The 72,089-nt window shown below is 36.4% G+C and overlaps 1 protein-coding gene and 5 pseudogenes across 1 annotated transcript; 4 read left to right on the top strand and 2 right to left on the bottom strand.

Moving 5' to 3' along the window:
- Positions 1-9,248: 9,248 nt before the first annotated feature.
- On the top strand, positions 9,249-9,826 carry LOC135323000 (olfactory receptor 4C11-like; annotated as a pseudogene).
- Positions 9,827-16,465: 6,639 nt separating this feature from the next.
- Positions 16,466-17,567, top strand: LOC116155212 (olfactory receptor 4C11-like; annotated as a pseudogene).
- Positions 17,568-27,589: 10,022 nt separating this feature from the next.
- LOC116155470 (olfactory receptor 4C16-like) lies at positions 27,590-28,522 on the top strand (annotated as a pseudogene).
- A 13,785-nt stretch (positions 28,523-42,307) lies between these two features.
- Positions 42,308-43,440, top strand: LOC135322962 (olfactory receptor 4S2-like; annotated as a pseudogene).
- Positions 43,441-48,177: 4,737 nt separating this feature from the next.
- LOC116151367 (olfactory receptor 4P4-like) lies at positions 48,178-49,069 on the bottom strand (annotated as a pseudogene).
- A 9,568-nt stretch (positions 49,070-58,637) lies between these two features.
- On the bottom strand, positions 58,638-59,596 carry LOC105094797 (olfactory receptor 4C16). Its single transcript, XM_010986893.3, is given in 5 exon segments — positions 58,638-58,963; positions 58,966-59,097; positions 59,100-59,283; positions 59,286-59,365; positions 59,368-59,596. Coding segments are annotated over 5 exon segments (921 nt in total). The 5' UTR covers positions 59,567-59,596.
- Positions 59,597-72,089: the final 12,493 nt, after the last annotated feature.

The raw sequence follows: 72,089 nt of genomic DNA, 5'->3' as shown, positions 1-72,089 counted from the left end.
ACTCTGTGTTCCCAACAAGCCAACTGAAGTACGGCTTCCACACACATTCAGAACTCAGAAGTGACCATGTGTACAGGCGTTCTTTTATCCAGTATAAAGGGCTGCTGGAAATCTAGAAACACTGACTCAATTCTCAGTAGGTTTCCTAGAGCCAGTTTCCAAGTAAAGGCAGTTTGCACTGGAAAACCAAGTTGAAGGGACTGCCTCCCCATAGATATATAAGTAGCATAGTTCCACTAAGCCAGAACTCTATGTTCCCAACAAGCTAGCTGAAGGACAGCTTCCACACAGATTCACATCTGAGAAGTGAGCACGTGGAGAGACATTCATTCAGCCAGTAAAAACGACCTGGGTACATCTAAAAACACTTACACTGATTTCTTAGTATGCTTTCTAGAGCCAGTTTCCAAGTAAAGGCAGTTTGTGTGGAAAACCATGTTGGAGTGAGTGCCTTCACATAGATATATAACTAACGTAGATCTCCAAAGCCAGAAACTCTGTGTTCTCAAAAATCTAGCTGAAGGATGACTTCCATACACATTCAGACCTCAGAAGTGAGCATGTGGAGAGGAGTGCATACATCCAGCATAAAAGGCTTGGGTACATACAGAAACATCTACTTTGATTTTTCAGCATGTTTCCTAGAGCCAGTTTCCAAGGGAGTTTGCGCCAGAAAATGGAGTTGGAGTGAGTGCCTCTGCATTGAATTGTAAGTAGCGTTGTTCCTCTTAGTCAGAAACTCTGTATTCCCAGCAAGCTAGCTGAAGGACAGCTTGCACACACATTCAGATCTCAAGTGAGCATGTGGAGAGGCGTGCATTCATCAAGCATAAAGGGTGTGGGCACACCTAGAAACACTGACTCTGATTTCTCAGCATGCTTCCTAGAGCCGGTTTCGAACTAAAGGCAGTTTGTGCTGGAAAACCGAGTTGGAACAAGTGCCTCTCCATAGATATGTAGGTAGCATACTTCCTCTAAGCCAGAAAATCTATGTTCCCAACAAGCTAGCTGAAGGATGGCTTCAACACATATTCAGAACTCAGAAGCACGTGGAGATCCGTTCATTCATCCAGCATAAAGGGCCTGGGTACATCTAGAAACACTGACTCTGATATCTCAGCATGTTTCCCAGAGCCAGATTTCAAATAAATTCAGTTTGCACTGGAAAACCAAGTTGGAGCGAGTGCCTCCCCTTACACATGTAAGTAGCGAGTACCCTTCACCACAAACTCTGTGTTTCCAACACGCTACATGCATGATGGTTTCCACACACATTAAGGTCTCAGATGTATGTGGACAGGTGTTCTTTCATCCATCATAAAGGGAATGGTTACACATAGGAACACTTACACTGAATTCTCAGCATAGTCCCTAGAGCCACTTTTGAAATAAAGGCAGTTTGCACAGGAAAACCCAGTTGGAGTGAATGCCTCCCCATAGACATGTAAGTAGCGTAGTACCCTCACCACGAAACTCTGTGTTCCCAACATGCTACATGAATTACGGCTTCCACACACATTCAGATCTCAAATGCAAGCATGTGGAGAGCCATTCTTTCATCCAGCATAAAGGGCATGGTTACCCCAAAGAACACTTACTTTAATTTCTCAGCATGGTTCCTAGAGCCAATTGCGGCATAAAGGCAGCTTGCACTGGAATACCCAGTTGGAGGGAGTGCTGCCCCAAAGAAATGTAATTTTCATATTACTCCTCTCCATGAAACTCTGTTCCCAACACACTACATGCATGATGGCTTCGATACAATTCAGATCTAAGATGTCAGCATGCAGAGAACTGTTATTTTCATCCAGAATAAATGGCTTGTTTATACCTAGGAACACTTACACTGATATCTCAGCATGTTTCCTAGAGCCACTTTCAAATAAAGGAAGTTTTAACTGGTATGCCCAGTTAGAGGGAGTGCTTCCTCCAGGACTTGTAAGTTACATAGTACCCATTGCCACGAAATTCTGTGTACCCAATACGCCACATGCATGACTAATTAGACAAACATTCAGATCTAAGATGTGATCATATGGAGAGCCGTTCTTTCATCCAGAATAAATGGCACGGTTATACGAAGGAACACTTAGTATTGTTTCTCAGCATGTTTCCCAGAGCCAGTTTTGAAATAAAGGTAGTTTGTGCTGGAATACCCAGTTGGAGGGAGTGCTTCCCCATAGACAAGTAAGCTACATTGTTTGCCTCACAATGAAACTCTGTTTTCCCAACACGCTACATGCATGACAGCTTCCATACCCATTCAGATCTGAGATGTGAGCATGTGGAGAGTCGTTCTTTCATCCAGTACAAAGGGCATGGTTAAACCTAGGAACTCTTACACTGATTTCTCAGCATGGTTCCTAGAGTCAGCTTTGAAATTAAGGCACTTTGTCCTAGAATACATAGTTGGAGCGAGTGCTTCCCCATAGACATGTATATTACACAGAACCACACACCATGAAAATCTGTGTTCCCAACAGGCCTCATTCATGACAGCATTGACAGAGATTCAGGTCTGAGATGTGAGCATGTGGAGAGCCATTCTTTCATCCAGCATAAAGGACATGGTTACAACTAGGATCACTTTAATTCCTCAGGATGAAACCTATAGCCAGTTTTGAAATAAAGGCAGTTTGCACTAGAATACCTAGTTGGAGGAAGTGCTTCCCCATGGACATGTAAGTTACATAGTACTTGTCACCATGAAACTCTGTGTTCCTTACACGCCACATGCATGACTGCTTCAACACACATTCATATCTCAGATATGAGCATGTGGCGAGCCATTCTTTCATTCAGCATAAAGGGCATGGTTACACCTGGGAACACTTACTCTGATTTCTTAACATGGTTCTTAGAGCCAGTTTCCAAATAATAGGCATTTAGTGCTGGAAAACACATTTGCACTGAGTGCCTTCCCTTAGACATTTTAGTAGCATAGTTCCCCTCACTACGAAAATCTGTGTTCACAATACACTACATCCATGTTGGCTTCCAAGTGCATTCAGATCTGAGATGTGAGCATTTGGAAAGCTGTTCTTCCATCCAGCATAAAGGGCATGGTTACACCTAGGAACTCTTACTCTGATTTCTCAGCATGGTTCCTAGAGTCAGTTATGAAATTAAGGCACTTTGTGCTGAAATACACAGTTGGAACAACTGCTTCGCCATAGACATCTAATTTTGATACTACCCCTCTCCACAAAATTCTCTTCCCAACATGCTACATGCATGATGGCTTCGACACACATTCAGATCTGAGATGTGAGCATGTTGAGAGCTGTTCTTTCATCCAGCATAAAGCCATGGTTAAAACTAGGAACACTTGCTCTGATTTCTCAGCATTTTTCCTAGAGCCACTTTCAAAATAAAGGCAGTTTGTGCTGGAATACCAAGTTAGAGGGAGTGCTTCCACAAGGACATGTAATAGTACCCCTCACCACGAAACCCTGTGTACCCAACACGCCACATGCATGATGTCACCAACACACATTCAGATCCCAGATGTGAGCATGTGGAGAGCTGTTTTCTCATCCAGCATAAATGGTATGTTTATACCTAGGAATACTTATGCTGATTTCTCAGCATGGTTCCTAGAGCCACTTTTGGAATAAAGGCAGTTAGCACTGGAATACCCAGTTGGAGGGAGTGCTTTCCCATGAACATGTTAGTTCCACAGTTACCCTCAACATGAAGCAGTGTGTTCCCACATGTTACGTGCATGATGGTTTCGACACACATTCAGATCTGAGATGTAAGTATGTGGATAGACGAATTTCCATCTAGCATAAAGGAGATGGTTTTACCTAGGAACACTTTGATTTCTTAGCATGGTTCCTAGAGCCAGGTTTGAAATAAAGGCAGTTTGTGCTGGAAAAGCCAGTTGGAGTGAGTCTCTCCTCATAAACATGTAAGTAGCATAGTACCCTCACCACCAAACTCTGTTCCCATCACACCACATGCACGACAGCTTCGACAAACATTCAGATGTGAGATGTTGTCACATGGAAAGCCGTTCTTCCATCCATCATAAAAAGCATGCTTACACCTAGGAACACTTATACAGATTTCTCGGCATGGTTCCTAGAGTCAGTTTCAAAATACAGGGAGTTTCTGCTGGAAAACCCAGTTGGAAGTGTGCTTCCCCATAGACATATAAGTAGCTTAGTTCCCCTCACCATGAAACTCTGTGTTCCCATCAAACATGCATGACTGCTTCCACACACATTCAGATCTGAGATGTGAGTATGTGGAGAGGCATTCTTTCATCCATCATAAAGTGTAATGTTACATCTAGGACTACTTACTCTGATTTCCCAACATGGTTCCTTGACTCAGTTTCCAAATAAAGGCAGTTTGTGCTGGAAAACCCAGTTGAAGCCTGTGCCTCCCCATAGACATGGAAGTAGCATAGTTCACCTCACAATGAAACTGTGTTCCCAACACACTACGTGCATGATGGCTTCCACACACATTAAGATCTCAGCTGTGAGCATGTGGAGAGGCGTTCTTTCATCCATCATATAGGGCTTGCTTACATCTAGGAACCCTTACTCTGATTTCTCAGCATGATTCCTTGAGCCAGTTTTGAAATAAATGCAGTTTGTGCTTGAAAACCCAGTTGGTTTAGTGCCTCCCCATAGACATGGAAGTAACGTAGTTCCCCTCACCACGAAACTTTGTGTTCCCAACAGGCTACATGCATGACGGCTTCCACACACATTCATATCTCAGATGTGGTCACGTGGAGAGGCATTCTTTCATACATCATAAAGAGCTTGGTTTCACCTAGGGACACTTACTCTGATTTCTCAGCATGGTTCCTAGGTCCAGTTTCAAAATAAAGGCAGTTTGCGCTGGAAAACCCAGTTGGAGCGAGTGCCTCCCCATAGACGTGTAATGGCAACCCAGAGTTTCCGGGTTAGGAGAAATACGCTACTTACATATATGTGTGGAAGCACTCATTCCAGTCCCGTTTTCCCAAGCAAAGTGCCTTTCCCGTCAAATGGGTTCTAGAAAACATGCTGAGAAATCAGATTAAGTTTTTCTATATGTACACATGCCATTATAAAAGATGAAAGAACGCCTCTCCACATGCTGCATTCTGGGATCCAAATGTGTGTGGAAACTCTCCCAGCTAGATTGTTAACAACACAAAGTTTCTTGGTAAGGGGCACTACGCTACTTTCATATCTATGAGGATGCAGTTGCTCCAGCTTGCTTTTCCAGTGCAACGTGCCTTTCCCATAAAACCAGCTCTAGGTAATATGGTGAGGTGTCAGAATAATTGTTTCTAGATATACTCAGGTTCTTTATGCTAGATGAAAGAATGCCTCTCCACATGCTGCATTCTGGGATCTGAATGTGCGTGCAGGCTGTCCTTCACTAACTTTTTGGTAACAGAGAGTTTCTGGGTCAGGGATCTTCTTTATTGATATATCTATGGGGAGGCACTGGCTCTAGGTCAGTTCTCCAGAGCAAAGTGCCTTTCCTTTGAAACCGGCTCTAGGAAACATGCTGAGAAATCAGAGTAAGTGTTTCTAGATGTACCCATACCCTTTATTCTAGATGAAAGATTGCTATCCACATGCCTCATTCTTGGATACGAATGTGTGTGGAAGCTGTCCTTCAGCTATCTTGTTGGCAACAAAGAGTTTCTGACTTTGCGAATCTACTTTATTTGCATATCTATGTGGAGGCACTGGCCAAAACATGGTTTTCCAGTGCAAAGTGCATTTCTCTTAAAACCGGCTCTAGGAAACTGGCTGAGATAACAAGAGTAAGTGTTTCTATATATACCCAAGATACTTTATGCTAGAAGTAAGAACACCTCTCCACATGCTCCATTCTGGGATCCAAATGTGTGTGGAATCTTTCCTTCAGCTAAATTGTTGGCAACACTGAATTTCTGGGTTAGGGGAAATACGCTTCTTACATATCTATGGGAAGGCTCTCGCTCCAGCTCCATTTTCCAGTGCAAAGTGATTTTCCCTTGAAAAGGCTCTAGGAAACATGCTGAGGAATTAGACTAAGTGTTTCTTGATGTACTCATGCCCTTTTTGCTAGATGAAAGAATGCCACTCCACATAAACCATTCTGGGATCCAAATGCGTGTCAAAATTTTTCTTCAGCTAGCTTGTTGGCAATGCAGAATTCCTGCATTAGGGGAACTAGGCTACTTACGTATCTACCATAGTCACTAGCTCCAGCTTGTTTCTTCAGCACAAAGTGCCTTTCCACTGAAACCAGCTCTAGGAAACATGTTATCAGTGTAAGTGTTTCTAGATGTACCCTTGCCTTTTATGTTAGTAGAAAGGACGCCTCTCCACATGCTGCATTCTGAGATCCAAATGTGTGTGGAAGCCTTCCATCAGCTAGCTTGTTGGCAACACAGAGTTTCTGGGCTAGAGGAACTTCGGTATTTACGTATCTATGGGGAGGCATTCACTCTAGCTTCGTTTTCCAGCGCAAAGTGCCTTTCCATTTCAACCGGCTCTAGGAAAGATGGTGAGAAATCAGAGTATGTGTTTCTAGATGTACCCATGCCCTTTATGGTGGAAGAAAGAATGCCTCTCCACGTGCTCCATTCTTTGACCTGAATGTGTGTGGAAGCCGTCCTTTGGCTAACTTGTTGGCAACACAGAGCTTCTGGGTTAGGGGAAGTACACTACTTATATATATATGGGGAGGCACTCGTTTCAACTTGGTTTTCCAGCGCAAACTGCCTTTACTTGGAAACCAGATCTAGGAAACATGCTGAGAAATCAGAGTCACTGTTTCTAGTTGTACCCAGGCCACTTATGCTGGATGAATGAACGCCTCTCCACATGCTCACTTCTGAGATCTGAATGTGTGTGGAAACAGTCCTTTAGCTAGCTTGTTCAGAACATGTGATTTGAATCCTTTGTTCAATCTCATCTGCTTTTATAGCCACGTTTTAGGACTCTTTATTGCCGCAAACAGTGGGTTCATGTGTCTGTGAAACTTCCTTCTCTTGATTGGTTCCTATGTAGTCATTCTGTACTCCCTAAGTACAAATAGCTTGGAGCCAAGATGCAAAGCCCTCTCTACCTTTGTTTCCCACATCACAGCAGTTGTCTTCTTTTTTGTGCCCTGCATATTTGTGTATCTGGGACCTGCAGCTACTTTGCCTATTGATAAAGCAGTTGCTGTGTTCTACACGATGATAACTCCCATGTTAAATCCCTTAATCTATACCTTGAGAAATGGCCAGATGTAAAATGCCACTAGGAAATTATGTAGTAGGAAAGTAATTTCAGGTTATCAATAAAATGTGTGTGGAGTCCAATGTTCACTCAACTGATGAAAAGATCAAAAGGGTGTTATTGGGGATTTCAGCAAAGAATACCTATGAGATAAAGACAAAAATTAACCACTACAAATCATTGATTCCACACGGAGGGGATAAGAAATGGATGCAAGAAAAGGGAGAAACACCTAGCCCAGGACTAAACTTTGCTTGAAACATTCTAGTAGGTTGGGGCTTAATATTACTTGTTTCTTTAATGTACATTGATTAGTAAGCTTTCATTGTAATAAAATAAAATAAAAACATCTTGTTATTGAACAATAATCTTTATAACAATCCAAAGTAGGCACTGCTATTATCTACATTTTGCAGGTCAGGAAACAAACACAAGGGGGAAAGTTCCAGAACAGAAATATTAAAGAACCAGTAACCAGAATCTAACCGACCTCTCAGACCATGTTCTTATGTCACTGTCATACACTGCCAGACAATATGATAGAAAGGTAGTGCAATTATACAATTTACCATTTATTGAGACAGGACTGTGCTAGAATATATAATGTATGTATGTATATGTTATATAATTAATTGTATGTATTATTATTATACTATTATATACAAATTAGTTTATTACATATAACTAAATTCTAAAACTTTGTATTAATAACTTTGCCCATTTTAATATATTATAGTTGACAGTCATGTGTTGACTGTAACCACTTTAGGAGTATAAATGCAATGGACCATTTAACCTCCAAGGGGTAGTAAAGCATATTACACCACATTTCCAAATTTCTTTGTAGCATTCAGAATCATTTTCTATCACTCGTTTCACCATCTTATGCTGATAACCCATCAGAAAAAGTAGTGATTCAAGTAAAATAATATTTTAATACCAGGCATAAATTTCAATTTATAACATAAGTAAATAGTCGTACTCCATAAAGTACTTACCTACTTGATAATAGTAGTTTCTACAAGTAGCACAATGTCTGGTTCACAAAAAATGCTGAATTAACAAAGGCAGATATAATGCATGATGAACAAATTTAATAAAATACATTCTAAGTAAGACAGAGAAAGAAAAATACCATATGATATCACTCATATATGGAATCTAAAAAAAAGAAAAAAGACACAAATGAACTTATTTACAAAACAGAAACAGACTACAGATACGGAAAACAAACTTAGGGTTACCAGTGGAGGAAAGGCAGTGAGAAGGGATAAATTGGGAGTTCAAGATTTGCAGATACTAATAAATACATAAAAAATAAACAGTTAAGTTTCTACTGTCTAAGAGCAAGGAACTATATTCAATATCTTACAGTAACCTATAATGAAAAAGAATAAGATAACAAATATATATATATATATATATATATATATATATATATATATATATATGTATGATTGAAATATTATGCTGTACACCAGAAATTGACACATTGTATACTGATGAGACCTCAATTTAAAAAAATACAGAGCAAAAAATTACTGCTGGAGACTAGGACACTTTTTCTACCTTTACCTTTTTCAGACTCTAAGAAGAATTCTAGCTATATTTCTTTGAGAAACCACAATTTGTTTCACCTCCTGCTTAAAGTATGAATAAGAAAGAAATTGAAACTGAGGATGTCATCATATGAACAAATTGGTTGCCTTGATATTCTCCCTGCTCTTAGCCAGATTTCTTCATTTTATGAATGTGAATAGGATTCTAAGCAAAAAATGGTGTTTGTAATCTTCATTTTCTATGTGGGAACCATGGTGGGAAATTTGCTTATTACTGTGACCAGCAAGTCCACCTGGACACTTGGGATTCCTCATGTACTTCTTCCTATTTTGTCTTTGATTGATACCTGCTTTTCAACTTCCTCAGACCCCAAACTAATTGTGGATGACATCTGCAAAGAAAATCATGTCCTACAATGAGTGCATGACTTAAGTCTTTTCACTGCATTTATTTGGCATCATGGAGGTCTTTGTTCTCCTCCTCATGGCCATGGATCACTATGTAGCCATCTGCAATCCCCTGTGTTACCCAGGTATCATGAGCTTCCAGGTCTGCATCATCCTGATTGTTCTTGTATGGATAGGGTCTTTTACACATTCCATGACTCAGATTAACCTGGTCTTGAGATTACCTTTTTGTGGGCCCAATTTGATGAATTCTGTGATATGCAGCCCTTGTAGAAACTTGCAGGCATGGATATTTATGTGATGAAACTGTTGGTGGTGTTTAATAGTGGGGTCATTTGCACAAGCAATTTTGTAATTCTGATAATTTAGTACACAGTTATATTGCATTTAGTGCAAAACCACAGTGCAGAAGGGAGGAAAAAAGCTCTCTCCACTTGCACGTCCCACATCACTGTAGTTGTCTTATTTTTGGTCCATGTACATTTATATATATCCACTCCCCCAACCACATTCCCCACAGGAAAGATGGTGGCAATATTTTATACTATTGCAACATCCTTTCTCATTCACTCATCTACATGCTAAGGAATGCAGAAGTGAAAAATGTCATGAGAAAGTTATGGCATATCAAAATTTCATCAGAAAACAAAAGATGAATTGAAACATAGTTTGACTGAATCTGTACAGATATCAAACATGAGGGTGTCTGATTATTGTGGGAAGGACATATAATCATATATGATTGTGAGTTGTTATCTTTTTGAGTCTACATGCAAAATGAATGACAAGTCTTCTTATAGTTACTTTTTTCCTTTTTTTAAAAAAAAATTATTGAGTTATAGTCAGTTTATAATGTTGTGTAAGTCTTCTTATACTTTAAGTGCCCCAAACTTACCAATTCAAACTGTGTCTCCAGTCAAAGTTTATTCAAATAAATTCAGAAAAATGGCATTACATTTTCTTATTATAAATTCTTTTTTCCTTCTGGGACATTACAAAGTTCAGTGTCAAACTGGTGTCACAAAATTGGCATGTCATGCATATGTAGAGTCATATGTATAAAAAAGAATGGACATACCATGATTTGGTCATAAATTCATTTAACTATACCTCCATTACACCACATGCACACACACATAATACAGTGGTTTATGATTATTTGCATTCCAGAGAAATGAATGAATGAAGGTAAGATATATAGAAGAAAATAAAATAAGCTAATCTGTTATTGTATACATAAAACTAAAATAATAGAGTAGGAAGAAGTCATAAAGGTAAAGAAAACCTAGGAGTTTATGTGGTTCAAAGTACTTGAAATCAAATTAAAACTGGGAGCATTACATGATTTTTTAAAAATATCTGGGACACAATGTCCATCCAATGTATAATTTTGCAGTTATCACTTATGTTCCAAAGTGATTTACCTAAAAGAGAAACTATGAATTCTAAATATCTTTTCATTTTAGGAAGAAGTAGAGTACCTGACATGTGTCAAGTGCTTTTTTGTTATCATGCTTTCAACTCAAAAAAAAAAAAAAAGTACAAAGTTAGGTACATCTATTGAAAGTATACAGATTAAAACTCCAAAGTCCAGAGAAGTAAATGAATCTTTGAGGTTATTTTTCTAAGTACCAAAGCAAGGTTTTAAACCACTTCCATATGTCTTCAAAGTCAGTAATATACACCTCTACTCGACTTTATCCCATAATTCAAACATCTGCAAAATGGCCTAAAACACAGGAAACTTTAAGAATTGATGCAGTGATCACAAATATCACAGGAATTGATGCAGTGATCACAAATATCACAGGAACTGATGCAGTGATCACTGTCCTTGTTTTAGCTTCAAGATGGGTAGCAGAACATAAAGATTAAGAATATGAGCTCTAGACTCAGACTGGATGGATCCAAATCCTGGCTCTGCAACCTTGTAGCCCTGTAACATCAGGAAATACAGGTGAAATTTTGGCCCTCAATTTTTCTGTGCAAACTAGAAATGAAAATAATCCATATTTCATTGGCTTGTCATGAGGTTAAAAATGATGGCACACATAAAGAACGTTGAATAAATGAGACAACATAGCATGTGCTATGTATTTTCATTAGAAAATGCATTTTCATGAATATTTACTGAAATTTGTATTTTTATAATAACAGCCATCTTATATATACATACTAACAGTACTTCTCTTATGTTGAGGTATGTGCTTTCTACACCCAATATTCTAAGTGGTTTTTTTCTTTTCATGAAAGGATGTTGTATTTTGTCAAATGTCTTTTCTGCATTTATTGATCTGATAACATCATTTTTATATTTTATTATATAAATGTGGTATATCACATTTAGGAAGTCAAGAATGCTTACTTGGGAAATTAATGTCTCTTCAATATATGGTATTGGGAAAACTGGATAACCACAGGCAGAAAAATAAATTTGCCTCCACCCAACCCACACTACTCACAAATATTAACTCAAAATAGACCAGACATTTAAACATAAGGCAAATCACCATAAACTCCTAGAAGTGAACATAGGAAAGAGGCCCCTGGACATTGGTCCTGAGAATGATTTTTTGGATATATTAAAACACAAGCAGCAAAAGTGAAAATAAACAATTGGGAATATATCCACTAAAAAGCTTATGCACAGCAAGAGAAACAATAAAAAGAATGAAAAGAAAACCTATAAAATGGGAGAAAGTATTTACAAACCATGTATCTGATAAGAGGTTTGTATCCAAAATATATAAAGACAGAAACTCAATAACAAACAAACAAACCAATTAAAGACTGAGCAGAGGACCTGAAAAGATATTTCTTCCAAGGAAGGCATCAAAATGGCCAACATGCAGGTAAAACAGATGTTCAACCTCAATAATCAGGAAAATGCAAATTAAAATAAGATTCCACCTCACACCTGTTAGAATGTCTATCTTCAAGAAGACAAGCAGTAACAGGTGTTGGTGAAGATACAGAGAAAAGGGAGCCCCGTCCATGTGCACTGTTGGTGGGAATGTAAGTGGATGCAGCCACTTTTAAAAATAGTATGTAGTTTCCTCAAGAAATTAAAACTTCAACTGCAATATGATACAGTTATCAAGTTCAGGGTGTATATCCAAGGAAATTAAATGAATATCTGCACTACCATGTTGATTACAGCACTGTTCAAAATAGTCAAGATATGGAAACAACCTAAGTATCAGCCAATGGATTAAAAAATGTGATATATATATATATGTAATATATAATATATATAATCTTGCATCATATGGTATATTTGTCACACCTAATTCATTGATGTCAACACATTTGTACATGAAATACATTAAAAGTATTTAAAAAGTATTGTATTAAAAGTAAAAAATGTAAATTTCAACTAATAATTCTGTTTTTCTTCTCCAGAATCTATCCAGGATACCACATTACTTTTAGTTGTCATATTTCCTTCAGCTGCTCCAAACGGTGACAGTTTCTCTGACTTCTCTCATCTTTGACGATCTTGACAGTTTTGAGAAATACTAATCATACATTTTATACAGAAATCTTACATTGGGGTTTGATATTTTATTCAAGATTACACCGGGGTTATAGGTTATTGGGAGAAAAACTGCAGGGGTAAATCACTCTTTTCACCACACATCAGTAGCTACATACCCTCAGTGTGACTTACCACCACTGATGCTAACCTTGATCACCTGGCTGAGACAGTGTTTGTCATGTTTCTCCTCCATAGTTACTTTTTCCCCACATTCCACACTCTACCTTTTAGAAATTAGTCACTATGTACCATCCATAAAAAAAGATGACTCTTTGAGAGCAGAGTATCTACATAATTATTAGGAATTATTTTTGATGTGAGATTTGTCTATACTCCCCTATCATTTAGTTATTTATTCAATTATTTATGTCATTATTAACTCATGGGCTTTTATACTGTGAGTTACAGTTCAATTCATTGTTACTTATTTTGCTGCTGAATTATCTTTCTATCTTTGTCCACTGGAGGTACGTTCACTCAGCTCCTGTGTCACACTGGCATATTCTCATCACTGTTTGTGTCTTTTCATTATTCCTTACTGTCTAGCACTACAAGATGCTCCATGTCATCTTGTCCATTCACTACTCCAGACCTAGAATCAGCCATTTCTTTAAGAGGTCCTAGTTTATTTTATTGGAGAACAGTATTAGGAAAGAAGACCTGGGTACTAGAAGACAATTGTTTTTGATTCTAGTCAAAAGATGTCATTTATGGCACAAATGAACATCTTTGACTGCAAGCATAGTCCACCTTTATTTTTTCATAATCTAGTAACGTATAATAAATGTTAAGTTCTTTATAACATCTGTTTTTCAATTGGAATGGGAGGCACACTTTAGGGAATGACTTTCCCCAGACTCCTATATTTTGCATCATTCATACTTAAATAGTCCTTCAGGGAATACAAAAGAGAAGCATTTTTTTTTTCAGTCAAAATCTCGTGTGAGAGTGGATTTCAGAAAGTGTGAAATGAATCTGGGATCAACTCAGATTGGCATGCAGGTCAGAAGCTAAGCCCCTTTGTGAGATCATAGAGATCCTGGCTCCCAGTGAACATCCTAACTTCTACATAAGCTCTTATCATAACTGGTAAGTTTTCTAAGGCACTTGCAGACGTGTAGTTTTAGGGAACCTAAAAGTGTTTTACAATCTTGAATGAGCAGATGGGAATAAAAAGGTGCACACAGCACCTGATGGAAATAGGCACTACTACTGGTAGACGTGGTGTGAGAGATAACCAAATAGAAATATCGCTACTTGAGCATTTCAGGAAATGCTCCATGAATATGATGATTTTGCTGTATATATAGCAGAACACAATTCTCCTTTATCAATGGGTAACTGAGTACAGAATGGTGTCAAACATGATTGAACTGTATCTATGGGAAATTCTCTTAATTCATTCACGCAACAAATATTTACTATTAAACACCTACTTTTTTGTAAAATCTTAAATTTGGCAGTAAAGAGATAAAACTCTCTTTCCTTGTGTTACTTCATTCTAAGTTATGCCATTCTTACATTATCATTCATATACATATAAGTTAGTTAAATATACAAGTGTGTCAGTGTCCATCTGTATCTGGATACAGATAGATATATGGATAAATATAAAGACAATTATGGCATAATAGTTGTTAGAAACTGCAAACTAGTTTTCATTTCTGATTGCTGAAGAGTTGTGAAAAACACGTATTTTGAAAACTTTTTGAAATTTGTTGAGCTGACTCACCATCTCTCATTCAAATTCCTAGATCTTAATATTGCTCTAAGAATTTCACTATCCCTACTGCCTACATTAGAAGATAGCTGTTGTAGTAATATGCAAATATAAACAAATTATTTACTAAGATAAAGTTTTTGAAAGTTTTATTTTTAATGCAGCATAATTATGACATGTATTAAAATATTACCAAAGGGAATATTTTAAAAGGTGGGTCATCCCCCAACTTTGATACCAAGATGCAATTTTCCCATTCAGAGACCACAAATTTCATGCTATTTTGGTGCGCTCCTAACTAAAAGTAATTTATATGAATGTATCTATATGTGATCTACATTATTCTGCTGTTGATACAAATATTACCATCCTAAGCACACAGTTTTGAACTCTTCCACTTTACAGTGTATTTTAGAAACTGTTGCATATATATCTGCTTCATTTTGGTTGATGATTGATTCAGCGATGAGTTGGTCCCTGATTTATTCAGCTCACTTCTGATAGGCACTGAAGTTGTTTCCTATCTTTTGCTACCACAAAAGCGGCTGCAGTGATTACTTTTGTGCCTGTGAATGAGGTTATCTATAGCAAATAGAATCACTAGACCTATGACTGTATACAGGTGTAATATCACCAATGTTGGAAATCACTTCATAAAGACTGCTCCCACTTAAATATCTAGCAAAAAAGTCTTGAGATTTTTTCCACATCATTTTCAGCACTATTTAAAAGACTCTTATTAGAGGATCATTTTGCTAGTTCAATGTGTAGAAAGATATCTGTTTGGGATTTAAATTTGAACTTATTTAACTAGAATGAAGTTGAGCATATTTTCATATGCTTAATTATTTTTAATAATGTTTCTTTTGAAATTAGTTATTTTGCTTTAATTCACGTGTGCTGTGTTTTAAAAGACTGATCTCTGAAATTCACTTATATTTGAGGAAATTATGCTTTTTTCTGGTATTTATGCCATAAATATATTTTACCAGTTTGACACTTATGCTATGCTCTTAACTGCACTATTATTTGGAAAATATTTGTGATGAAGTACATAAAAACATTTGCCCATCATTTGGTATATATGAATAAATAATAATTTCTTTCCTTTTTCTATCTTCTCTTACTGAAGTCAGGGTTTGGGACACTCAAGAATATAGATCCAAACAATTCTATTGAAGTTTCTATAACTTGGGGCATCCTGAGCTAATTTTCCAAATTTTCTGGTGCTTAACAGGAATAAAAGTTGAAATACTATTCAGATGTATGACAAATGTTCTCACTGTATTCATCTTTGTGCCGTAGCATCTCCTTTTGTTTTAAGAAAATGTTGACAGACTCAGAAAAATAATGAATAAGGGGAAGAATTTAACTTTGAACAAAACAGTATGATTTTAAAAGTACAAAGTTTAATGATAAAAGCTGAATTTGTAACAGTAAACAACTGGAAATGTTTGAGAGGTAAAGTAAAAAGAAATCAGCTTAGTCAAAGGCAAAAGATTAAAGTAAACTGCAAGATGTGCTGAACCAACTGAGTGTTCATTGCTAAAACTATGTTTCTCTTCCATTCACTTACTTCTCCCTCTATCCCCCTCCACCCACTTGTGTGTGTGTGTGTGTGTGTGTGTGTGTGTATCTTCAGGTTTAATTAAGGAAGCTTAATTAACTATCAAATATTAAAACATAATTCTTTGAATGTTCAGAATATTTACTAGAAGTTATTTTATAAATGGCCTAGCAGGTTCAAGTAATGCGAAAGCATATTAGGGTAAGTCATGGATAAATTTTCCCTTTTTTTGCAACATGTTATCTTACTAGGTCTTTGCTGAAAACTGGGAAAAAAAATTCTGCCCAGGAAATTATCCACATGCCAAATCCCCTAAAGTCATGTTTATTATACCTGAAGAATCATTTATTTTCTCATTATTTAAATGTATCATTGTTTTCATAAGCAATCAGTTAAGTAGACAGAATAAATGTCACGATTTTCATTTTATTCAGGAATAAACAACATGGAAAGTAAGTGATTACCCACTGGAAAGTGGCAGTTCCATGAATGAGCACATGCATTTGACCTCCAACTATAGTATTCATGTCTTAATTTTTTTTCCTTTGCAGATTTATTACTTTTAATCTGTACTCTCTCCACTTCGATTGAAACAATGCAGCCAAATAACAGTGTAACTGAGTTCATACTCTTAGGATTGACACCAGATCCTATGAGGCAGAAAATGGTGTCTGTAATCTTCTTCATTTTCTATGTGGGAACTTTGGTGGGGAATTTGTTTATTATCGTGACCATCAAGTCCAGCCGGATACTTGGGAGCCCCACGTACTTCTTCCTATTTTATTTGTCCTTGGATGATACCTGCTTTTCAACATCCACATCCCCCGGACTAATTGTGGATGCCCTGTCTGCCAAAAAAGTCATATCTTACAATGAGTGCATGACCCAAGGCTTTGCACTACATTTCTTTGGCTGCATGGAGATCTTTGTTCTCATCCTCGTGGCTGTTGACCGTTACGTGGCCATCTGCAAACCGTTGCGTTACCCAACTATCATGAGCCGCCAGGTCTGCATTATCCTGATCACTCTTGCATGGATAGGGTCTTTTATACATTCCATGGCTCAGACTGTCTTGGCCTTGAGACTGCCCTTCTGTGGACCCAATCTGATTGATCGCTATTGCTGTGACTTGCAGCCTTTGTTGAAACTTGCCTGCATGGACACCTATGTGATCAATCTGCTGTTGGCAACTAACAGTGGGGCCATTTGCTCCAGCAGTTTTGTAATTCTGATGACCTCTTACATTATTATTCTGCATTCCCTGCAAAACCACAGTGCAGAAGCGAAGAAGAAAGCTCTCTCCAATTGCACTTTCCACATCATTGCAGTCATCTTATTCTTTGGTCCACGTATATTTATGTATACACGCCCCCCCAACCACTTTCCCCATGGACAAGATGGTGGCAGTATTTTATACTATCGGAACACCCTTTCTCAATTCAATCATCTACACACTGAGGAATGCAGAAGTGAAAAACGCCATGAGAAAGTTATGGCATGTCAAAATCACATCAGAAAGCAAAAGATGAATTGAGGGTTTTGTTTGATTAGTTATTAAGTCATAGTTTGGCTGAATCTGTACAGATAAAAAAACATAATAGTGTATCTCATCACTCCTCCATACAATCTTTTACACTGCACCAGATTTTCTTACTTCTTTTTGTACCTCTGACCTCAGATTAGTAGCTTCCCTCACATTTTCAGCCTGACTCTTGCATTGCCTGAGAGTTCTGGCATGACTGGTTGTAAAATACAACTCACAACACGGTCTACACTATGCTTGATAAGAAAAAATACATTTATATAATCACAACCTTGCAAACACATGATCATCCACAAAGAAAATGTAGCTAGTACTCTATAATTTGCAATCCCCACTATCATGCATTTCAAATTAGGTCTCTTGTTTTCTCTTGAATATTTCCAGAGCAAGAAAATTAACTTTATGTATCAATCAACTTCATTATGACATCATTTTATTTTTGAAATATTTAATATTATTGAATCAAATGCTATTTTATATATAATGGCATTTTAAAATAATTTTCTTATTGTTTCCTTTGGTTATTAAGATAACTGAGACTATACATATATGTATATACTTATGTATCTATAAACATAGTGTTACAAACACCTTGAGATCTTTATAAATTATGTGACTGATATGACACAAATTATAGAACACTAGCCACACTTTATTTATGGATGATCATACATCTGAAAATAAGCTACAATAATAGAAGTTTATAACTCAATGAGGCTAAAAAGTAAAATAATTTATGTCGACTAAAAAAACTTAAAAATATAGGGAACATGCAACATATTTTCTGAAACTGAAGTACAGAAAGGTAGAACATGGTATGAAGAAAAAAGTGTATTATATTATTTTATATAAAGTTGGGTTATATCGGTTAAATATAAGAAAGCACACAAGGTATTCTGGAAATACTCACTGTGCTTGTCTCTAGTTAGTGGACTTAGAAAAGACCCATTTCTGCAGCAAGAAGCTGCTTTCTATTTTTTAACATTTTTTATTGATTTATAATCTTTTTACAATGTTGTGTCAAATTCCAGTGTTCAGTACAATTTTTCATTCATTCATGCACAAATACACACTCATTGTCACATTTTTTTCTCTGTGAGTTATCATAACATTTTGTGTATATTTCCCTGTGCTATACAGTGTAATCTTCTTTATCTATTCTACAATTTTGTAATCCCAGTCTATCCCTTCCCACCCTCCACCCCCCTGGCAACCACAAGTCTGTATTCTCTGTCTATGAGTCTATTTTTGTCCTGTATTTATGCCTTGTTTTTGTTTGTTTTTGTTTTTGTTTTTTAGATTCCACATATGAGCGATCTCATATGGTATTTTTCTTTCTCTTTCTGGCTTACTTCACTTAGAATGACATTCTCCAGGAGCATCCATGTTGCTGCAAATGCCATTATGTGGTCAGATTTTATGGCTGAGTAGTATTCCATTGTATAAATATACCACTACTTCTTTATCCAGTCATCTGTTGATGGACATTTAGGCTGTTTCCATGTTTTGGCTATTGTAAACAGTGCTGCTATGAACATTGGGGTGCAGGTGTCATCCTGAAGTAGGGTTCCTTCTGGATACAAGCCCAGGAGTGAGTTTCCTGGGTCATATGGTAAGTCTATTCCTAGTCTTTTGAGGAATCTCCACACTGTTTTCCATAGTGGGTGCCCCAAACTGCATTCCCACCAGCAGTGTAGGAGGGTTCCCCTTTCTCCACAGCCTCTCCAGCATTTGTCATTTGTGGATTTTTGAATGATGGCCATTCTGACTGGTGTGAGGTGATACCTCATTGTAGTTTTGATTTGCATTTCTCTGATAATTAGTGATATTGAGCATTTTTTTCATGTACTTTTTGATCATTTGTATGTCTTCCTTAGAGAATTGCTTGTTTAGGTCTTCTGCCCAATTTTGGAATGGGTTGTTTATTTTTTTCTTATTGAGTCAAATGAGCTGCTTATATATTATGGAGATCAAGCCTTTGTCAATTTCATTTGCAAAAATTTTCTCCCATTCCATAGGTTTTCTTCTTCTATTACTTCTGGTTTCCTTTGCTGTGTAGAAGCTTGTAAGTTTCACTAGGTCCCATTTGTTTATTTTTGCTTTTATTTCTTCTAGAAAATTTTTGAAATGTATGTCAGATAATGTTTTGCCTATGTTTTCCTCTAGGAGGTTTATCGTTATCTTGTCTTATGTTTAAGTCTTTGATCCATTTTGACTTGATTTTTGTATATGGTGTAAGGGAGTGTTCTAGCTTCATTTCTTTACATGCTGCTGTCCAGTTTTCCCAACACCATTTGCTGAAAAGATTGTCTTTATTCCACTGTATATCCTTGCCTCCTTTGTTGAAGATGAGTTGACCAGAAGTTTGTGGGTTCATTTCTGGGCTCTCTATTCTGTTCCATTGGTCTATATGTCTGTTTTTGTACCAATACCATGCTGTCTTGATGATCGTAGCTCTAAAGTATTATCTGAAGTCTGGGGGAGTTATTCCTCCAGCCTCTCTCTTTCTCTTCAGTAATGCTTTGGCAATTCTAGGTCTTTGATGGTTCCATATAAATTTTATTATGATTTGTTCTAGTTCTGTGAAATATGTCCTGGGTAATTGGATAGGGATTGCATTAAATCTGTAGATTGCCTTGGGCAGTGTGACCATTTTAACAATATTGATTCTTCCAATCCAAGAGCATGGGATATATTTCCATTTTTTAAAGTCTTCTTTAATTTCCTTCATCAATGGTTTATAGTTTTCTGTGTATAATTCTTTCACCTCCTTGGTTAGATTTACTCCCAGATGTTTTATTATTTTGGGTGCTATTTTAAAGGGGATTGTTTCTTTACTTTCTTTTTCTGTTGATTCATCATTAGTGTAAAGAAATGCAACTGATTTTTGAATGTTAATTTTGTAACCTGCTACCTTGCTGAATTCTTCAATCAGCTCCAGTAGCTTTTGTGTGGACCTTTTAGGGTTTTCTATATATAGTAACATGTCATCAGCATATAGTGACACTTTTACCTCTTCTTTTCCAATTTGGATCCCTTTTATTTCTTTCTCTTGCCTGATTAATGTGGCTAGGACTTCCAGGACTATGTTGAATAGGAGTGGTGGTAGTTACAGTAATGGGCTAATAGATTTACAAAAAAAGGTAACCATAAGCCAAAAACTTACAAGGGATTCACAAAAATTAAATAAAACCCATGATAATACAAAGGAAAATAACAAACCACAAAAGGAAGAAGAAAGGAACAAAGAGGATATACCAATTCAACTGCAAAGATAAGTTCAAAATGACAATAAACACACATCTATCATTAATTACTCTAAATGTTAATGGACTAAATGCTCCAGTCAAAAGACATAGAGTGGCAGACTGGTTAATAAAGGAAGAACCTACAATATGCTGCATACAAGAGACCCACTTTAGGGAGAAGGACACATGTAGATTGAGAGTGAAAGGATGGAAAAGGATATTCCATGCAAATGGAAAAGCCAAAAAAGCAGGTGTTGCAGTACTGATTTCAGAAAAAATAGACTTTAAAACAAAGGCCATGAAGAAAGATAAAGAAGGAAATTTTATAATGATATTACACTCATTAATATATATGCACCCAATATAGGAGCACTAAGTACATACAAGAATTACTAACAGAGATAAAGGGGGATATTGATGGGAATACAATCATAATTGGAGATTTTAACATGGCATTAACATCACTAGAAAGATCTTCCAGGCAGAAGATAAACAAGGCAACAGAGAAATTAAATAATACAATAGAAAAACTAGATTTGGTGGATACTTTCAGAGCATTACAACCCCCCCAAAAAAAGAGAGTTGATTCTTTGAAAAGTCAGACAAATCAACAGACCCTTAAAGAGATTAACAAATTTAAAAAGAAAAATCAAATCAGATAAAAAAAATAAAAGGAAGAAGAGATGTTACAGCCAATGCCACAGAAATTTAAAAAAAAAAAAGATCACGAGGCTACTGTGAACAACTACTAACCAGTAAATAATCCAGAAGAAGTGTCTAATTCTCTAGATGATAGCAACTTACCGAAACTAAATAAAGAAGAAATAAGAAGACTGAACAAAACAATAACAATTGGACATTGAATTTGTGAATCAATTGAATTAGTGAATCAAAACCTTTCAACAGAGAAAAGCCCAGAACTAGATAGCTTCACAGGTGAATTCTACCAAACACTTAAAGAAGAATTAATACAACTCTTCCAAAAATAGAGGAAACAATTGCAAACTCTTCTTTATGAGGCCAATATCACCCTGTTTCCAAAGGCAGACAAAGGCATCATAAGAAAGGAAAATTACAGACCTATATCCCTGGTGAAAGTAGGCACAATATCCTAAACAAATCACTAGCTAGCTGAAAGACACAGCACACTGAGAGTATACCCCATGACCGATTGGAACTAATCCCTGGAATGTAAGATTGGTTCATCACAGGCCAATTAATTAGTGTGTTACAGCACGTTAACAGAATAGAAGTTAAAGACCTCATTATCATCTAAACAGATGTAGCAACAATAATTGATAGTATTCAACATTAACTTTATGATAACAATTCTCACCAAAATAGGAATAGTAAGAACTGAACTTGCTACAGTGAAGGTCATAAATTAAAAGCCCATAGCTCACATCATACTCAATGGTGAAAAACTGAGAGCTTTTCTTCAAGATCAGGAATAAGTCCAAGGTTCCCATGTTCACTACTTTCATTCAATATAGTACTATAAGTCCAAACCAGAGCAATTAGACAAGAAATAAAAGGCTTCCTAACCACCAAAGGAGAAAAAAATTACACCTGCTTACAGATGACATGATCTCATATGTAGAAAATCCAAAACACTCTACAAGAAACAATTATTGGAACTACTAAAGAATACAACAATTTGTATATTTAAAATCAATATAAAAAATAATAATTGCTTTGATATACACTGACAGCAAATTTTCTGAAAATGAAGTTAAGAAAACAATCCCTTTACAATAGCATGGAAATAACACTTAAAAAATAAACCTGTCAAGCAAGGTAAAATATTATTACACTGAAAACAGCAAGTCATTAATGAAAATAGTTTATGAAATAAAATAAAAAATGAAATAAAAAGACAAAATAAATAGGCACATGTGTTCATACTTTGGAAGACTTACTATTGTTAAAATGCCTGTGCTATCCAAACTGATCTGCAGAGTTAATGCACTCCCTATCAACATTCCGATGCCATTTTTCATAGAAATTTAAAAAACCCTAAAAATCATATGAAACTACCAATGTCCCCAGTTGGCCAATGCTGCATTGAGGAAAAAATAAAAATAGAGCTATCATGTTTCCTGATTTCAAAATTTATTAAAAAGCTACAACAATTAAAGCAGTATGATAGAGGCATAAAAACAAATGCACAAACAAATGGCACACAATAGATACCCAAAAACCCAAGCATACACCATAAACAGCTCTTTGACAAGTAAGCTAAGAATACACACTGGGGAAAGGAGAATCTCTTTAACAAATACACTGAGAAACTGGATAAGGAAATCATATGAAAGAAATTGTATCCTTATGTTACACCATATACAAAATCAATTCAAAGTGGATTAAAGACTCCAATGTAGGAACTGGAACCACAAAACTCCCTGAGGAAAAGAGAGGTGAAAACCTTCATGACATTAGGCTTGGCAGTAATTTCTGGAAAAGACACAAAAGCAAAAGGAACAAAGTCAAATTTAGGCAAGTGAGGTATCACTAACCATCATAAAGGAAACCACAAGCCCGGCGGAAAATCAGCCTACAGGATGGGGGACACTATTTGTAAATCACATACCCAATAACAGATTAAAACTGAAAATATACCAAAAAAATCCCACAACTCAACAGCAAAGAATTAACAAATGAATTAATAAATGAACAGAGAACTTGAATAGACTATTCTCCAAAGAAGACACAAAAAACTGCCAACTGGTATATGAATACATAGTCAACATAATTAATTGCCAGGGAAATGCAATCCAAACTACAATGAAATATCACCTCACTTGGAGTAGTATGGATGTATCAAAATAACAAAGATCAAGTGTTGGCACACATGTCAAAAAACCAGAACCCTTGTACATTGCTGGTGGCAATGTAAAATAATACAACATTAAGAAATACAGTATGGTGGTTCCTCCAAAAATTGAAAAATAATATTAGCATATGATTCAACTTTCCATCTCTGGGTCTGTATACACAATTGCATTGATATCGGGAATGCAAAGAGTTAGCTATATTCTTATCTTAATTGTGGCATTATTTACAATACTCAGCATATGAAAACAACACAAGGCCTATTTTACGAAAGCTAGTCAATAAATATTTGATGAAAACAATTATTTCAATAAGTTATTTCCTTTAATATGTCTTTTTACTAACATAAAAATAAATTTGAAAATATAAGATATATATTCAGTTTGCAAAAATAGCTTGATATACATATTAATCATCAGACCAGTTGCTATTCATCTATGGTTCCTTGGTGGGGGATGTCTCAGGTTTTAGACATCATAGTGCCATCTCTGGATTGTACCTGCACAAAAAAAATTGGAAATAGGAAGACAAAGATATAAAGGCCTGAAAAGTTTTTTCCTAATGCAGGGGTGCATAACTTAGGGCCCTGGGTGGGAGCATAATAGTTTCTTGGTGATCTATTTTCTCCTCTACCAGTGATATAATTTTTTCTTCTTCCTATTCTCCACCTCTCTCACTTTTTCCTTTTTCCCTGATACTTTTTTTTTTTTCAGACAGAGGAAAATAGTAACTAATGTAATAGTAATTACAAACAAAATCTTTGTATCTGGTTCCTGAGTATGAGATGGATTAACTTGCTATTCTTATAGGCTAACTGGACAAACAGAAGTTGAGTTATTATATCTGGGATGAAGCTGACTAGGGAGAAACTTTGGGGAATTAACTTTCTATTATGCTAGTACCTTACAGCATTAAGTCTTAAAATATTCCCTTTGGAATGCAAAAAGGAATCTGTTTTTTTTCCCCAGTGTTCTGTATGAAAGCTAATAACAAAAAAGGATATGCAGACTTGATGCTAATTCAGAGAGTCTTCTAACAGTAAGTAATAGATTATTTTCATCTTTATATTTTTTTTTTATTTTGGCTATATGAAATTGGGGCATATTTTTCTACTTACCATGCACTATGGATAGGAGATCCCAGTAAATTAATGATACTAATGTGGATTATAGTCAGCATAATGCTAAAAAAGTGAGATAAATATTACCTTTTATGCGGTTACAGGAAATATTTAAGTTAAAAGATTTTACTGAGCATCTACACTGTACAAGGCATTGGGTCGGAACTGTGGAGAAAAACATCTGAATAGCACATAGTTTTTTGACATACTTATTCCAAAAAAAGAAGCTAAAAGAAGCATACACATTCTTGTTATAAACAACAATACAGACTGCTATAAGAAAAGTTACAGAGAAAGACTTTAGAGAGCAGAGGTGTGAATTTAATTTCTCATAGGCAATAACTGAAAGCCATCCAGAGGACATTTCTTAGAAGTGTGGTTCTCAATTTCCTGGAAGGTTGAATCAACTAGATATGGAAAGGCATTTCAGGAAGAAAGAAGAAGGCAACCTGAGTTTGGATACTCTGCACCTATTTATTTTTAATCCCTGGCTACAACATTACTTCCATCATGGAGACCCCACCTAATGCACATGCTAATCTTTACCTGATCACATGGCATCATGAACACACCCTGGTTACACAAAGACTTCCACATGGTTCACTTGAGAACTACAGTCTTCCTTTTCTTGATTGTGAAGTACTGCAGATTACAAAATAGGTTAATAACCCCTCTTTCAAAATACAATGTGCATCCCTGAAATGTACTTGAGGGCACAGGAAATGTTTTTCAAATAAATTACTTAATACTAAAGTAGTCTGAATTATTTGGAACATCAATACATAAAAATGGGCTTTATGGCTGCAGATTTGGGTGGAGACATTTAATGTATTTTTGAACCCACTGATTAAATATTTGATAAGGACACACAATTATTAATGAGCCAATATGACCATATGTGTTTATAATTCTTAATTTATCTTAAATCTGAAAGTCCAAAATTTAAAAAAAAAGTAAGTTTGTCCTGGAAAGTGATAGGAAATTAGACTTGATAACATACAAACCAAAACTGTACACTCAATGCAGTGGCCAACATCATGAAATACTGAAGTGACACAGACTTTTACATCAAATTGCTTCCAATGCCTAGCATATTTTCAAGTTTCAATACTTTATAATACATCACTCTTTTAAATTAATAAATGAAAGGATCTCATTGTAATGATTAATAAGACTGTTTCCTTATAGATTAGGATTATGCACAAATCTAGAGATTTTATTTTTTAATACTTGGAAACCCAAACTGAAAAATTCACTAGATGTTTGCTCAAGAGTTTTTGTTTGTTTGCAGAAATGAAGGATATTTCATCTCTGTTGAAGGGAAGACAATTCACCACAGGAGAGGAAAACATATTGAAGGGAAACCTTGTGCCCATGTGATCAATCATAATCTGTGCTCTGGCTGCTTACAACTTTCAAGACAATGTACTGAAGACTAGATGGCATTTAGGAGAAATACAATGGAATAAGTAAGTCTTTCAGCTTATATTTAAATGTATTACATTTCAGTTTATATTTTTACTTGTATATAGCACCACTGCCAGCATCATTCTCACAAGAAAGAACTAAAGAAAAAGTTTGTTTGTTGGAATAACCCCATGATAATATTTCTTTCCAAATGTGAGAGGGAAAAAAAAGCCTTCATTGAAAGAAATTATCATTATTTCAAGTTGAATAATTATTTGCCAGGACAAAAACAAATTAAATGAAGAAGTCAGTTACTATCTTCTATGGTTCTTTTTGAAACCTACATTGCCCTCCCTTTTCTGACTTTCTGCTCTGTTCTGTGTATGTGGGGTGTTCAAATACTTGAATATTACAAACTCTCCTGGGAATATAACCATGATCAGGTCCTATACCAACTGCTGAGTGACATCTTCCCCCCCAAAAAAACCAGCCCAGATCTAACATTCTTAAGTAAAACCTTGAATTTAGAAAATATGAACTATTTATTAATAAATAAGCAAAGTTCCTTTCATTTAGAAATGTAACTTAAAGAAATCTGAGTACTCTAAAATGTGCTTTTCACATTGGAGAAAGAAAAAATAGTAATGGGCACTTTTGAGACATTAAATAACTGAGAACATTCATTCTGTTCATCGCATATGTCAAGGACTAAATATAAACATGCTTGAAGTTTGCAACAGATTATTTAAAGGCAACATTTCATTTTACAGACTGGAGAATCTTGCAGAGAGTTTGTGATGAATGTATGAGTATACATATTTATATGAAATTATATAAATTTATAAATAAAATACTTTTTATAAATATGTATAACAAATATGAGAAGTAGAAATGCATGGGCAAATATGATATTCTTTAAGATGTTAAGTGTGCTGTATGACTTTATATTTATATCATAAACCACCAAGGGCAGTCAAATATATCTGTAATTATGAGTAATACACAATGTCAAACATGCAAATCAAAGCCATATTAAATATGGCCAAAAATAACAAAGGAAGTAACAAAATGGAGTCTATATATTAACTATATATTCATAAATTTAGTCAGAATCACATCAAATCTATCAAGGTATTATATTTGAAGAATTTTATAGGAAAGTTTAACATTCACAAGCTTATATGAGACTCATAATGATCCTATGAAGTCATCATTGCAAATTGAAAACAAAATGTTATTACTAAGAAACCAACATATAATATACATTATTAGGAAACTCCAGCTGGAACATCCCTGATAAGCAGTACTTATTTTTACTTAAAATATTCCATAATATCAAATAACACACCATATATTAATTTCTTTACTTTTTCAGATAATCCATTTTACACTCATCCCATCTTCTCATTCATGAAATCATGAAGTTGAAGAATAATGTGACAGAGTTTATTCTGCTTGGGATGACCCAGAATCCTGGAAGGAAGAAAATAGTATTTGTCACTTTCTTGCTTTTATATCTGGGGACACTGTTGGGTAACTTTCTGATTATTACTACTATCAAGACCAGCCAAGCACTTGGGAGTCCAATGTACCTCTTCCTTTTCCACTTATCCTTATCTGATATCTGCTTCTCTACTTCCACAGCCCCTAGAATGATTGTGGATGCCCTTTTGAAGAAGACCACAATCTCTTTCAGTGAGTGCATGATTCAAGACTTTTCATCCCATTTCTTTGGCTGCCTGGAGATCTTCATTCTTATCCTCATGGCCATTGACTGCTATGTGGCTGTCTGTAAGCCCCTTCACTACATGACCAACATGAGCCATTGAGTCTGTGGTGGGCTGATGGCCCTGGCCTGGGTGGGGGCCTGTGTGCATTCTTCAGCTCAGATTTTTCTGTCCTTAAGTTTGCCTTTCTGTGGTCCCAATGTGATTGATCATTATTTTTGTGACCTGCAGCCTTTGTTAAAGTTTGCCTGTACAGACACCTATGTGACCAACCTACTCCTGGTGTCCAACATTGGGGCCATATGCACAGGGAGCTTTTTTGTGCTGATGGTCTCCTATGTTGTTATCCTGCATTCTCTGAGAAACCACAGTGCTGACGGGAGGAGAAAAGCCCTCTCCACCTGCATCTCCCACATCATCATGGTCATCCTGTTCTTTGGTCCTTATATATTTATATACACATGCCCTGCAACCACCTTCCCCATGGATAAGATGATAGCTGTGTTTTATACAATTGGGGCACCTTTTCTTTACCCTTTGATTTATACACTAAGGAATGCAGAAGCAAAAAATGCCATGAGGATGTTATGGAGAAAGAAGTTGATCTCAGATGACAAAAGATAAATGGAAGCTTCATAGTTTAGATTGATCTAGAAGAAGCCCCTAGAGAATATTATCTCTTATTGTGGCATTAATGTAATCCTGTCATAGGGCATTAGCATTAGTTTAATTCAGGAAAATAAGCATAGTAAACACATACACTGATTAGTGTTCAGTCAGTGTTATGTACAAGATGAGACAGCACCAGCTGTAAACACGTATACAAGGTCCATTGCCACAGATGTTTTCCACTGCTTTGTTTCTGCCTCTGTTGCCTGCCTAATATTACAGTGCTATTGATTTAATATTTTCCATGCCCTCCTTCATTCTAACTTCTGGTCTCCTCTGTGTATAGTTATACATTTAAATGCTCATATCCACAGCCTGGCAGACTTTCCCTCTTTTAAATGGTTTTATTAAATATTTTAGTCACATCTGCCTCATCATAGACCTTCAACTTGGTGGCTCTTCCTGACTCAGCAGAAAGCACTAGATTCAAATAATACAGAATTGTAATGTTATAAAGAATAGTAAGAATAGTATAAAATCTAGATAGTCTCCCTTTCATTTCTTGGTGTTATACTTTGAATTCCTACCATGTGTTTACTGAGATCCTTCTAACAGCTACAGAATATGGAGATAAAAGTCCACCTTTGAAGAACTTCTTTGACCATAGGAAGGCTTTGACTACTGAGTTTATACTTATAATGATATTCCTTTGGGAAAATGTATGTTTCTAATTTGACTCCTTCTAAATTTAGGAGGTATATATTTTCTCTTGAATTATACAAATGTTAGTATTTTGTTTCAATGTTGATTTATTGTAACTGTAAAACTGATGTCCCAAATTAAGGGTGATATATTGATATGGTCCAGAAGTAGAGACTGTAAGCAGTTGACGTTGATGAATATTAACATATTGATAGATTAAAACAAATAATGAAATAGAGGAGTATCTTATGCTTTGAAACACTAATATTTATATGATGAATATGAATTATAAACTCCATTCAGCAGTCACACTTCTTGGTATTTACCAAAAGAAGTTGAAATCTTATGTCCACATAAAAATCTGCACTCACATTTATAACAGCTTTATTCTTAATTTCTGAAACTTAGAAATAATCAAGATATCCTTTAGTGGGTGAATAGATAAACTGGTATATCCATATGAATATTATTCAGTGCTAAAAAGAAATGAGCTATCAAGCCATAAAAAAACATGATGAAAACTTAGACGCATGTTATTAAGTCAAAGAAGCCAATCTGAAAAGGTTACATACGGTATGATTGCAATTATGTAACATTCTGCAAACGACAAAACTATGGAGACAGCAGAAAGTTCAGTTTTTGCCAAGAGTTAAAGTGGAAGGAAGAATCCATAGGTGGAGAACAAAGGACTTCTAAAACCATGAAACTACTCTGTGTGGTACTGCAATGGTGGATGCATGCCATTATATATTTGTCTGTATCTGTATGACATACGACTCCAAGAGTGAACTCTAATGTAAACTCTGGACTTCCAGTGATAATGAAGTGCCAGGGTAGCTTTATCAATTGAACAAATGTACCACTCCTGTGGGACATTAACAATGGAGAAGGCAATGCATGAGTGGGACAGGGGGTACATGGGATACCTCTATATCTTCTGTTAAATTTTGCTGTGAACCTAAAACTGCTCTAAAAATATAAAGTTTTAAAAAATGTCAATAGAGAAGATAAAATTTAATACTAAACAAAAATCATCTACTCAGCTTAAAAGAACACAGGAAAGAAAGAAAATAAGTCATAAAGGGGACAAAGAAAATGTAAACTGCAATAAGATGATTTTAAATCCAAAAATTTTAACAATTGCATTAAATGAAAATACATGACATTAAAAGACAGAAGTTGTCAGACTAGATATAATAGGATAATCTTCAGCAAAGAAAAGTAGTGGACTAATGATAACACATCAACATGATTACTCTCAGAAACAGACTATACAAATTAGTAAGTGCTGTGATTCAATTTGTATGCAGTTCTAGAACAGGCAAAACTGAACAGTGACACACACAAGAGCTGTGGTTGCATCTTGGGGGATTGACTGAATATTGGGATGGCAGAACTTTCAGGGTTAGTGAAAGTATTCTGGATCTTGAATTTGTTGATGGTTACATGAATATATGAATTTATCAATATTGATGAATATAAATATCAATCATATGCTTAAAATCTCTGTATTACATTGTATGTAAAATCTATCCCAGAAAAAGTAATACAAAATAAAATTACTATCTCTAAGTCCCAATAAAAATGTTTATCAAATCTAGTGATCATTTCTATAGGAAAAAAAAAAAAAAAACAGAACAGCAAGTGTCATTAAGAATTTCATTCCCATGAATAAAATATGTATAGCTATGTTTAAATTGGTACATGATAACAACTTTTAATAGTTACACTGGACTTCATCAAAATGAAAAATTTTGTGCTGAAATTTGTGCTATCAACAAAGTAAAAAGCCATCCCACAGTTTTGGAGAAAATAACTGCAAATCATATACCTAATAAGGAACTTGTCTCCAGACTATATAAAGAATTCCTACCACTTAATAATAAAAAGATGATAACCTGATCAAAAATTTGGCAAAATATATGAATAAACATATGTCCACAGAATACATACAAATGGCCAAAACTACATTAAAAGATGTCAACATCTTTACTCATTAGGAAATGTAAATGTAAGCCATAATGAGATACTACCTTGTACCCACTAGGATGTCTAGAATAAAAAATTACAGACAATCATAAGTGTTGGTGAAGATGTAAAGAAAGTGGAGTTTTCTATATTGCTGGGGGTAATGTAAAATGATGCAGTCACTTTGGAAAAAGGTTTGGCAGCTTCTCAAATGGATAAAAATATAATGACCAATGACCCTGCATGTCCACTTTACCCAAGAGATATTTACCCAAGAGAAAGGAAAGTATATATTCACAAAAATACCTGCACATCAATGTTCATAGCAACATTGTTCATAATAGCCAAAATGGAGAAACAATCCATACATCAATCAACCGATGAATGGATAAATGTCATATCCATACAATGAAATCTTACTTGTGATAAAAAGGAAAGAAGTACTGATTCTTAACACAACAGGGATGAAACTTTAGGAACATTATGCTAAGTGGAAAAAGTAGGTGATTCCTTTTACACGAAATGTCCAGAAAAGAAAATCTATATAGATTGGTTAAGGTAGCTGGTGATGGTGGTGTAAAGGAAAAATGAGTGACTGCTAATGGGTAGGGACTTTCTTTTGGGGGTGACAATAATGTTGCAAAATTAAATAATGTTGATGTATACTAAAACACCATTAAATATTATACTTTAAATGAGTGAATTACATTGTATGTAAATTATATACCAATAAAGCTGTTAAAAATAAACAAATGCTAAATCTAGTGATCATTTCTACAGAATAAAAGACCATATAGAAGCTATCATAAAAATTTCCTTCCCACAAATTGATTCTATTAAAATCAATACATGAGTGACTTTTAATTCCTAATTATCATGATTAAGATTTCAAATAATCAACATTATGCTATATAATTTAATTTATACAATTCATACAGGAAGATTCAGAAATTTTATTATTGGGAAACAAATAGCATGTAGCATGAGAAAAGGCCACTTGTTTCTAATCTGGAAATAGTGGCCTGTGAGCAACACCATGGACATCTGCTTCAGCAGCCAAGTGCAGAGCACAGTGGTGCCCAGTGGGAACAAATGTCCTACATGCTGCTGGAGTCCCATTGACTGAGGTGCCTCAGGGTGTAAAAACCTGAGATCTTGGACCTTCCACTTCTCTGAGCCTTTGGGCTGAGAGAGTCATTCCCTTACCCATGCTCCAAAATAATAGTGTCCCTTTGACTGGAGGATACACAAGAAATTCACCTGAAACAGGATCCTCAAAAGATTGATGTTTGCTTTTCAAAATTAGATGGCATAATCTTCATTATCTCCAGACCAATAAATGACTCAAAGATCAGCATAATGCAAAGGAAGCTCTGAATGTGAAAGGAAATAACCTGCATCCCAAAAGTATTTGCAGGACTACACAAATATGAACTTGTGTGAGCTGGGAGAACATTTTGGAGGAATGAACCTTGAAAGTGTTAGATCTGAGTGCTAGGAAGAGCTTAATTCTGGTAAGGACACTCTGAGTTTTGAGTGGGAACTTGGGGTTCAGCACTTTGGCAATAGCCTTTGGCAGGCATATCCTTGGAGTCTGGACAAGCTTGTGTGTTATAACAAATTCCTGGAGGTAGATAAGTTTCCTGGGAGAGAGGAGAGACTGACGAGGAATCAATCTGCCTGAGGAACTATGTGTTGGGAAAAGGGGACTACTCAAACTTCTTGAGAAATACTGGATATAATATCTGATCCATCACTGTTACAAGAAGACCTAAAATACTATTACAATCTTCCAATTAAAGTAAAAGCTTATAAAGGCCACGTTGTAAATTAAGTTTTGGTGCAAATCTGCCTCAGAGAAGGTTTGATGTGTCAATGAATATATCCTGTAATTATTTCCCTATTCTTCAAATATATCATTGGAATATATGGATACTTAGCACCTGGAAAAAACTTCATGTTGATTACTTTCCAATAAGCGCCCCTATATCACGGATAAAATAGAAAATCAGAAGCAAATCATTTTAAAAGGAATTTCAAAGATAAAAGCAATCATAAAAGATATGAAGGATTCAAATTTCCCATAATAATGCTATTTAATTAATTGGTCTGATTCATGCAAAAAAAAAAAAAAAGATGGATTATAGCATGTAACTATGGACTACTATAATCTCACTTAGGAAGGATCCCCAATGGAAACTTCAATGCAAAATATATTAACTTTACTATATTAAGTTTCAGAGTCTCTAGCAATTGGTCTGTAGCCCTTCTTCAAGCCCACACTGGCTGTTGCCCTCCAATGTCAACAGGGCAGCACAGGAATCTGGACTAACCATCCATGGAGACTCTCAACTCCAGACCCCACTGAGGGCTACTAAGGCAAGAAAACCAGGACCCAATCAGTGTGCCATACGTAAACAAGAAGGACACTGAGATGATGCCCTTACCGCTCCCAAAAAGGGAAAGAAATAGCAGATCCCATCCACTATCCTTGAAGGCAGAAATTCCAAACAAATAAAAGAATGAGAGAGCCAGAGGAGTCCTGAGCTGGCACTCCAGTGCCCCCTCAGGAGCACCAGCTAACATTGGACATAGGGAAAAGCCTGTCAAATTTAGTCAACATCAGTGCCACTTAGCCAGTTCTGAGCACCAGATCTGGCAAAGTCAGTCACAAGAGTTGTAAAATCATAGGGGTATTAGGGAAGGCCCAAGAACAGGCATTCATAGAGCCATTAGAACATAAGTTGGATGAACACTTGCCCGCCCACCCACCCACTTCTTCCTGCATGCCCCAGAATGCCCTATACCCCTGCTAGGAAGAGATGTCTTATATAAATTGGGGGCTACTATCCTCCTAATAAGAAACAAAGTGGAGACTGACATCCCCTTAAATGAAGGGCACAAGATGATAATGTTAATGGTTGAGGAAAAACTTCCTTGGAGTAAACCTCAAGGTTTGGGCCCAGAGATGAGTAGACTGAGCTGTGGGAGCCAGTCCAGTGATAGCATGCCTAAAATTGGACATACATGGCCCAATAGAAAACAGTACCCTCTCCATAGGGAAGAATTTGTGGGGCATTGTCCCTGTGATGCAAGACCTAATTGGCCAGGACCTTAGTAGATCACGACAATCAGGGTGTAATATCACCACTGTCCCCATAAAGAAACCCAATGGGGAATACTGACTGGGACAAGACCTCAGGACAGTCACTGAAGCCACCGAGTATATACATCCAGTAGTCCCTAATCCCTATACCCTGCTGGCCTCTCTACAGTCCACATGGACCTGTATTCTGCATTAGATTTAAAAGATACCTCCTTCTGTATTCTGTTAGCCTCAGAGTCACAAGAAATGTTTGTTTTAGAGTGTCAGAACCTGAACATGCACAAAAATAACACTGCTGGCCAGTTCTACCCCAAGACTGCAAAAATTTCCCCACAATTTTAGGGCAAACTTTAGCTAAAGACCTCAAATATCTACATGTGGAGTTGGGAACCCCTCTCCAGTATGTAGATGACATTCTGATCCCAAGTCCAATATAATTGGTTAGCTGAGATCATGGTAAACCTTGGCATGAAAAGCATAATCAGTCAGATAATTGAGACATGCCCTACCTGCACAATACACAACCCCAGCACCAGACCCCCAAGAGTCCTCCCCAGATAAGGCCCATTCAGACCAGGGGGACACATCGTGGAGAAGATTGTCAGATTGACTTTACTGTCATGCTAGTACTGAGCAATGTCAGGTATCTCTTGGTGTCTTGGTGCTAATAGACTCATTTTCTGGATAGACAGAAGCATCGCCCTCCAAAAAAAATAAATAAATAAATAACTGAAATGACAGCTGAAGTCGCTCAGGTGTTACTATAAGAAATAATCCTCAGGCTTGGGCTCCTGGGATCCATACAAAGTGATAATGGTCCAGCATGTGTGCCTCAAGTGATGAAGGGATAACCGGTACCCTAGGCATAAACTAGATCTTGCTCTCAGCCTAGAGATGCCATTCACCCTGGAAAATAGACAGAACCAATCAGGCCTTGAAACTAGCCTTAGCCAAGCTACGTCAGCAAAACCAAGGAAATTGGATTGTGTCTTCCAATTGCCTGACTGTGCGTGTGGTTAGCCCCAAGGAATAAGTTAAAATTAAAGGCATTTGAAATCATATATAGTAGACCCATTCCCCAAGCCTGTAAAGAAGAGACACCTTAAGCCCCTTGAAATGACACAACTCAAGTTTGCTCTCCAGGCAGGAGAAACCAGAAAAGCCCTCACGGGATATGATGAGCTAGTGCTGCGCAAATAACCTGGCCCTGCACCCCCTCCAGCCAGGAGACTGGGGGCACCTAAACACCTGGAAGACAAGCCTGCAGAATCACCTCACTCTTAAGTGGAACAAACTCCACTAGGGCATCCTAGCCACCCATTCTGCCCGAAGCTGCAAGGGGTCACTCCATGAGGACATAACACTGGAGTGAGGATGGCCCCTGAGTACCAACCTCCAGAGAGACAACCTGGGGCAGCAGACCCCGTGACTACGCGTGTGACCCTCTCTCTCACAGGAAGCTTCTCTTCTGAAAAACAACAAAAGTGTGACCAGGGAGGGTCAGGCCCCGGCAGTGAGCCGCAACGACAGGGCACACTCGCCTACAGGCAGAAGGCCTAGACGCTTTCACTTCCCCGTGCATCTGAAAGTGCCTGGTGTCCTTTGCCTCCTGAAGCTTAGACAAACACGGGCTGCTCAGTTAACACGAACAATTAGGCTGAAGTCTGGTGACGACCAACCATATATCATAGGCAGCTGGGGGGAGTTCCCCTCCACCGCCTGGGGTCATGATGATGCCCCAAATCACCAGGAAGCAGTCACAGGAGATGAACCTGTGCCCCACCCCGACCCTAACACCCCACAAGAATGTGGAGCAGGACAAAGGAGGGATCTGTCATCGGCAAAGCCCAGTAACGGCCCATTAACGATTCCCGGGAAGCAAAAATAGAATCTGGGTAATAAAATAAAGTCTAACCTCTTTCTTTTCCTTTGTGCCATGTCTGGTTTCACTTGTTCCTGTGGTGTTGCATGCAGAGGTCTCCACCCGGCACCTCAGAGCAGGGCTCCTGGTGTGAAACTGCTGCCCCGGCTCCTCAGCCTGGTGGGCAGCGCCCAGGAGCGCCGAGCATGACGCTGCAATTCCAGATGGCGCCGCGGGCCGTGTGCAGAGACGCTGCGCCGGGCCCTGCGGTCTGGAGCCTCGAACTGCGCAGCTGCAAAGGCCCTGCGACGGCTCCGCCCCCTGCCCGCCCCGCCGACGAGAACCCCTCCCTCAGCCTGTCCATCCTGCAGCGCTTATGCGCTAGAATACTAGCTCACTCCTCTGTCCTTTAAGCAAAGACTAAAGCTTTTCTTTGCTTCTTAACTGAACCCAGTCTCAGTCTACTGCCTTGAACAACAGGGGCAGGAGGACACTCAGAACCTGATTCAAAGGTTCGGTAGCAATATCACATTTAACATTTTAACCACAGGAGTAGAATGTGGTAAAGGTGATGTGCAAATCCTGAAGCTTGCCTTGAGAGGCCCGAAAGACTTAGCCTTTGTAAAACAACCACTGTCCTGAAACAACCCTGGGCTTATGGAGCTCAATACACGCTGCTGGAGAACAGAGAGATAACTCAGGTACCTAAGCTAATTGCCAGTGAATGAGGCTGTCTTGGAGGCATCTGCTCCATCCAAACTATCAGAGCGTGGCCAGGTAAAACCAATAGAAGAACCACCCAGCTGAATCCAACCCAAACTGCAGAACCATAATTGAATAAAGGGTTTTTACTTTAAGCCTATAAGTTTTGGTTTTGTAATTTGAAACTAATAATTTTTGATTAAATTCTGTGGTTTTAAGCCACTAATGTTTTGGCTTAGTGATGTTTGCCAACACATAGCAATAGATACCTTACATACACAAGGCAGAAAGTGGAAGATAAACACGAAAGTTTCACGGGACATACATAGAGTTCTGAGGAGACCTGTGGTCTGAGAGATAGAGTCTTCCTCCATAAAAAAGAAATGTGTTCCACTGTAATTGACTGTTCTTCAATAAATAAAAATTTAATTTAATTTAAATTTAAACAAATGTATTCTATCCAATCTCTTACCCCTAGGAAAGAGACAGAGAATTTCATGGGTGTTTAAATTTGGAGATAACAGCCTGTACATTGGGGTGCTACTCTAAATCATGGAGGATTGATGTGTGGGGACTGGATACAATTTTCAGCAGAATCTGCTGGCATGGACCAAGCAAGAGAGAGTTGAGTCACTTTTGGATGAAGCAAATTATCATTTGCAAAGTTAAGAAACAGAGAGCTAATAGCTGAGTGTGAGAGAGATCAAGCTGAAGTGGTTGGAGGAGTAAGATGATGACTATCAGTTACATCTCTGAGAACAGCTGCCGCAGTGGGGAACACGGCTTGATTTTCTCACCCCACGTAAGTCCCCTGAAGTAATTAGAAATGAACACCTTACTTTTTCTGTTTTTTTTTTTTAAATTGAGCTATAATCGGTTTACAATGTTGTGTCAATTTCTGGTGCACAACATAATTTTTCAGTTATACATGAATATATATATATATTCATTTTCATGTCCTTTTTCCCTGTAAACTATCACAAGATCTTATATATATTTCCTGTGCTACACAGTATAAACTTGTTTATCTATTCTATATATACCTGTCAATATCTACCAATCTTGAACTCTCAGTCTTTCTCTTCCCACCTCCCCCCTGGCAACTACAAGTTTGTATTCTATGTCTGTGAGTCTGTTTCTGTTTGACCACCTTCTTGAAGAAGTTTGTCTTGTACTTCTGATCTCTCTCCTTTCATAGAAAAAGGTGATGTAATTTACTCTCCCACAAGATCCTGTATCATTAGAAAATATAAACAGATATACATGATACAAGGGTTAACTGTACTGGACTTCATCTTTGCATCACCCATTTTCCTGGACTTGCCTTGCTTGTAGCCAGAGATTCCCTAGCAGTGGCCTTCACTTCACCCATGACATTGAGAGACCACAGGTGAAAAGACCTTTGGAAACTATTCTCCATCTTCATGTCTCTTATGGTCATGACCTGACAGGACCTGGGCTCACACCTATGTGGACACTTCTGGAATCCTCCTCAGAGATTCCTTGTTGCTTCAGAGGTGGTAGCTACTGCATGACATGATCGGAGCCTAAATATGCTCAGTGTTTTCGCATCAAACTCCCTCCTGCTCTGAATGCCCCTGGTGCTGTTTGGACTCTGTCCTTTCCTACAACTGCAGGAAATGTCCAGTGACATGGCCAGAGACTGCAGAGAAATTGGCCCACTGTGAGGTGAGTTTTGGCCAGTGGGAAAGGGGTGTTAATGAATATATTGTTGCCTTTCCTAGCTATTTACAAATTGTTTGGAAAATAAACATATAGCCTCTATTAAAAGGTCCAGCGAGATCAAGAAATCAACTGTAGTAGGCAGCTCATAAGTGCCCTCAGAAAGTATGAAACAGTAATATTATTTTCCTTTTTGGACATTGTACTAAAAAGGAAGAAGGAGGTGAGATGAAAGTAGGAAGTAGAAAGAAAGTAAAGCAAGAATGAGGGGAAAGGAAAGGGTAGAATTAGGAAAGGAATAAGAAAAAATATTAATTATCAAAAGTCAACCTTAATGGTTTGAAGTCAAACAGTAAAAGAATGAAATTCTGCACTATGATCCATTCCAGGTATAGGTTGAAAGTGAACTTTTTCCCATCAGTTTCTCCAGAAATCTGCAGAGATTCAATTAAAAATAAAAACAGTGAACCCCAATAGTACTGTTGAATCCACTATTTTCCAATCAAAAGGAATTTCAAAAGAGTAGGACAATTCAAAATAAAAAAATACCTTCAAAAATAATTTTAATTCATATGTTATATTAAATATCAAGTAATTTATATTAAATACATGTAAATATATATGCACATTATTCCAATAAACAAGAAAAACAATGATAAGACAATTACATATCTCTGTTTGCTGCAATGCTTTGGATTAATGCTATGGTTCTAAATGCAAAGATTAATTGGTTTTTAAATATAGCAAGTTAAAGTTTTTTATTTTTTTTAACAAGTTGAAAAGACATCTAGAAATTAAAGCTCATTTTTAATTCTCTGAAGTGGCCCTGATTATGGAGGGAGACTTTGGGGGAAAGGCTTCCCCCAGGGTCCTTGACATTTTGTAGCATTCTCTTTAAAATGACCTCATAAGAAGAATAGAAAACAGTATTTGTTGCCAAAGGCACTGTGAAATGGCAGATTTCACTTGGTGAGAGACAGACCAGGAACAAGATATGACTTCTACTAACTTTTGAGTTTTTAGGGGCAATGACACTCTGAAATTAATTATTTACAAAGAGATTCTTAAGGCATCACTCTTAACTTTATTTTGGACAGTTGCACCCAAATTATCTCAGGAGAGGTAGGAAAAGAAAGCAAAACTAAGGTCGTGGACAATACTGGTGAGTTTTTATTCTTCTAAAACTAATATTAAAGTTTTGTGGAAAGGGTAATTTAATCAAATTTATATATTTTGAATGCTTGTAACATAATTGCAAGATACTAAGAAATAAGGAGAAAATAAAAGGTTTAAGTTGATGAAGTGCATTCATACAAGATGATGAGATAGGACACTTAGGATTATGAGTAAGAAAATGCCAATAATTTTAAAAGAAAGTGAGATGTTACCATGTTTGAAATGCTCAGGAAATGGAGGAAGGAATTCTTTGAGACACGTCTTAATTCAGGGAAAAAGAAGTGTTCCTCTCGAATCTTAATGTATAGACGTTGGAGGTGCAATTGCCAGGCTTGTGTTTAAATGCTCAGTTTCTCCTGGATGCGAACCTGGTAACATAATTCACCGTTGTCAAAAACTGCTATGTCTTGAGCTCTCTTAAATTGAAGGGTTCTCTCAGTGGAGAATAGTTTTGTTTTTTGCTTTTGATCCAAAGCCAAAGGAGGATGAGCATGTAAAAGCAGGGAGATGTATTTGAGTGTGAATTTGAATTATTATTATTGCCACTGCTATTAGCACCATTATTATTATTGTTGTTAGAACAGGCAGATAGCTAGATATGAGCAGAGAAAGGGGAACACAGACCAAAAGGCAGAAATTGGACAGAAAAAAGGGCCACAGGCCAAATGCTGGAAACCACACATCATGTAAGCACCAGGGGTCCCTGGGAAGAGAAAGAAAAGCAGGAACCTCTAGGTTAATAAGTGGTCACAACTTTGAGGGTGATAAGTGGCCCAGAGGCCAATGAAGAAAGGTAGGAAAAGGTAGGAATCTCCAGTGTCTGAATGTGACCTTTTGCTCATTATGCCCTCATTTCAATAAAATAAGCCTTGCAGATTAGAAGTATCATCACGCACCGAAGCCATGACACTTCCAATCCAGACTAAATAAGGACAAAAATCCCTCGTCTCTTCAGTAAAGTGAAGTTGGGATGAAAATCAGGGAATATGACCTCGGCCCTTTCCTTCCTAATGAAGGGGGCATATTCTGCCCATTCATTTTTACATTCTATGCAACCAACTTGCCAACGAAACTCGGGGAAGCCACTCACCTGAGCCTGCCCACTCTCCCCTTGATAAATTATCTCTTCCCTTAACAAATTCTCACTGTGTTTTTTTTTACTACATCTTGTCTCAGAATTCTTTCTAGGACGCAACAAGAACCTGGAACACCGGTTACATCCACCAGCAGCATTATCATTATTTTGTACTGTATAAGAGAAGGCACACCGGTAACGATCATTCCAACAAGTCTAATACGCAGATCTAGTTTCCCAAAAGCTGGGAATGCCAGGCCACATCGCTGCAAAGGGCGGCTGAGAGCACAGAGCCCATTAGGAACTGTAAGCTCTGAACGTGAGAGATCGCTGGGGGATGTGTCCTTAGGCGGGCAGAATTCCTGATAATACCGAAGACACCGTGCCATCCTATGCAACCCTAGAACTAAAGGAGTCATTTACATCTTTGGCTTGATTTGAAGAATAACTTGTTAGCCCCTTTAATCAAAACTATTCCGCAGTCCCCTCTCCACACATTCATTTCAGTGACCTCACTAGAGTGTCTGAATTTCCTCCACTGAAGAGTCACCCATTAAATTTGAATATGAAGTGGTGGTGAGGTTAAGTGCAGAATCATTTTTTTCCTTTGTCTTTTTATTTATTCATTTATTTTAGCTAACAGACAAATATTTAAATTACCAAGACAAAGCAAATCCTCGGGAATCCTCAAACACTGAGTTTAAGGTGAGATCTCCCTTCCTTTCCTTTGAAATCAAACAAGGTTTGATGTGTCTCCAGCAGTTTCTTCTGTCACTTTATCTTCTTTTGCCTCTGCCTCCTTTTCAGGGTTTCATGGCTTTTCCAAGATGAAAGAACTGATTTAATTTCATAATAGAAATAACAGTCAATATTACAGATGAGAGTGAAATTAAGACTTTCTCATTTTGCAAATGGGATAACAGACGCTCCATGAAACTAAATGATTTATCTTAGAGTTACAGCACCAGCATCTCAGAATCAGATTTGTATCATCTTGGTTCTCTTTTTACTACAACACACCACTCTTTTATTTTTTAACATTTTTTTTATTAATAGTCATATTACAATGTTGTGTCAAACTACAACACAATACTCTTGAATGTGAGAGATTGACATTAAATAGGGGACTGAAAATTCATGTACACAAAGATCAGAGTTTAATAAGAAGGAAGACCTGCAATGTCACCCAATCTTAACTACCTGAGTGCTCATGGCAATATTCAGAAGGGAAATGTGGGCTTATGTTTTCATTTCCATGTCAAAAATAAGATGAACATTTTCAAAATATAAATGTTACCATATCCCCAAATTCAAAAGGTGATTCAAATTTAGGTTACATGCCTTGGACAGATTAGAAGAAAGCAATTTGTTAGAAACAGATGAAAGAACCTTCATGGAAGATAAGGGAGGTGAAACTCTTGGTTAGATGTGTGACTTAAAGGATTTGTTTTGTTTCTCTGGACTTCGATGTAAATGAATGGACTATCATATTGAAATAAGATGATCAGAATTTGTGCATTTCAATTTCTTTAGGTATACATGCCAATTAGTAGTAAGTACACATTTATCTATTTTTAACTATTCCAATTACTCATTTGTTTTGAGTTAGAAATAAATATTGTTGGTCCTTCTTATGTTTTTTTTTTTTTCCAGGTAATTTAAGTGCCTTTTGGGAACTTTGCCTGCCAGACTAATTCCATGGAAAAAATAAACAATGTAACTGAATTTGTTTTCTGGGTTCTTTCTCAGAACCAAGAGGTTGAAGAAGTTTGTTTCGTGGTGTTTTCTTTCTTCTAGACTGTCATTCTTCTGGGAAACCTCCTCATCATATTGACAGTTTATGTGGGACATCTTTTCAATTCTCCTATGTATTTCTTTCTCAACTACTTGTTTCTTGTGGACATTTGTTATTCTTCAGTCACAGCTCCAAAGATGATCGTTGACCTATTAGCCAAGAGCAAAATTATCTCCTACGTGGGGTGCATGTTGCAACTCTTTGGGGGACATGTCTTTGGTTGCACTGAGATCTTCATCCTTACTGTGATGGCCTATGATCATTATGTGGCTATCTGTAAACCTTTACACTATATGACCATCATGGACTGGGACAGATGCAATAAAATGTTGCTGGGGAGCTGGATAGGTGGGTTCGTACACTCCATTATCCAAGTGGCTCTGATAGTTCAATTACCCTTTTGTGGACCCAATGAGATTGATCACTACTTTTGCGATGTTCACCCTCTGCTGAAACTTGCCTGCACAGACACATATGTGGTTGGTGTTGTTGTGACAGCCAATAGTGATACCATCACTCTGGGGAGCTTTGTCATCTTGTTAATCTCCTTTACTGTCATCCTGGTGTCCCTGAGAAACCAGTCAGCTGAAGGCAGGCACAAAGCTCTCTCTACCTGTGGCTCCCACATCGCCATGGTCATCATCTTTTTTTGGTCCCTGTACTTTCATGTATGTGCACCCTGATACTACCTTTTCAGAAGATAAGATGGTGGCTGTGTTTTACACCATTATCACCCCCATGTTAAATCCCCTGATTTATACATTGAGAAATGCAGAAGTAAAAAGTCCAATGAAAAAACTGTGGAGCAAGAGGGTTTTATGGGAGGCTAATGCTAAATAGAAGTAGAAATTCAAGGTGGATGATCTTAAATTTTCCATTCTGCACAGTGAAAACAATAACAACTTCACAGGGTTTTTTTTTTTTTCTTTAAGGAACAGATGAGAGAATAAAACATTCTACAGAAGTATGTTATGATTTATCATTATTATTATTGTTGTTCTAATTCTTCATAATCAGATGATTTTCTGAAATATCTAGGACAAAGAAATCTTATTAAACTCGGATTTCAGGATGATCATACTCAGCATGACAATTTCCTCCTTGCCCTTTTTCCCTTTTTTCATTTTCTTTAAAGAATGAGAGTCTACTGTGAAGTACCTAAGGCTGTTTTATGGTGTTTAGAACTGTGAGCACTCGATACAAGTAGTTTGTATGAATGAAAGTATACAGAAACAGTGGCAAGGATCTGAGCTAAGGCATCCTGATGTAAGTTCTCCAAAACAGTGAAAACAGCCTCATCTGGTTGGAATGGGGAGACAGGGAAGGTATGTACAGAATCTCAAAGAGATGAAACACAGGCTTAGAAAACAAAAGGCCTGTTCTCATCCTCTGGGCTTGGGGAAAAGTTCTTGCTTTTTCTACAACTCATTTTCTTTACCAGAATGATAACTAAATTGGAAAAACAAATACCTCTAAGATCCCCATTTTAACTGTAGCATCCCATTAATGTGCTTCTGCTGACTGACTCTCACCTTTAGTTGCTGTCTGTAGCTAGCACTCTTTATGTATGTAAAGCACTAACAAGAAAAGCTGGAGAAACTAAATAAAAAACAAAGACATCTTTGATGAATAAATGATTGTGTCTCAATCAACAGGGTCAATTTGCTGAAATTTCCTCCGTATTTCCTCCAATATTTGAACGAGCCAGCTTCACTGAAAATAGTGAGCCATTTATCACTGCTCGGCTAACATAACCTGATTTCCAGCTGTGGATCCACATTTACTCTGGAGAAATAAACATGCATTTCTTAAGTGAACTTGTAACAGAGGAGAACAAATCCTATTTCATATTGAATCTATTCCTTTAGCTCTAACTTTTGTGCTCTGTTCCCTGTGCTTAGTCATGCTGTCCACACCTTTTGTAAAAGACTGTTGCCTATACCCTGAAATACAGAGGATAGCCCATTTTCAAGGCTCTGGTCTTTAAAGGTATAATACTTTTCCATTCATATAGAAATAAGTTGCAAACATTTGTCTTACTGGAGGTTCATAGGAAGATTGTGACTGGACCTACCAGGACAGCTGGAAGAACAAAGGATTCCAGCACCAAGAAGTCTGCAACAACCAGCCACACCCACCCCTTTTTTAGTACAAGTTTGATAAGATGGTTCTTTGGGATACTAGTCCACTATCTTCTCAATCTGCTGAATTTCCAAATAAAGCCACTATTCCATGACCCAACAACTCATCTCTCAATCTATTGGTTTGTCATACAGCAAGTAGTATGGGCTTGAATTCAGTAACAAACTGAAACTCACCCTGATGACACAATCCTCCTTCACTTCACCCAAACTGAGCTTTATTTTTCCACAGCAATAAACACATCACTGACTATCTCTCTGCTATTGTTTCATTCATTGTTTTACAAGTATGATTATTCAAGTTATTTCCCATACCTGGGTATGTGTTTACAGTTGTGGGGGGTGTGTGTGCAGCACAAACATATTATGTCAAGGACTATGCATCGTTAGTGCTTTAAAGAGTAATCTCTGATGTTGGAGCACTCACAGAATAAAAGGTAAGAAAGATCAAAAGGCAGCAAGACATCTGGACTAGAAGATATAGTTAAGAAACCCTTGCCCCAGACCACAGGGATCCGTGTGTATTATCCCCAACTTGGACATATACTCACTGGATCTCTATGAACTTCTCTTTGCTCAACTTAAAGAGGTGATTAGGTTCTCAAATTTATCTGATCATTGAAATCATCATGAGAGGTTTTTGAACCAATAACGGCATCTTTTCAAAGAGTTTCTGATTCAGTCGGCCAGTGTTAAAGGGTATAAAAAAATCAGTATCTTTAACAATCTCCTCTGGAAATTTTTAAACAGGCAGTGGTGCATCTAAGATCTTAGATTTGGAAACACTGGGACTAGGTGATACTGGATGTTCTTTGAGCACAAGGGGTTTATGAACAATGAAACCCAAAGAGCCCTAACTTCAGATGTATATTCCCATCCGTTCTCCTATAACTTGAACTGATCTTAAGAAACTGTGGAATAAATTAATGTTATCTATTTGATAAGTTTTGTCCAAGATACTCTTTCCTTTGTGTCTCTCCACTAAAGCCTTAACTATTAAGGAATAGTAGTAATATTGATGGTCTCACATCCCTAGGAAGGTAAAAGGTGACAGATTCAATACTCTCAAAGACCAAGAAACAGAACATATAAAATAGTATTCAAGTTTCTACCAGTGACTTTATAAACTTACTCCTGTTCAGAAAACTTCCTCAGAGTCAATTCTAATCAGAAGAGCTCAGAGAGTCTGCTCTTCGTTCCTTGGAAAGAGGTGGCCAAGAATCACGGCAACTCAGACTCTCCCCAGTTTCACTAGGGGTGACTCTTGTCAAGGAGAAGATCACCGAGATTTGATCCGTGGATAGCACGATCAAGCTGTAGACATGGGGTCCTGAGGCACCTTCTTGATACTTTGGTGACTCCAGCCTCCAGGTCTCAGGTGATCCTAGATGACATCAGAAGTCTCTTCCAATCCATAAGGCTTGAGGATTCTTGTATAAATTAAAGAAACACCTCAATGTACCAAAAGTGATTTTAGCTTATGCTTTCCAGTTGGTTATACCTGTGTCTTAGTCTAATCTCCCTTATTTTTCCCTAATATGAGGTCCTGCCTGAGTGGAAATGAGACAGATTTGCATAGTATGCATGATGGAAGAAAACATCAAAATATACTATCAGCATGAGGAACAGTGAGGACTGACAAAAGGCATCCCAAAACACCCATCTCTTTAGCTATGTGCCTTCTCAAATTCATGGCCTTTCACAGACTGGGAGATTTTCCAAATTGCACATTTACAAAGACTGTCAGTTTGCTTACTCATGAAGACTTTTAAAAAGAGATGATAATTATAATCATAGAATTGCATTTATGGGATTGAACAAATGTTCATTATCCATTTTGAAACTTCTAATTACCACCAGTAAAGTACTGAGTATTAATTAGAACAACTTCTGGAAGTATAGTGTGAGTATTATTTGTTGGGAGATAGTTGGTGGGGCCAGTGATGTGAGTTGGTAAGAAGAATTTATCAGAAAGGGAGATGTTTAAGAGCAAGGAAAAGGTTTAATTGTTATGTTCCTATAGGCAGCAGTGGGTCACACAGGCAAGAGGTGCCTGCGTGTCCTCCAGGAGGAATGTGCAGATTCTTTTATTGGGGAAGGGGTTGTGAACACAAAGAAGTAGGGGAACAGCCTTCTGATTGGCTGTAATTGAGGTGAAGGACTGTGTTACACAGGAGGATAGTAGATTTACAACTCCAGTAAAATGGAGACATGGGCTGACAAATGAAGGTAGTGGAATTTATGATTCTGATAAGGGGGAGACATGAACTGTGACAGGTCAGCCTGAGCTACGGTGAGGCTAGTCATTTCCCATTTCCCAGCTGTTAACTGTGCTAAACAGCAGTCAGAAGTTTACCTCCCAAAGAGGAGCAAGACGATGCCTAAGGGCCGGAAGCTGGTGGGGGTGGGGGGAGTCGAAGGGCCTCAGCAGGCATCAGTTGGCACCTCAGTCTTATTACATTCTATTGCATTATTTTAGAAGAGTGATTTGTTAATGTAAAAAAAATTAAAGTATAAAACACTTGTAAAATTTTTGGCATTTTTAAAAATTATTGAGTGGAAACCTCAAAACTAGGGAAGTTTTTAGGGCCACTCTGTGAGAGATGTTGCAGTCAGGATATCTGTTTCCTAAATGAGGTCACAACTGCCAGACCATGCTGCCTTTACAATTTGCCCTGACAAGACTGCTCTGATGCCCATCTGTCAGGGTTATGAAGGGCAGAACATTCCAGAATGTCAGTCACAAGTTCCAGAGTGTCAGAGCTGGAAGGGATCTGGAGATCATCAGATCCACTCCCCTTGTACACAGTCTCAGAAAATTAAAGTGTCAGAAACTGGTAACCAAGCAGGATCTTGTGGGGCCTTCCCAGGACAGGGCCCTCCCCCATATCCTCTGCTGTAGCTCAGCTCTGAAGAACCCAGGTAATAGTATCTCCTATAGATTTCCTGAGTTTTTCAGGTGCTAAAAACCACCACCAAAGGGAAGAAGTTAACTACCTGATGATCATGAGCATGCAGCCCCAGACCTTCTGGCACCTAGGGGTTGATAGTGTTGACAGCCCTGTTACTTCAACATCAACCAATCAGAGAACTATGCATGAGCCAATCATATACCCTGCACCCCTCCTCCCTTACCTGGCCTTTAATATGCTTTATTGAAACCTTTGGGGAGTTCAAAGTTTTCTTGGGCATAAGCCACTTCATTCTCCTTGCTTGGCCCTGCAATAAACCTTTCTCTGCTCCAAACTCCAGTGTTTCAGTTTCTTTAGTCTCATGGTGCATCAGGCACTTGAACTTGCCTGAGGGGTCATCTGTCTTCACGGCTTGCAGCTTTTGATGACATCACACCACCTATCTGCACCTAAAAGATTTGTCAACATTACAGATTCTGTGATTAGAGCCCAGTCCAGCAAAGGGTGCAAACACCAGAGGCTTCATCTCCCTCGAGAGAGTTTATCCCATCACCACACTTTCCTCATGGCGTTCCTCATGTCTGTGTTTCTCAGGGTGTAGATAAGAGGGTTGAACATGGGGGCAGTCATAGTGTAAAACAAGGCAAAAATCTTGTCATTACTGACAGAAGCAGCCATGGGGACATAGGTGAAGATGAGGGGCAAGAATAAAGTGAACACGACAGTGATATGTGAGCCATAGGTGGAGAGGGATTTGCGGAAGCCCTCAGAGGAGCAGGTCCACAGGATGATGATGTAAGAGATTACCAAGGCAACAAAGGTTAAAATGGACAGCACCCCTGTGGTGGTGATGATTGCAATTACCAACAGACTAATGTCGGTACAGGCCAGCTTCAGCAAGGGGAATATGCCACAAAAATAGTGGTCTATCTGACTGGGGCCACAGAACGGAAGCTGGATAATAATCAATACTTGCATGATGGAATGGACAAAGGTGCCGACAGCAGATGCCATTATGAGGCCATAGCACACCTGTCTGTTCATGATGACCATGTACTGAAGTGGTCTGCAGATGGCTGTGTAGTGTTCATAGGTCATGGCCACCAAGATGAAGATCTCAGTGGCACCAAAGAAGTGAGCATAAAACATCTGGGCCATGCAGCTGTTGTAGGAGATGGTCTTCTGCTGGGCCAGTAAGTCAGTGATCAGTTTGGGGGCCATGGTGGAGATAAAGCAGACATCCGTGAAGGACAAGTAGCTGAGGAAAAAGTACATGGGCTGCTCTCTGAGGCGGCTTCCCCTGATGGTGAGAAGAATGAGCAGATTTCCAGAGAACATCACAATATAGCAAAGTGACGACAACACACAGCAGGTGACCTTCACATTGTCATCACTGAAAAGCCCCCAGGAGGATGAATTTTGTGATGTTTTTATGTCCCATTGCTTCTGTGGGTGTAAGCATTTAGAGGGGGATGTTAGTATATCTGAAACATGCAACTTTTTGAAATGATTTATTTTAAAAGTCATTCATTTTTTCAGTAAATACATATTGATTGTTTCATATGAAACAATCACTATAATCAGCACTGAGGGTACAACAGTGTACAAAATACACACAAACTCTACCCATAAATAAAGTTCATTAGAGCAGACACGCAGAGACACCAACAGCACAAATAATTAACTCACTGTAATTACGATAAATTCCAAAGTCTCGCACTTACCAAGATCAGCAGGATGAGTATTTAAAAGATGAAACACTCAAAGTTTTGGGAGTCAATTTGGGGATGCAATTTCAGTATTGTCCCTTAAGGGTGATGTTTGAATCTCTGGTATATATGAAACAGCACTGACGTGATCGGTTCTTCAAGGGCAAGAAGGACCCTATAAGTCTTAGCCCTTCCCAGTCACTAAATCTGTGCTAAATCCTGAAAGCTCAGTCATGTCATTAGACTTCGTGATGTCATAATTTTAAATATTGATCCTCTGGATGATAATTTCAGATAATGCATTAAGAGACTTTTCCCTGAACATTTAAAAATCAAGGAAGAGATAAAGCAAGAATCAGAATTTTGGGGAAAAGGTAGCCCCATTGTATGGTCTTCTGGCATATTTATGGCTTCCTGAAATCAACCTTATTCCCCAGGTCATTTTCCAGTCTAACCCAGGAGATCTCATCATTCTTGCCCTTCAGTCACACTTTCTGACACATCCTTTTATGACGTCACCCTTGGAGGGGCAGATTGCATATGAAGATTCTTTTTCACTCAATCTCTTTCCATCACCTTGTATCTCTTTGAATTGAATCACTTTTCTTCCCAGTCTCATTATACTTCATGGGAACAAATCCTTGAATATTTTAGTTAAAAAGGAAATATTTCTTTGGTGCAAAATATAACACAAATCCCTTACTTCCTTTCTGCAACCTGATCTAAAATGTATCAAAAAACTACTAAATTCAGTTTTATATAAAAGATAAAACCTACACATTGAGAGCATTTGTCAGTCTGTTTATGAGCAGTTATAATAGTAATTGAACACTGAACTTTACTCCAACTGACTTTTTAAAAAGTCAATTTTTCCTAAATTAATCAATGTACTCAATAATTAAAACAAAAGTTCTAACAAAGTTTTTCATGAAATTTGATAATCTGATTCCAAAATTCAGAAAGAGTTAATATTCAAAGTAGTTAACCTAACTTATTAAAAGAAAGAACAAAAGGTACCTCCAAATCCCAAATTTCCAATTTACCCATCACCATTCACTGTTTCCTCCCTGGCAAATATGAGTCTGTTTCTATTTTTAAATAAGTTAATTTGTGTCATTGTTTTTTTTTAGATTCCACATAAAAGTGATATCATATTGTACTTTTCTTTCTCTTTTTGGCTTACTTTGCTTAGGAGAAAATTGAGAGTTCATGATTGGCAGATACTAACTACCATATATAAAATAGATAAGCAACAAGATCCTACTGTACAGTGCAGGGAATTATATTCAATATCTTCTAATAGCCTATAATGAAAATAATATGAAAAAGTATATATATATATATGTATAACTGAATCACTATGCTGTACACCAGAAATTAACACATTATAAATCAACTATATTTCAGTTAAAAAAAAGATACAGAAAATAATATATATTTTTAAAAAAGCACAAAAAGAATACACCTACCTTTCAAGGCTTAAGTACATTATATAACAATGGCAATTAAGCTGTTGGGAAAGACAGATCACTAGACTTGAACACAGTCAATATATAAACATATTTTATATATGTTTTTTCATATATATATGAATTTATTCTAAGTTTAATTTGAACTTTTAAATTGATGTGAAATAATAGACTTTTCAGTAACTAGTGTTAGGACTTTGAATTTCCCTCTATAGGAAAAAAATATCTCACAAGGCTCAAAAAGTTGTATTCCAGATGGTTGGAAGATACAAATGTATCAAACAAAACTAGAAAAAATATTTGAGAATTAATCAGAAATGATTTTTACTTTAGGATAGGGACTTTTTTTTTAAGCAAAGCACTAAATCAAATTCATGAAGAAAAATATAATACATTTACCTTTTCTGTATGACAATATCCCATATGGACAAAGTATTTCAAAAAGTAACAAAATGAGAGCAAATATAAATCCTACAAATCAAAAACATAAAGATGAGTAACTCAATTTCTAAAAGAACATAACCTTTTTTTCTAGGCAACATATGGAGAGGAAGTTACCATTAGCCAATAGGATATAGATAAAAATAGTCAATCTCATAAAAATCAGAGAAATTCAGATTAAACAATGAGATACTATCCTCACTCATCAATTTTGTAAAAATAAAATTAAAAAACCTCTCCATATAACATTTTGATAAGTGACCCAGTGGAATCTTCCCACAGAGCATGCAGAAGGTTATTTATTGCAGAATTGTTCCAATTTAGAAAATGGAAATAATCTAACTACCTCCAAATACAATGAAAATAAGGTGTGGTATGTTCTTATAATGAAAAACTAGGCAGAAATTTTAATGTTTGATCCATGTGGCACATCTACTATGATATGAATCACTAAGATATTTTTTAAATGGAAAATATAATAAAATGCACAGTATGAGGATTTGTATGTTAAAAAAAAAAATCACACCCACTGAATACCATGTAGTTTCTATGAGACCCTCTGTGTTTGTAAAGTAATAGGAAAACATGTGGAAGGAAAGAGTCACTTCTCAGAAATAAAGTGATGATCAAAGGGGATATAGTGGTGTACAGTATCTTGATTTCTTTACTAAAGACAGTGTATATCAGTTATTACTTGCATACTTAAAGTTAATTTCCCCCTGCAGGAAACTATATTTAATACATTGTAAAATCCTATAGTGAAAAAGACTATGAATAGGAATATGTTTATATGTATGTACAACTGAATCACTATGATATGCAGCAGAATTTAACACGACATTGTGAATTGACTATACTTCAGTAAAAGTTCATTTTAAAGCTCATTGTTTGGTAACATGGTTTAAGAATACAATACATAATAAATGAAATTAAAATAATATATAAACCACAATTCTTTACTGGAATTCAGGAAACACATATAACTTGTTTCTCATTAGGTTCATCATTTCCTCAATTACTTTAGTAAATATAGACATGGATGTTATTCTGCAATCATTATATGCCATCAATTGTCATTAAAAAAATGTAAACAGACTAATGCATTTCTATCACCCTCACTCTGCTCCACAAGGAGATAGTCGGTATAAAGAAGCAGGAAACACATTTGTATATGGATCTATATTTATACTAATATCTGTATCTCTTCTTACACATATCTGGATTTGGTTTTCATATCAGCATTAAAAAGTCTAGTTATACTTTGGTAATTCTAATAGGATTTAAATAATTTCCAAGATCATTTGTTAAACCTAATAGCTATTATTATTGAAGACTCTGATTTCTCATGGCTCCTTGTTTTGCTGAACTAACACTGATTCTTATTACAAGTTGTAATGGAAGGAAACAATGCATTTGTAAGAGAAGAATTAGGGTGTGCTACATGAAAGATATCTGATATGTGATGGGCTCAACTGAAAAGACATCATAGTTAAAGCTGCTAATTAACTGAAAACATCAGCTCTACTACAAGTTCATTTGAAAAATCTAGGCTGGAGAGCATCCTAAAAGAGACAGTTAAGAGACTAATGTCCATCCTGCCTTACCATAATCTCTAAAAAGGAATTTTTAAAAAATGAAAAAAATAAAATAAAACCCAAACTAAACTCTGATTTTCAGGGTCTTCTTGGTTTCCTTAATCACACAGAAATGTTTCTTAGAAAACAAGACTAACTAATCTTTAACTCCTAAAATAAATTAGCAATTGTCTCCACTAGGGAGGCAAGTTATTATGTTAAGTGAGGGTACTTGAGTTAGACTAAATGAATTCTAATGTGTGGCCCACTTCTTAACAGTTGAATAATATTAGACAAATTGCATATTCTCTGAGCCTTGTTTTTTTTTTATGAAAATAGTAATAATACTAGCACCTACCACATGGGATTCTTGTGGGAAACCAATTAAAATATCCATATAAAATATTTCAGTATTGATATGTACATCTAATACTTTGCAAGAATTAACTGAATACTGACTCATTATCATAAAAGGACTAATACTCTATAAGTGTTTCACCATTTATAAGACAAGGGGAGCTCAGGGAATAAATTTTCTTCAATGAGTTTAACATGCCATTGAATATAGATTTCTAATGAAGTTACAAAATATTTTGACCACTGGCCACTACTGAAAGTCCCAACTACCAGGACAAGGGTTAGGTAACAGGATTTCTCACTTCACGGATGGAAGAACTAAAATCAAGGTAAATTTTTCTTCATGAAGACCACCAGAATCCTACAAAAGATAATCTGTCTTGTACAATTAGGAAAAATTGAATCAAACACTTCAAGAAGTTAATAATTTTATCCATATGTTTCACGTAGGTCATTTTATAGTTTTCTTAATTTCTTTCAATTTTAATAATATATGCATGATGTACCTTTGTTAAAGAAATAGTCATTAATTATATAATTTGCACTTCTCCAGCTGTAGCCTCATAAATTTCCCTCTGAACTACCTCTATTCATTTCAAATATCAGGGATTATTGCAAAATATTACAGAGCTGTGACAGAGGAAGCCAGGGAATAGAGTTTCAAGTCCTGATCTGAAACTCCCTGATTGTGTGATTTAGGAAAATGTCCCTCACATTTGATGAGTATCTATTTCCTGTTAAGAAAATGAGGAATCATAATTTTCATGCATTATTTTTCAGCTGCAAGGAGCTATTTTTTTAAATCAAGTGATTTACTAAATCATTTATCAATTCATTTTCATCAGCTTTATCATCTTTACTTATTTCTTATCTTATTTAATTGTTTAATAGTTTTCAAATGTATATGGTTTTTTCTCATTGATTTTTCAATCCAAAATAGACTGCAGCACATTTCAAAATCCTCTAAACCTCCTGTCCTAGTGTCTAACAGTCCTAAGTTTGATACCACAATTTCAGGGTAGCATTCTTGCCATCTATCTGCTGTTACAGCAAACTTTAAGTTGTTTTGTGAACTAATGTCAAATTGTGACATGACACAATTTATATGCTTAGAAGCCTTTAAGGGTTGTAAAAGAAATAGTTATCAAGCAGATATATATTTTTAGAAATACATTTTTATGGAAAATTAATTTCCTAGGAAAAAAAGCAGGTAAGGATAGGTTATTCTACAGCTAGTCAAAGAGATGACTCTCTGCAGATGTACACCTGCAAAAGTAAAAATGGAAGAAAGAAAGAAAAGATGGAAAAAGGAAAAGAAAAAATGAAAACTCACATATATAGTATCAGCCAATTCCAATCAATATTTGAAGGGAGATCCTTGTCTTCTTGAACTCATGACAACATGTTAAAAAAAAGTATATATATATATATATTTGATTTAGAATATATATATATTCTAAATCAAAATAACAGATGCATCTCTTAGGGGAAAAAAATCAATGGAAGAGTATCATGCTTTGTATCTAGCTTTCAAATTATATTTAAAATAATAATATTTTAAAAACCACTTTCATGAATATTCAGAATAGGAATGAGGCTTACATCACAAAACTGCAGGGAAAATGTCAAATGCATATGGGCCTTTCTCTCTTCTTTTTTCCCTTCAGTACAATAATGTGCAGCAAGGTCGGCTCCCTAAATGCATAGGGTCTGGTGGCTCCTGGAGAATCTGCACTGAAAGAGGCAGGAAGCGTATTTAAAGGCACTGGAGGAACCTGTGAGCAACCTCAATGGCAAGCCTTATGATAATTCTTGGATACTGAAAATAAAAATTAACCCTGGTGATTTTAATTTGCTACTGCTTTGGCTTTTCAAGTGTGCTTTTAAGAATATATTATGTTAGATTGCTTCAAATGTATACTGTTAAATAACAATTATGGGTTTTTATACTCAGTAACCAAAAAGTTTTAAATTTAGTCTTATTACTTTCTACACAGGGAATAAACCCTAAAACATTCATTATATTTATTAAGAGTCTTCCTCTGTGTCCATTACCAAAGGCTAATTATTTATTAATGTTGAAGTTATTGAGATTTTTTCATAACAATTACTGGAATAAAGTAGAAACAGTAGAATTAATAGCTTTATTTTAACAATGGGCCTGGAGCTCTGAGTAACAACCAGTCAGTTGGGTTAGTTGACCTTTTCAAGGGCAAGCATAAGAATAAGCAATCTGTTAGCCTAAGTGCAGCCATTTATCAATTCTCCTTCACTTACACCACAAGACCCTCTCTCTAAATAAGGTCACATTCTGAGGTACTACGGATTAGGACTACAGTACATTATTTTCTTGGGGGAAACAATTCAGCTCATAATGACATCCAACTTCAAGTCAAGGGTGAGTGCTTTGTGTCAAAAACTCTTCACTCACCAGACAACATTTTAAGTGTAAAGGTTTCTTTTAAAAAAATATGTGTAATATTAGACAACATTATTTAAAGTTAATTAATTTTTATTTAAGGAATTTCATGTGTTGTGATTTTTTTCTCCAGTGCCCATCAAGTTCCTCCAAAGTCTGAGTCAAAATTTATCTTCAAGATAACACTTTTGAAAAGAACCTATACTTTTCTTTTATTTGAATATATCAGACATATAACATTGTGCAAATTTAAGATGTACAACATCTTGATTTGATCCAGTTAAATATTGTAATATGATTGCTATTTGAAAAAAATAAGAACTTACAAGCTGTATTGAGAACAATTTATATCAGTGAATGGAAGTTATATTTATTCTGCAATGCACGTGGAGAAGGGTTTTAAAAACACCTGTAATAAAGAGGTTTCTGACAATGTTAAAGTAAATAAATAAATAATTAGTTGTCATATCAGTCAGCCCACAGTTCTTTTAGTTGGGCTTCTTTTATTTCCCTGAATATAGATATACTGATGACATACTTCAAAAGTTTCCCCCGCCCTAAAAACATTGAGATCTAATTTCTTCAAACAATTTACTTTAGGGACCTCTAACTATGAATTAAGTTCATATCATATTCACTCCTAAGCTATCATACCTAAGAGTAGTACAGATTTTTAAGATATTGTCAACTCCTAAGATCAAAATAATAAATCATAATTTAGCACCTCTGTCTTGTAGGTCTTTTTGCTTTCTTTCCCCAGAGATCTAGTGCTTAGTTTTGTGAGTGAAGCTAACCACATCCTTACTCTATGAGGCATTCCCCATGGTGTGAGTCTACAGAAAACAGTACTTTCTTTTTTGGAGCTTCCTCCCACTTACCCCTGGTTAGCTGTTTGGAAGCAATATAGAATGATGGAGGAAGTTTATGCACAGAATAAATAGCATTGCATGACAATTCTTTTAAATGAGGTGATAACATGGTATCTAGGCTAAGGGAGACTGTTCTTTCCTGTCTTTCAAGGAAGAGGAAGCGACTTATGACAACCAAGACAATGCAAGATAATTTTTGAGTTTGTGATTCTTATTCTTCTTCACACAAACGTGTATTTTAAACCTCAGAGTTCCACTCTTTCTCTATCAGAACACTGACTTAAACAAAAACATCATGGTGAGGTTGTACACTCCGTCATCTTTCAGCTTCTATAATCTTTATTATATAATCCTGGATAGAAATTTCATCATAATCTCTGTCTACAAGAGATATGGTGACAGTGACCATGGGAGCTCTATATTCAAAGCATGTCCAGAAGGTGTATTAAATAGAGTGTGTCTGGGGAGGTACCTAAGTTGTATCCAGTATACACCATTTTCATATTTTCCTTGTCTTTTCAAGAATTATTTATTTGGTGGGAGAGGCAATTAGGTTATGTATGTACATATGTATATATGTATTAATGTAGGTACTGAGGATTGAACCCAGGACCTTGTGCATGCCAGGTACACACTATACTACTGAGCTATCCTCTCCCTACTTCCTTGTCTTGATAGAAGACTTCAACTAAAACTCCACCAATGGGAATCTACTGCTATGTAAGCCTTGCAAGGGCAGAATCAAACTGTAGAATCTGTGATCAGTGATAAATTGTTTGAGATGGATTAGCCTTGAAATTTACAGAATCTGAAAAAAACAGATGATGCACATGTGTCCCTAGAGTTCATTCCCTTCCCACATGAAGAAATAGATAACCTTTTTCTCAAGCTAAAATTTTCTAAAGTTCTTGGTACAATAAAATTAATACAAATTTAGTCATCTTAATAAAATTTAATTATTTATAAATAGAAATAGAAGTTACAAATAAACAAAAATATTCATATTGAATTTTCTAACTGGATAAAAATACAATTAAGAAAATAAACTGAAGTGAGAAAGATTCTTAGGGATCATATAATTAGAGATTTCAGTGTTGATGGATGGTGACAAAAAGCGATATCCGTTCCCTTGCATAAATTTTCATCCCAATATCTGTCTTTCTTGACTTATTCTTTTTTTCTGGACTGTATTAAAAGACAATAATTTATGTCTGTGATGTAACTATCTTCCAAAGTCTAAAAACCCTCTTCTGAGTTATAACACTCTCTTTAATTTATGTTCAAATACCTAACCATCAGCTACATATACTCCTTACTTCTAGCTCACATAAATATACCTACCTTAGTCCAGAACATCTATGCTACAATCATAATAACCTAATACTATAAAAAAAATTATAATGGTGTAATTCAAGAGAAAATTTAATATTTCCTACAAATCTGAAGGGATTATTTTAAGAGCAAAATCTAGTTTTTAGAAAAATAAAATTAATATGAAGTCTACCTCAACTGTCAGAAACTTCCTAAGGAAAAAAGACTCCTACAAAGTGGTGAAATTTTTCATCATATCCTATAACTGTTCTAGAAGAATCTAGGTAAACAAGATAAGAATTTGAAGTATAACCCCCCCCAAAGAATGGGTATTACCAAGATTATACATATCGTCCCTTAAAACATGAAGATTTTACAATTATTTGAACCTAGTGCTGCCTGCTGAGTTAAGAAAGACAACTAAGTTGAAGGCCCATGATCAGGCATGAGACCACAGGTTCCAGTAAATAAGCTGTTAGGGAGGAAAACCTGTCAGGCTGTGGCTATGAGCTTATAGAAGTGTAACTCTAAACAGAGAACACTGGAAGTCAATACAAAGAAGCACATGGAAAATTGATCAAAACCACCGTGCTATCAGTCAGGATAGAGAGGCAGAGAATATAGAAGAGAACATCAAAGGCAGTGTGTCTTACAGGACTGTTTCTTCCTAGTGCTGTGTCTTCTTCTACATAAAACTGACCCAACACTAACCAGCATATGAGTTTACATTGCCTTTTTCCTAAAGAAACTAATTCTCATGCCTCTAGTTAGGGTTATAGTAACTCTACAATAAGAAGATATTCTCTAAGGCTTTCTTTTAGAACAATCAAAACTATGGAAGAAAAGTTTGAAACTTCTATTCATCTTTTGTCATCTGAGATCACCTTTTTGCTCCACAATTTCCTCATGGCATTTTTCACTTCTGCATTTCTCAGAGTATATATCAGAGGGTTGATCAAAGGTGTTCCAAGTGTATAAAACACAGCTCTCATCTTATCCACGGAGAAGGTGGTTGCAGGGCGTGTGTATATAAACATACAAGGACCAGAGAACAGGATGACCATGATGATGTGGGAGATGCAGGTGGAGAGGGCTTTTCTCCTCCCGTCAGCACTGTGGCTTCTCAGAGAATGCAGGATAACAACATAGGAGGCCATCAGCACAACAAAGCTCCCTTGGCATATGGCCCACTGTTGGACACCAGGAGTAGGTTGGTCACATAGGTGTCTGTACAGGCAAACTTTAACAAAGGCTGCAGGTCACAAAAATAATGATCAATCACATTGGGACCACAGAAAGGCAAACTCAAGGACAGAAAATCTGAGCTGAAGAATGAACACAGGCCCCCACCCAGGCCAGGGCCATCAGCCCACCACAGACTCAATGGCTCATGTTGGTCATGTAGTGAAGGGGCTTACAGACAGCCACATAGCAGTCAACGGCCATGAGGATAAGGATGAAGATCTCCAGGCAGCCAAAGAAATGGGATGAAAAGACTTGGACTATATACATTCATTGAAAGAGATAGTGGCCTTCTTCAAAAGGGCATCCACATTCACTCTAGGGGCTGTTGAAGTAGAAAGGCATCAGATAAGGATAAGTGGAAAAGGAAGAGGTACACTGGACTCCCAAGTGCCTGGCTGGTCTTGATAGTAGTAATAATCAGAAAGTTACCCAACAGTGTCCCCAGACATAAAAGCAAGAAAGTGACAAATACGATTTTCTTTCTAACGGGATCCTGGGTCAACCCAAGCAGAATGAACTCAGTCACATTATTATTCAGCTGCATGATTTCATGAGTGAGGAGATGGGATGACTGTGAAATGGATTATCTGCAAAATAATAATAATTAATAATAATAATAATAATAATAATAATAATAAAAAATAATTCATGATGTGATAATGATTTTACAGAATATTTTAAGCAAAATAAGTATTCCTCATCATGGACAATTTAATTGTAGTTTCTTAATAAGTCACTTCAATCCCTTGCTCCTTAATTTGTAATGACCACATCATAGGGGCTTTATGAGTCTCAAATGAGCTTGTGAGTGTTGCATTTCCTACAGCACTTTTCAAATACAACTCTTTGTGGCTTTTACATGATTCTGGTTAATTTTGCTAATTCAATGAATGTAAAATTAATTTGGCTCAATTTTTTTAACTTTATTACTTTTCCACATTCAATATTCTAGGAACCATATTTGGATGTTGTATCAGTTGGCATTTTGGATATATCTGGCTGCCTTTGGAAGTTCATAATCTAAATGTAAAATCACAGCCCACTCCCATCCCATAAAAAATGTCTTCTTTATAGAGATATTTACATCATATATTTGATACACTTATTTATAGAAATGTATATTCTTATAAATATATATATGTCCCACTTCATTGTACACTCCTTCCCAGATATGACAGCTTAAAAGAGGAAGTACTAAAAATCTCTAAATAAAACACAAGTTACTTTTAAACACCCTTATGATATTTTAATATTTGACACACACTCGTGTAAGGAAGTGAATGTTTCTCAGTAGTTGATAATTACTAAAATATCCCCATTTTTATTTTTCTTTCTCCAATTTCTGAAAAGCATCCTCTAAAAGATGCAAAGTTTTACAGGTTACATATAAATTAAAGGTAGGTATTATCACTTGAAAGTTCATACATTCACAATTCAAGTGTTTAGCTTAAGCATTTTAGATCTGAAGTTGTTAAGGTAGATGACACCAGGCAGTTTGTGTAGGACCAGATCATGTTCATAATGTCATGTAGTGTTTGTTTTATCCAGATACCTGAAATCTCCACATACTTGTAACAGAGCAGAGTCAGAGAAGAAAGGAGATATAGTTTTAGGTCAGAAGGATAGTGGATGGTCAGTAACTGACATTTCAATTTGTTTTCTGTCCTGGAAAAATCAATGATTATGATTATCCAACTTTAAAACTTCACTTCATTCAATGAAGATTTTTAATTTATTTTTTTCTTTTTTCAGATTTGAAAGGGATATTATCATTGGCTTCACTTCCAAGAACAAAATATTTCCCCTAGGTATTTCTTGTCATGATGATGTTGAAAACAATTCAAATAAAAATATAAATGGAATGTGACAAATTTAAATATAATTTGGAATACTTACCCCATTGTGTATCACCTCAATCCCATCCATACCTTCATTGCATTGTCTTGAAAGTTGTAAGTGGTCAAAGCACAGACTATGATAGGCCAAATAGACACAAAATATACCTTTTTTTTTTTTCCTCTCACTTGGTAAATTTTCTTCCCTTCAGCAAAGTTGAAATATATCTTATGATCTTCCAAATCAAAAATACTCCCAGGAAAGTGTCTGAAGATGTTTTTTACTTTATAATTCCCAATTTAAAAAAAAAAATCTCTTTGGACCTTGTAATCTTTGGTAAAGATCTTAAATTTTCAGGGAACTTAGTATCTTAGTACAATAAGCTCATTCTTTTCTTATTCATTTGAGTCATCCATCATGTAGTACTTGTACTTGTGAAAATACGGCCTGTGTTTGTGGTCATCCTTTTGTATGGCTTTTGGTTTGCATGTTACCAATCCCTTTAGACTGTCCATTTCTAGGACAACCTTATTTATAGATTAGGACATATATTTTTAAGATAAATTAAGAATCTTAAATGCATGCAGTTTCACTAACTTGTTAGTAACTGTGAATTTTCATCAAATATTCAATCAACAGCTTAATCAATAGTCTCCATTGTTCCTAAAGTGTAGTTTTATTTCTAGCTACTTTTAACTGTTTCAAAACTTCAGAATCCAACTGCTAAGAAATCTTCTGACAGCCTCCAGTGATTGATTTGTAATAAAGGAAATTCTCTCTTCTGTTCTTCAGTGTCTTGTTTTATTGCATTTCTTATATTATTACATACTATGCCTAAGTTCAGTTGTGTGGGCTTTCCTTACCTTCTTTCTTAAAAGGAGAATTTTTGAAAACCACCTACTCTCAGGATATTATTCTCTTCAGTTCCAAACCTGATGGTCTGTGCAATGTAAGTGCTTTGGAAGTGTTTTTAAATTGAACTTTCTTAGTTACTCATAATAATTATCTGCTTGTTTTGGCACTATTCTGAATATAAAATACATTTACATTATTAATCTACTTTGATCATCCACATATTATGTATGGTGAACAGACAAACATGCCCACAATTTATAAATCCAGGGAAAAAAAAATGTGATAAATTTTAAATAACTTACCAAAACAGCTCTACAACATGGAGTAGAAGATCCTGTACTTTGCACAGCACCACATAGTGATGTAAGATTTGGGACTCTGACACACACAAGAATGCTCATCTTGAGTATTTAACACTTTTTACTGTATCCTAGACCCTTGAAGAATGCAAGAAGCACCCTGGCATTTTTTTCCCATCCTCTTCATATTTATACATGTTTTTGTGCATGCCTCTGTGTATGACCATATATCCATTTTTTTTCAGCTTTTCCAGAAGTATATTAACAACTTTCACCAGTTCCTCAAAGGAATCTGACACAAAAAACCTATGTTGCAATGATCTGGACACAAAGCAGCCCTGGTAAAATGGCACATCTGCTAGTAATTACTATATTTATCTCAGCTTTTCCAACAAGGCTAGCCAGCTTTACAATGGCTAAGTTTGTCAAGATAATAATGAAGAGATAAGATGTTGAGTTGGGAGCCAACAGAGAAGAGCTGAAAGGAAACCACACAGAACAGCTGATGGGCAGATGAGGGTGGACTACAGGCTGTTAGGTGGGCCCTATACCCTAAAAACCTGTCTTATTACAAAAGCCACAGTGAGAAGCATTGCTGACCCTAGGACTCTCTTAAACTAGCCAACCCTCCCTGATTGGATTACTCCACATTTCTATCTTTGGGAGAATCCCTATACTCATTTTATTTCTACCAAAAAAAAGTACCTTTCTCTGTGGGAAGGTTAACAGATTGTCCCAAAATTCTTTATCCCCCAAAAGTCCACATTAAAGAATGATAAAAACTCCACCTCCACGTATATCACACACTACCTCTCAGCTTCATTATTTAGTTCTGAGCCACCGCATTGTTGTTTTCTCTGAACTTTCAATCAAGAGTAGTTATTCAGCTTTTCAAACTAAATCTCAGATATGTGTCAACTGTAAATTATATTGTAAAATAGCATTTTAGAAACATGCAAAAAGTAACAATTTTAATCTGTGATATACAGCAGTCTATTTAAAGCTGTCTCTTGTATATAGAAAAGCTGGCGTTCTCCAGAAGGGAAGTCATAGTCTACTTTTTCCTATTTTTCTTCCTTAAAGAGAGTAGGAGCAATATAGTCACACCACAAACAGAAATATATGTTGAAATGATGTTAGATTATTCTCTAATGTTGCCTCTTTCAGTGCAAAGAGGTAAGCATTCTGCCACTCACCTGCTAGAACACTCTACATTGGTATCAAATCTTTCTATCCCTTTCTGAAAGCAATTTTCCCAAAGAATACTGAAAATTCTGCACTCTAAAGGGAATGTTTTAAGACAGAGTGATGTAAGACATTAGCATCCTAGAAAGTAGTATTCCCTGAAGTTTCCCTACCTTTGCTAATCAGAAACAACCCAGATGTTGTAATACAATTTTTGGTTTGTCCACTCAGCCTGTAGAAAAGCAAGTTGGCCATCCTTGCATTCAGGAACTGAATACAGACAACCTTTTGGAGGTGTCAGGTCCCTCAGGCTGTCCAAAGTCATCACAGGAAAAGAGGAAAATACAAATGGAAGGCAGAGAGGATGACAGAGAACAGGAAGAAGGTAAAATCCTCTCTCTGGAGAAAGGAGAAGTGGATCACCAGGAAGCCTCTCTGCTCCCACCTGGCACCCTAGATGCCCCTCTGTGCTTTATGAGACAAACCTCACCTCACCAGCTCTTGTAATTTAACTGCAAGTACATTCCAGGGAAGGCATCATGGTGCCTGAGACCAGATGTTCTATTCTGTGCTATAACCATCCCTCACCAAGAAACCACAGGTCTGTATTAAGTGGTCTGACATTAAAATGTCTACTGAATATTGAGTAGATAGCTCATTTTTTTCTAATTTATTTTCATTTGTTTTGCTAATTAATGTTAGTAAAAAAGACCTTCATTAAGATATACAACTTACTGATTTAGTTTACTCCACTGAGTATTGATTGAATACAATTTATATCCTAGGCTTTTTGCTTATCACTTTACATAAGTTATATTTTTAATTTACATAATTATTCCATGAGGTATGTATTAACAATGCCATTTCACATGAAAGAAAACTACAACTCAAGGAAGTCAAGCAGCTTGTCCAGTTTGCCAATTTAGTAAGTTCAATATGGTTATCTGTACTAAGGACTCTTTTTTTTTTTTTTTTCTAATTTAGCCTCTATCCACATATTTTCCTGACACCAGCTCAAATCAAAAACCAGGTTGTTCTAGAAACTGGTGGTAAGAAGAGAAATTTTTAATGGCTGGCAATATTATCTCAGGTTGAAAAGTTTAGAATTCATAATAAGACAATGAGGGCAGGTCGAAATTCAGGTAGTCTTGGAATATACAAATGAAGATGTTCAGTAGGCCATTGGATTTTGTTTTTAAATATGAATTTCAAGTTAGCACTATAGAGCTAGATTTGGGGATCATTATTTGCGAGTAGTAGTTTAAATCATGGGATCAGGTGATGTCATACAAATAAAACAGGTGGAGAGTTTGGCACCAACAAAATGTAGAGTTACATCAACATTTAAATAATCCCTGAAGACTCTTAAGAAGCATATTCAAAGAATCATGAATAAATCACAAAAGGACAGGGATCTGGAACCCAAAGGATTAGACTTTTAGGAAGAAGTGAGTGAATTTCTGCACAAGAGGGCCTCATGAGCACTAGTGTCTAAAATTCATATACATGCAAATCCTGATCAAAATGATCAATTACTGAAAAATTAAAAATAGGAACCTTTTATATAAGGATGAAAAACCAGGACAAAATTCCTATTTTGTTCCTCAAACTCTTAGCATATTATGTAGACTGTAAATATTCACCTAGAGTAGGAATTATGACTTTTTCCACCACCATACCTACTATAGTACTTATGAAAAACTGTTTAGATTATCAATTGTTTACCTGCTAACTTATGAATCCATAAAACAGGTTGAATGAAATTTTAAAAATTTGTTTGACACAACATTGTAAAATGATCATACTCAATAAAAAAAAGAAAAAAAAATTTGAGTAACAGTATATAATTACTTTTTTTGAAAAATTACCTTTGTCATGGCAAATGAGATTCTTTCTGAGCTACACTAAGTCTACTGATTTAGGACAGCAGGTAGAAGCGAGGTCAGGCCTTGGGACACAACACATACTCCTCCAGGAGTCTCTTTCACTGGTGTGCCTCAACAGCACTTAGAATCAGCAGAAATAGGACATTGAATCCCACCAAACATCAGATGGGACTTTGAAAATGTCATGCTGTTCCCATAATAAAGTATGACATTTTTCATGATGTAGTGTGGAATGTAGCATCAATAAGGAAGATGCATTCAATCCTTGCAGGACATTTGCTATTTTGCTAAAAAAAAAATCTAAATACTTCTGCAGACATATCCTGCCTGCTTCATAAGAATATTAAAGATGAATTGTAAAAACTGTCTTAGTGGGCTCTGGTTGTTTTTTTGCCTGACAGGAGTCCAGTTTTCCTTCTTTGAGTTACTGAACCCTGATTTTCCACTGAGAATCTATAAACTCTCCATTTTCAGTGTATAGAAGTAAGAGTAGTGAGTGCTTCTCCCGAGGCTGGGACTATGACTGCTGCATGGTTGACGAGAAGGTGTTTCCCCAGGTTGTAATGATGGATCAGGAACGTATTAACAAATGAGATGCAAACTAAATACTTTGGACTATTGAGGAAGGTTTTTTTTTTTTATTTCCTAATAATTTCTCAAAGTATAGACTCAGAACTCCTGCCTAATCTTACTACGCATGGACAGAGCCTGATTGAAAATGGAGTCAACAAAAAAATAAGTAGAGCCAACACACAGAAGAAACCCATTCTGATAGTAAATTTTCAACTCGAGAATTCAACCATTTCCAAACTATTTTACCATCTTTTATTTTACTCATTTTATATTATTGCTTTTTTACATTTATGTAAATAATAAAGAAATCCCAGTAAACTTGCTGACATCTTAAGAATGAAAATATTACTAATAATTAAATCTATTTTAATCCCTTTCCTCTCTACCCCCACCTCACCCTAAAAGTAAGTGATATCTTGAATTTATCTTAAAATGTATATATATATATTCCCCCTGGCTTTGAATTTTAAAGAACTTAGCATCTTATATGCAAACTTCTAGGAGTGGCTTTATTTTTTCATTCAACACTATCTTACTAAGTTTTTCATTGGTTATTGAATATAGTTGTAGATTCCTTTTCACTGCTATGTTATACTCCATTGTGTGGTTATTTCAAAATGTGTTTATCTGTTATCCAACCAGTGGATATTTGACTACTATGAACAGTAAGTATGAACATTTTTAAACATGTCTTTAATGAGTGTAACTGATATCTTGCAGGATGGGTTGCAGGTTGCATTACTAAACTTTGCAAAATAATATTATTTCAACAAGGGGCCCAGGAGATACAATAAATTATGTGCCAGAGAAGAGTACTGGAATATTTGTGAGTAGATCTAATAACCTTCACAGGAGTAGCAAAGAGTTAAGTGGAAGAATGTTCTATTTTTTTGTCATTTTAATTAAGACCATGGATAAAATTATAATATGCAAAGCAACCTGAGTTCATATTTTTTTAATGTCAGTTTAAAAATGTCAATTCTTAGGCACTTTAAACTTGTTATATTTGTATTACAAGATTCTGAACCCCAAAATAAACCAGTGTCCTGTGTAGGGAAGAGAGTTTCTTTGTGGTGGAAAGGCTTCCCCTTATTTATTAAATATTACTTAAATATGTGGTCTGTAAATTTAGATTTGAGGTATATGGTTTTGCTTCAATTAATGAGAAGCATATTTACAAAAACATTTCCAACTACTCCTACATACCTACATTGATTAAAGATGACTTGCAGAGTTTGGGGGAGGCATTGCAATGAAAGATCTTAGTGATATAAATTTATACTGATAGCATGATATTATAAATTTCTCTGACCCCTAGAATATGGTCTGAGCTCAGAAGCCCAGCCAAGTAGAATAAGATCTTCTGTTAGAAAAATGATGATGAGATGTATAATCTTTACTCTCCCATTTATTTGTAAAAGAGCTCTATTTATTAGATGAATTTCCAGGACCTTGGGTCCTAAGTGGACCTCATAACTTTTAATGGAAAACCCTGTCTACAAGTACTATAACCTATAAGAAATTTGTAATGTTGGTTGAAGAACTCAAAAAGATGTCCTAATTAAAGACAGGTTTATCTTTATTCTATTTCATAATTTAAAAATGCAATATGAAGTGATGGTCTGGAGATGGGTAATGGAACACTGAGGATTTTAAGAGCAGTGATACTATAATGATGGATGTACATCATTATACATTTGTCTAAACTCATGGAAGGTATAACATCAAGAAAGACCCTGAAGGGAAACTATGGACTTTGGGAAATTATTATGTGTACATATAAGTTTATGAACTGGAACAAATGTACCACGCTGGTGGGGGAAGTTGATAATGGATAAGGCTAAGCATGTATGGGGGGAGGGGGCATATGGGATATGTCTACCTTCCTCTCAATTTTCCTGTGAACCTAAAACTGCTCTATAAAATAAAATCTTTAAGAAAAATTAATCCAATATGATTTATTTGCTGATGCATAGACTTCTGTATGCAAATGCCAAGTGTTTTTCTAGGGTGTAATTTCTTGGGGTCATGAGCTACACTGAGGCAATGGCTATGATATATTCTTTTAGTCAATATTACTTACAGATGCCTTGAAACTCCAGCGCCTGCCTTTGGCTAATAAAGCAGGCCAGGAAAAAGTGCATTCCCTGAGGCATGTGGCAGACTGGTCATTCTCTCCTTCTAACCTGGTCTCATGGTCTCCAAGGCTGATGCAACATTATAATTATTCAGAATGCTTGGTGCCAAACCACTTCCACACTAATGGGCTCTTTTGTTTATGAACTCTCCAGTGATAACTTATTTTAGCAACCAGTGGTTTCTTGGTAAGAAGCTTCAGAGATGAACACTACTATTGAACTTCTGAAAATGGCTCCCACTATCAAGTCCCAATTCCCCCAACATAATGAAAGATTCTCTCAAGAGATTACATCACCTTGAATGATATCTCTGTCTCCCGTGCCCTGACCAGTCAAGAACTGTGACTGAGGACTCTTTCCTTTTTCCCCATCTGTGAGTTCATGCCAACTCTCTGCTTTTACACAAAGCATCTTTGTAAGATCACTCTTCACCCTCTCCCTGTCACTCAGAGCATGGGCACAGTACCACCATCACATTCAAGACTGGGTGTCCCTTTGAACTCACCATCATTTATATATATAACACATAAGGTTACCTTTTTAATGTGTAGACAATTGTTTCTCAAATTTGAATATCTTGCAGAAAACTTTTAAGTAGGGATGCTCTGAAGTTCAGCTTCAGCCTTGGTCTTCAGCCAACATTATTTATCAGCTTGAACTCGAGCATTTGAAAGGCTGAAATTGAAATGCCTACATCAGTGTCATTTGTGACATCTCTGCCTTTCAGGGATATGACTGCATAGATTACTTCCACGTCCAATCTACATAATGGCATAATCACAGATTAGTCACAGCATTCAGATTTATTATTAACATATAAATATTTACTCTAAAATATTGGTGAACATTCTAGGTGTGACTTGGAGAGAACATGTTATTTGTTTTGTATTTTTTTCACTTTTGTTTTCTTTGGATGTGAAACATTAAACAAGTTGGCATTCTTATAATACCAATTATTATAATATTAACCTCATCTCCAAAACATGAACACAGACATGACAAACACAGCTACAACTGACAGTTCATCACTTGAGAGACAAGCACAAAAAAGATCACAAAGCAAAAATGACTTTGCACAACTTTTTTCTTTCTTCATTTTTTCAAACCTAACACCTCATTGATAAAAAAAAATGGAATCTTATTATTTTTCTTGCCACAAACTAAGTAATAAAATTATCTGATAAGTCTTCCACAGTTCTGTAAATTTGGTGTGTGTGTGTGCATGCACACACACCTGCAAAGTCCCTTAAAGTATATGAAATTTCTCTTTAAAAACTTTTACTTGTTGTTCACTTTGATCATTTTTATAGAGTGATGACCATTGGAGGGATTTTGGGGAATTCCTTTAATGACACGTTGAATAAAGTTACTAGAATAAGGGCAGGAAGGAGGAAAAGAAGAAAGAAATACGATGGTTCAGGTTAAAAATACAGTCTTTAGAGGAGAGGAAAATGAGCTTTTCATGGAACCACCAGGGGATGCTGGATGCTTTAGCTTCTACTACTAGTGCCCATAAATATTTACAAAATGATCCTCCTACATTTCAGCAGGAACTGACCTAGAGTTCCCAAATACTAGAATATGACTGAAGAACAATCACCAAGATTTCTAGTCTTGCTTTGTGTTATCAGAGAAGGCTGCTAGCACACCGGAGTCGGTAGAGAAGTCACTGTAACATCAGTGGTGCATGGTAAAGAGAACTCATTAGTGGTGTATGGTAAACATGTACAGTAAACATCACTTATCATGGGTGATCATCTGGAATCAGTTCTATGGGGATCCAGGCCTCTGGGAACATGGAATCAGAGCCTCCCCCAACATCCCATAATTAGATAGTAAGAATCCATAATGAAATGTGTTCTTAGATTGGAGTTGACTTTGATTAGATTTGGAATCTTCATTAGTTTGCTCTTGTTTATTTTGGTTTTGGCTTTGGCAAACTCTAACCTCAGGGCCCGCAGTTTCTTGGAATGGAAGCAAATGCCATTCAGGATACATTTGGGCACTTCTGCTCTCAACCCAGTTGTCAAAGCCTGGACAAAAACCATGCCCATAGTTTGTCTATTTATTTTTCAATATGAACAAACTGGCATGGTTAAAAAGTATCTTATTACTTATTTTACTGGGGGACTGGTTAACATGCAGGTGAACTTGTGGAGAGCTGAGATGGTCAGGATGTTGGGTATCTTCAGGATGTCAGGCAAGATTAGTGATCTGAGAGGAAATAATTCCAGGAACTCACACAGGACCTGGACTAGTTTGGGCCTCGTACCCATAAGAATATAAAACTTCACAATTGAAAATACAGCAATAGAAACTATCCAAAATGAAAAACAAAGGAAAAGAAAACTGAAAAACAAGGACACAGAATATTAGTTAGCTATGAAAATTTTTCAAACTGCCTAGCATATGAGTAATTGAAATCCTCAAAAAAATAGAACAAGAAAAGCAACAGAAAAATATTTTAAAAAATAATAGCCACATTTTTTCCAAATTTAATAAAAATTATGTAAGTCCACAGATCCAATAATCCAATAAACCTCGAGCACAAAAAATCTTGGAGAAAATTATAATAAAAAATGCATTATAATACATTGGTCAAAAGCAGTGATAAAGAGAAAATGTTAATAGCAACCAAAGAGGGGGAAAAAAAACTTTATGTACAGTTTATGCCCAGAGGAATAAAGATAAAACTTACAGTAGACTTCTCACCAGAAATAATATAAGTCAAAAGACAGCGGAAAAACATCTTTGAAGTATTCAAACAAAAACTTGTCCACCTAAAATTCAATACTTATCAAAAATAGTTTTCAAAACAAAGGTGAAGTAAGGACTTTCAGATACTCAGAAGCCAGGCAGTTCATAAAAACCCAACTGCAGTACAGGGAAGGTTAAGGACGTCCTCCAGTCAGAAGAGAACACCAGATGGGAATCCAAGTCTGCTGAAAGCAACGAAAGCCCCCAAAGCGGTAAGTGTGTAAACACAAGTGATGAGATTTCTGTCAGAAAAAAGTCAACATTAACTCAATTTTTCTTCCTGCAAAATGTAATTTTTGTCTCAAATAAGTTTCCATTTAATGCTATTCTATCCATGTTCCCAATATTGAAACCCCAAATTTAAATAGCCCCTCTATATAGCCACAATTACCCTCCTAAATCCCCTGAAAGTTAAATGTGCTGGTCCCTATAAAACAGCCCCAAATCAGGCTAAAGTTTGAGTGTATCGTAATTTTTAAAGCCTCATGGAATATGAGAAATGTATCCAACAATACCCTCATATTTAAAGAATGGGGCATTTGTACACTGAAATAATCCCACTTCGTCAGATATCTGTCACTCTATAACCATTCTGCCCTGTGAGGTTTGAAATGTCATCAAAAGGCAGAAGCTAAATGAGCCAGCCCTGCACTCCTGGAATTGTAACATGTTCTAGGTGGAAAATGAAACTGTGAGAGAAAAGTGACTTTAACAATTTATCCCATGAAGACTAATTTGAGCCACATTTGCAACTATAGGTAACACAAAGTAGAAGAAACTTCCTATTATAGGAAGAGTTAACTATAAATATTTGGGATAAAATCAGGAATAGATGATGCTCTAGAGAATATTTCCAGGGCAGTTGGAGCAGCTTTCTGCCAGATTCAAGATGTTTTGAAATCTGTTTGGAGAACTTGCCAAATACACCATTTACAGAATTCTTAACTGAAGCACAACACTTTTCAGATCTCTCAGAGGAAAACAGAAACAAAGACTCTTAACCTGGAGGGAAAAGGAAAAGCGCATTTCTAAAGAGTTGACAATACTTTTTTTTTTTTTTTGAAGTGGGGAATTTGTCACATCTGTGGACCAATAAGCTAAGCTGATGCAATGATAAATATCAAGTCCTTTATCAGATAAATATCAATCCCCAGGAAGATCTTCTAAACAGGTAGGGAACATGCCAAACAACCCTATCCCTGCACAGATTAAGGGCAAACCCATTCATGATAATTTCTGTAGCTCCAACACCCCTTTGGTTAACTTGGCCCTTAAGCTATCTTCCCACAAGTTGGTGCCCAAGTCAAATAGTAGGCTAAGCCCAGCTCCTTCAAACTTCACCTAGAAATTTTGTAGATTTGTCTTCAGAAAACGCTAATGGACTGTGTGAATTTTCAACCTACAATTGTGCTTCATCCTGTGGTCCCATTACTTTGGGACCACACTAACCAATTCCTCTTAAAATCGTGACCTAGATCTCAAGTGAGACTTTGATGCTATTAGACCATCACACTGCATTTCCACCATCCATTTACACT

This window comes from Camelus dromedarius, chromosome 15, assembly GCF_036321535.1.
Source record: "Camelus dromedarius isolate mCamDro1 chromosome 15, mCamDro1.pat, whole genome shotgun sequence".
NCBI lineage: Eukaryota > Metazoa > Chordata > Mammalia > Artiodactyla > Camelidae > Camelus > Camelus dromedarius.
Note: the sequence above shows the minus strand (reverse complement) of the source record. Positions and strands in the feature narration are given on the sequence as shown.